Source organism: Manihot esculenta, chromosome 11 (assembly GCF_001659605.2).
Source record: "Manihot esculenta cultivar AM560-2 chromosome 11, M.esculenta_v8, whole genome shotgun sequence".
Classification (NCBI taxonomy): Eukaryota; Viridiplantae; Streptophyta; class Magnoliopsida; order Malpighiales; family Euphorbiaceae; genus Manihot; species Manihot esculenta.
Genome location: NC_035171.2, coordinates 9,187,084 through 9,257,198, shown reverse-complemented (window position 1 = coordinate 9,257,198; position 70,115 = coordinate 9,187,084). Strand labels below are relative to the sequence as shown.

Genomic DNA, 70,115 nt, shown 5'->3' with positions numbered 1-70,115 from the left:
TGCAGGTACTTGTGATGATATTATTCTTAAGGTCAATGTATGTGAATCAGCTTGCCATTAGTACTGCTACTTTTACATTTAAGTAATAAGGCTTATAGTTCCATTCTTAATTTCTGTTGAAGAATTTAATATTTCTTAGTTCATCTTGTTACATTGCAAGAACAAATGGTCAGGCACTTTCTTCCTGTTTGTTAAGGCAAATTATCTTTTTTAACAAATTCAATATGTACATTATTGTTTTCTAAAAGAAGGCAATTGGTCCAGATAAGTCTTATTTCAATATAGTAGTCTCCATTGCTAGAGGTTGTTTTATTATGGCTTTTCACATAATATCACTATATTTCTTATTTCAGGGTTTCTTGAATCTACGATTGACGCCATGGATACGGAACTTTCTAACTCGATGCTTGGCAATAGTCCCTAGTTTAATTGTTGCACTCATCGGTGGCTCTTCTGGGGCTGGAAAGTTAATTATCATTGCATCTGTATGAGTTGCTTACCCTCTAAAACTATTATACTTAAAGATAATGTGCAGTTGTTTCTCAAATTTCAATCACATTATGATATCTATACCGAAGGTCTAAAGTTTCTCATTTGTCTGTTGCAGAAAATTCACATTTAGTGTTGTTTTGCAGATGATTTTATCATTTGAGCTTCCTTTTGCTCTGATACCACTCCTCAAGTTCACTAGTTGCCAAACCAAGATGGGGATACACGCCAACTCAACCGTGGTATAATGTTATTTGATCTATGTCAAATTGATTGGACAAAATTATTGTTTCATTTACAATGAATGGGATTTATGTACAAGCTATGATAGTTTTCCTAAAAACTATATAAGGATTTGCGAAGATGACTCTTTCTATACTCCCCTGAGCAACAAACCTAGGTAGTTGCTTTATATAGACTTCTTCATGGAGATTACCATGTAAAAAAAACATTTTTAATGTCTAGCCGGTGTGAAGGCCAATTATAAGTTGTTGCCATTGAAATAAAGAGTCGGACAAATGCCATCTTTGCTACTGGAGAAGTGTCAAAGTAATCAATACCATAAGCTTGGGCATACCCTTTAGCCACAAGATGGGCTTTAAGATAGGCCACAGAACAATCCGGATTTACTTTTATTGCAAATACCCAGTTACACCCAATAGCTTTCTTTCCTTCAGGTAAATGCACTAAAGCCCAAGTACCATTATCTTTTAAGGCTGTCATTTCCTCTTCCATAGCAGTACGCCAACTAAAATGAGATAAAGTTTTATGAATCATTGTTGGAAGAGAAATAGAATCTAAAGAGACAATAAAGGAATTAGAGGAAGAAGATAAGTTATTATAGGAAACAAAAGAATATAGGGTAAGTACACTAACGCTTACTTTTTCGGAGAGCAATAGGAAGGTCAAGACTGGGATTTGAAATATTAGAGACTGAATTTGATGGCAAAGAGGAGGGTAGAAAATTGGAATTATGGAGAACAATAAAAGCAGGATTCTCCGATGCAGAAGCTGGTAGTGGATCAGAGACAGAGTCGTCAGAACGCCAAGAATAGACATGAACAATGAGAGGGCGACCTGACATATGAACTGAAGGAGGAGAAGAATGTGGAGGATTAGGCAAAGTCTAAAAGGCATAGATCAAGAGATCATCTTCCTCCCCTGAGTGTTATAGATAGACAATGAAGGAAAGAAATGAGTAGACTCAAAGAAAGTAACATCAGCAGACACCAAAAATCAATTAAGTTCTAAAGAAAAACAACGATACCCTTTCTAAAGACGAGAGTATCCAAGAAAAACACACTTCAGTGATTTGGGATCTAACTTAATGACTTGTGGACGAATATCACTAATAAAACAAGTACAACTAAAGATACGGGGTTCAACAAGGAACAAAGATTTAGAGAGAAACAAAGTATTGTAAGGAGTATCACCTTGAAGAACAGTGGAGGGCATGCAATTGATTAGAAACTAAGCGGTGGAAACTGCATCAGCCAACAAATATTTAGGAACTTTCGTTTGAAAGAAGGGGGCCCTACCGACTTCAAGAAAATGCCTATTTTTGTGTTTAGCAACTTCATTTTGGAACGGAGTATTAACACATAAAGGTTGATGAAGAATATCTTTTTGTGACAAATAAGTTTGAAATTCCCCAGTATTATCACTTCTCAATATTCAAATAGCAACATTGAATTGAGTTTGTATTTTAGCACAGAAACCACAAAAAATAGAAAATAATTCTAAATGACTATTCATTAAAAATAGCCGGGTAGTTCAAGAGAAATCATCAACAAAAGTGACGATACTTAAAGGCAGATTTAGACATAATAGGATAAGGACTCCAAACATTTGAATGTACTAACTCAAAAAGGGATGAAGCCCGTTTATTAACTCTAGACATATGCTTGGCAAACTGACACGACTCATAATGTAAAACAGATAAAGGTTGAAAATGAGGATATAACTTAACTTCTTCAAGGCAGGGAGAGAGGGATGTCCCAACCAACAATGAACGTCAAAAAGGGTTAGATTACTGGAGCTTGCAAGAGACCTTGGAACTTCTTAAGCATTATCACTTCTCAATATTCAAATAGCAACATTGAATTGAGTTTGTATTTTAGTACAGAAACCACAAAAAATAGAAAATAATTTTGAACGATTATTCATTAAAAATAACCAGGTAGTTCAAGAGAAATCATCAATAAAAGCGACGATACTTAAAGGCAGATTTAGACACAATAAGATAAGGATCCCAAACATTTGAATGTACTAAAAAGGGATGAATCTCGTTTATTAACTCTAGATATAATGGGTAAACGATGATACTTGGCAAACTGACGTGACTCATAATCTAAACAGATGAAGATTGAAAAACTGAGGATATAACTTCTTTAAGGCAAGGAGAGAGGGATGTCCCAACCTACAATGAACGTCAAACAGGGTAGATGACTGGAGCTTGCAAGAGACCTTGGAACTTGCTGATTAAGGATGTAGAGACCTTCTGACTCGCGTCCTTTACCAATAATCTGTTTCATCGAAAAATCCTAGAACAAACAACGATCGGAAAAAACGAGAATAATTTAGTGCACAAGTGAGTTTACTTATAGAAAGTAAATTCAATGAGAAGTTAGGTAGACACAAAACAAATGACACAGAAAGAGATGGTGTTAAGTTGACATACCCAGAAACCCATAACATAAAATTTGGAGTCATCAGCTAGGGTAACACAAAAGGATAGTGTATGAGACTGAAATTTAGGCAAAAGGTTAAAATTACCTTACGTATGGTCGGTAGCACCAGAATGAATAACCCATATTATAGAGGAAGACACATGGTACGAAGTGGAGTTATTTGACTCAGCAATTGCAGTAATTGGGGAAACTATGAATTTTAGAGGGGCTTAGTACTGAGAGAACTGTGCATATTCCTTATATGGTTTAAAGCAGAGTCCTCGAACTTGGTTGGGAAGATTCAGTGAGGTAGTTCAAGAGTTTGGGCTGTAGAAAAGCAAGTGTGATTATTCAGTATTCTAAACCAATATGAGGCTGGCATTATCTTATTGGTTATGTATGTTGATGATAATATCATCACAGGGAGTGACATTGGCTACATGTTCTTGTTTTCAACCATTCTTCAATAGTACCCAAGTAAATAAAATCATCATATTACAAAATTAGAGAGTTGTGTACAGTAACAGGAGGGAACCCAAGATAAAATTACCTTCACAAATCACTGGAAACATAACATGGACCACAGAAACAGAGAAAGGACTTCGAGGTGACACTGGCAAGAGCATTCGAAGCAGCTTCGACCGTTAGACGCGCCTCCACACACCGGTGAAAGAATCTGATGGTAGAACAAAGATCGGGCGCGTGAAGCACAGTCACCGGTCAGATGGCGGCCAAACTTTCAAGGCAGTGTTGCCAGATCCCGACGTCCTTCCTAGGTGGGCGGTGAGATCCAAATATCACTCTACATGGGTGACTCAAATAACAGTGATTGAAAAGGAACCCTAGGTCTCCAAAAGGAAGGAGGAAAAATTTCCTTTCAAGGTAACTCAGATACCATGTCAAATTGATCGAAAAAAAATTATTGTTTCATTTACAATGAATATAATTTATATACAAGTTATGAAAGTTTTCCTAATCAATATAGAATATGAATTCTAAAATGCACTTCTAAAACAATACTAACACTAATACTTGTAACTTATAGTAATAACAATTTAGGTTTCTTCTTAAGTTATTCGTTTATACATTTTATTTGACAATTAATTTACAATATTGATTGCTTGACTACCTGGAGAATCCTTCGATTCTCTGAGAAACCCTGTAAAGGACATTATTGAAATGGACTTTGTTAGTTCAATATTTTTCAACAGTGACATCATATATCCTCAATTTGGAATCAAAAAATTTCGCAAAAATTCAATTCTATCGATTTCTTTTTCTAACAATTCTTTTGTTTGGAATGAAAATGTTCAATTTCTTTTAACTTCCAAAAATTTTTTTTCTTTAAAGAAGTAGAAATCTAACATGATTTTGTATGAAGCATTTGAATTCCTTTCTTGCAAAATGAATGATGCGGGGTAAAGTTTTTTTTACAGAGCTTCAATGATCAAAATCGGACAGATTGCTGTCCTTTTTTTTGCTGGAGATTATTAATGCAACACTAATTCATTATCTTTCAGCTGTTATTAATGCTTCTTTACTTTTCTTTCCTCTCTGGTTTATCATATTATCTTCTTTTGCAGATTTCAGCTCTCACTTGGATTATTGGTTCCTTGATCATGGCGATAAATATATACTACCTTGCAACTGGCTTCATCAATATTCTTCTTCATGGCCATTTAAAAGTGGTAGAAGTTGTTTTTCTTGGAATATTTGGATTTTCAGCCATGGCATTGTATTTAGCTGCAATTGCATACTTGGTGTTTCGTAAAAACAAGGAAGCTACACATCTTTTGGCACTAACAACACCGGAAAGTCGACAGATGGCTAATGAGTCGGCTGATACACTGATGCATAATCTGCCAAGGGAAGACATAGTAAGCATGCAGTTACCTCAAATAAGATCTACAGAAGTAGATTGATAAGTGGTGGGATAAGACGGAACGTGACATCTTAGGTGACATACTATTTAGAAAAGAGTTCAATAAGTTCTGAACAGAGAAAACTAAAGAGGATTTTCTGGCTACTGAAACCCAGTTTCCACTAATGAAAAGAAGTGGAAAGTCCTTTAAGATATATAAATGGAAGCTTTGTTTATTTTGTCATTCGTTTCTTTCTCCATCCTCATTTTGGCTTTAGCTGAGGCTTTGATCTTGATATAGAAAGAGGCATTTAGCTCAAACTTGTTACGTATGTATATATTATTATGGCTAAGCATAGCTATCCATGGATGGTGAATCAAAATTTCTAATCTTTCTTTTAGATTTGAATTTTGATTTTTGTTTTGTTTCTTTTTTCAATAATGGTGGTAAGTCCATAAAAGGGAATCTGTGCTGCTATCTGATTGTTGCCCCCACAAGATATTTTAGTAAGCATTAATCAAAATTTTCTCCGGGGGGGAATAATTAATAGATAGATTGGATAACATTGCAAAGCACCCAAATGCTGCAGTTACTCTCTGTTTGGATATAAAATATAACGACATGGTTAACGGTTTGAGTCATGGTTTTTGGATAAATTTGCTGCATTGTTTATGCTGTATGATGATTTAAACAATGTAATCTCAAGATGATGTCAAGTGTATCATGAGATGGTTGTTGCATAACAATGAAAATAAAGAGGATTAAGCATAACAGAGCTAAATATCATTACAGCATGTAAGTCATTACTAAAGCAGCTACCCTATCATCGTACTACTGACTAGTCCGGATGGATCGCCTCCACAAGAAGCAGCAGCAATAGCAACAACCAAATGGAGAATATAAAAATCAATGTTTCCTTTGTTATGTGGAGTTGAAACAAAAAAAAAAAACAAAACAAAACAAAAAAAACAAAAAAAAAAACACTACGGTCCTGTATGGTTGAATTAATTAAACTCTCCCGCAAGAATAATAAACACAGGTACTATCATAAGAATATCTTACCACCTTCGAAGATTAATGATACCAATCACCACTGATCCCATTTGTTAATGAAGTCATTCCACATTGCTGCTGCGATTGATTCTCGCAATGAGAAAGCAATTTGCTCCTGAATGGAAGATGCCAGCTGCATTTCAGTTTGATCATCAAAATCAGGCAGTTCTTCCACTGCAACCCCATCAACACTAGCAAACAACCAATCATTTCTTTCCTCACGTCGGATGTAATTATGTAAAACACATGCAGCAATTACTATATCCCTTTGGATATGAAATCCATATTGAGGGGCAAGTTTGAGGATGGGAAATCGAGTTTTTAGCACACTGAAAGACCTCTGGATGACATTCCTAAGAGATGAATGTCGGTGATTGAATAATTCTCTTGCATTTCTAGGCAACTGATTGGCACCTCTAAATTCATGAAGGTGATAACGAACTCCTAGATATGGAGCGATAAATCCTTCCACATTTGAGTACCCTGTATCAACTAGATAATATTTTCCTGACAGAAAAATTAAGGAAATGAGATAGGTAATAAATCATTCTAACAACTTGGTGCAACAAAGGAATTAGAGAAATTCACAGTCAAATACTCAACAAGTATAGGATTATGTTTCAGTTTTAATGTAAAGTTGATTTGGACAACTATAGAGTACTGTATAGTTCTTTTAGAATTTTTACCTACGTGTCTAGTTAAATATGCTCCCCTCATCTTAAAATAACAGTCCATCTTACCTTTTTATGTCCCAAAATTATTGTTCCATTTCTGCTTTTAGAGATGCTCTTTTTAACTTCCCTTTAGTACCCCTATATAAATATCCATCTATGTAATTAGTGTTGCTTAAGTTTCCAAGATAGTAGAATCCAACACTACAATTATTAAATCTGAAAAAACAAAAAAAAAAAAAAAACTGGTTTTTCCTCCATAATTTCACAAAAATATGAGAAATCTCCATGAAGAATTTGCTCTCTTATGCTGTAATTGACTGCCAAAAGAACAAGTTCCAAAGGGAGTTATATATATATTATAATGAACATACCTACTTTATTTGACTTGATTATTCCAATCAACACATTTTCTTAGGGGTATATATAGGAAAATAGGAGAAATCGTTTCACTTAAACTAACATAACCATACTACCCTTAAACTGTGGCCTAAACCTTTAATTCTATTGTTCACAACCCGCAAATCCTCCCTCATTTGAACTTGCGTCTCAATTCCATCCTTTCACAAACCTTAATGCTCCGCCAAAATTCATGTTCATTTTAGCAGTCGCAAACCTCAAATTTCAATATTAATTCTATGACCTGCAGGCTTCCTGCATCACAACTAGACAAGATATAGAAGTCATTTTACTGCAAATTTATCAGAAAAGTTGTCCATCACCATGGTGTGGAAGGAGCCTTCCATGCCATGGAAGTAGCCTTATCATGCAGACAAACTTATCATATTCATAGACATAGAGGAATGCATCAAAACTAGATAAATAAACAAATTGATAGAGTACAACCTTCAGGTATATGTGGGAAATTCTGATCTGGATCATCAAGGACTGCCCTTAATACACGTGAATCTGCAGCAGAGCCTTCCCAACCTGGATAAATGAATATAAACTGCAAGTCAAATGTGCATGCTGCCAAAACATTTTGAGATAAAACCCCTTTCCTATTACGAAATCGAGATTGGTCTTTGGCTGGCACATGTGCAGGGATGTGCATGCCATCTATGACTCCAATGCAATCCTGTTTGAAAAGTAATAAAGTAAGCATCATATATATTTGTGTGTGTATGATGTGTGTAAGCAAGACTAGGTTTCAAGGCTTAAACCTTAAAATATGGATAAAACCGACTGCTACAGAGAATTTCTGAAGGAGTTGCAAGAGGAGGTTGTTGCAGGAATTCACGTGAAAGTGACTTGATTGCCTTCAACACATTATTGAAATGCCTGCTTATGGTTTCACCTGAATGTTGAAACCTCTCTTGGATTACTCTGTTACGCTCATTATGACCAATGATGTTTAAGAAAATTCCCAGCTGTTCCTCTATCATAACACCAGCAGTATCACGTAACATGCCTCTCTGCCGAAGATCATTACATAACTTGTGAAAAACATGTTTATCCATCCGAAACATTTCCCGACATAAATCATCATGGCCTTCCAGCACTTCAGTCATGAAGCCACTTCCACTTGGTGAGGAACTGCAACGAGGCTGCCTGTTTATACTATTATAATAGTAGTAGCCTGCGGCTGCTGCAACTAATTCCATCTCGTCCAATTCTAAGTCAAAGTTGTCCATGCTAGTTGAAGTATCTGTAGAAATGGAATTAAAATGCAGAATATATAACACAAAAAGCAAGTAGTTAAACATAGAAAAATCACTTGAATGCATTTCTATCGCAAACAAAAGTTAGCATCAGTCTCTTTGGACCAAGGTGCTAGGGAGAGCAAAACAAAAAAGGGAAGTTACAGTGAACTGTAATCATTTGAGATCACAAAATTGATGAAACAGCCACCGATCCTAAAGTAAAACTAGTTACAAAATTTATGAATACCTCAAGTGTGCTAAACCATACCATAATATGAACTACACAACTAACACATCTCTCTTGATTCTTAACCTATTCATCTAGAGGAAGCACTGCACTTTCCCTGCAGCCATGGTAATCGTTTCTCATTCTTGAGAGATATAAATATCTCTCTGCAATTGGGGTTCTCAAATAAATCCAAGGCAAAAAAATAAATCCGTTGATCAACACCTTGCATCTCATCCAAGACTTTAATGCATTTACTTATGGAAAAGCGGTCCTCATTCTTCATTATGGCAGCGGCCCTCATTTTGGAAGCAGCTGCAATTTCAAGCATAGCGTCCACAATAGCATCACCAGTAGCCTTACGACTCCTCTTGCGACGACCAGAATTAGAGGGTGTTCCCGACTGAAGCTTGTTTTGTCCATCCAACATGTTCCCATCATCTCCAGAGCCCGAAGAAGCATCCTCATCCATGTAAGTCATTGGTGCAGTAGGATCAATAGACATCGTTTCAATTCTCAATGATAACTTTTTGATTCCAACTGTTTTTTTCCAAAATAACAACAAAGCCCATAGTCATTCCAATTCTCTATACAAGCAAACGTAAATTGTGTATGATAATTATAAAAGATCCTCACGTTAAAGAAGACCGAAAACTCACCGTCCGAAACTTTTTCGGCGTCGACAAATTCTAAAATTGCTCTCTAATCGAAGCTTTCGAAGCGAGGAGTCCAAAGGTAGTTTTGAATAGTTCGAGTTAATGCCGTTTTGACCTAGATCTGAACGGAAATGTCTAGGCCTAAAAATTTTCGATGCTCAGTAAGCGCAGACCGGGAAGCGGAATATCGCAAGGTTGGTCTTGAATCGAATTTTGGACCGAGGGGAATCAGTAGAGCCCAAACTCGATGGCTGAGGTGGACGGAATCTCCAGAAAATGGCGAAAAATGCCGCTGCGCTGTTTCGCAATCCTTGCCGGAATCGCGTCTTGTTGCCCTGATCTTGCTGCTGTCCGGCGAGAGGATATTTGCTAAGGGCCTCCGAAGCTGCGAATAGGATAATGGATGGTCGGCCGGAGCTCTCTTGGCCGGAGAAAGAGGAAGAAGGAAAAGAAAGGGAGAGGGAAAGAGAGAGAGAGAGATGCGGAAGAGGGCAATGTGAACAAATATTTTCTTTTTTAAAAAATTACAAATAGATCCTTGATCCTTCAGAGGTTATATTAATAAGTCCTTACACTCTTTTAATTGGATTCAATCATTTCATTTTTTTTCATAATATTTAAATTAATTAATTTCATAAAAAATTAAAAACATATAATATATATATATATATATAAATTACTCATTTTGTATAAAAGAATTTACTAAAATGTCAATTATTTACTTTTTTTTACTTTGATAATCTTTATTCTATATATATATTTATTTTAAATTGAATATATTTCAATAATTTATTATATTTGCATAATCTTTAACCTACTATATGTGTGAGAATTAATTTGGCCGATTTGGCATTTAATTTCTAAGAATTCAACTCATAGGGGATAATAATAGAATTTGATCAAATATAGACTTTGCACTATATACAATTGTGTTTTACTTACTATAAAATATTGCATTTATATATATAGTAACATATTTTCCTTTCTTAGGAATAATAATAATGCAAGAATACAACATCCTTTGTCTTGTTAAAATATTTTTTTTTTCATTTTATTCACTGTTATTGATATGATATAATAATTATTCAAAATATTTTATGCATCGTTACTATACGATCATATCACATGTAACATTTGATCACTTAACATCTGATAAGTTGAATGATCGATATTCAAAATAATAGAAGGTTTATTCTCTCTAAATGAATCACTGAGACATCTATTTATCACTAAAAGGGTATTATATAATAGATTTCATTACATCCAAAATTACGAAATTTCTTATCAACCAGTTAGTATTAGCATTAATCGGTTTTTTTTAAATGTTATTAACTAATCTTATTTTAGTATAATATAAAAATAAAATATATACAAAATTTAATATACACTTTTATTTCTAAGTCACCTCACATATTTTTTTAATAGATTAACGATTATATTCGACTCATTTTCAATCACATTATTTATAATAATTTAATTTGATATTTTTAATTATATAACATGGTTATAAGATTTAACTATATAAATTAAGGTATAATTTCAAATTTAAAATTATACAAACAAAATAATCGCTACAAGCCTACTATCCTTGCTTGAACGTTTAATTTTTATTATTGCTGTCTCAATAAAATTTTGTAAAAATTTAATTTAATTTATTAATAATTATTTTTATTTAAAATGAATGAATTTTTTTAATTTAAATTATTTTTTATAAAATAAAGAGGAAAAAAAATGGGATAGTTGATCTTTTAAAATTATATAGTGATTTGTTGTATGCAAATGTTGTTTTTGCTATTCTATCATGTATCTTCAATCCATTTCTTTTTAATTTAAATGAATGCATTGAAAATTTTATTATTAATTTTAATCTATACGATTGAAATGAAATAATATAAAATAAAGGTAGAATGAATAGTATTCAGTTTAAACTAAAAAAATCGATCGAATTAAATTAATTTAAAAATTAAATTTTATTTTTTATTTATTTTAATTCGATTTAATTTTAAATTTTAAAAATTTTAATTATTTCAATTCGATTTAATTTTGATAAAAAAATTGAAATAAAAAAATAAAAATGAATTGATTAATGATAATAATATATTATTGATAATAATATATATTATTTTCAATAATATAGAAATTAATTTTATTTAGAATTTTATGGAGGAATTAAGGAGAAATTTAAAATTTTATTTAATTTATATTTTTTTCCTAATAATTTTATTTATATATATAATTTTTTATGATATATTTTATATAAATTTTATACGTAATATATTGTGATCGTCAACCGCTATAATTATAAGAACTGTAATACTCCTCGTATAAATAAGATCCTTCGGTATAAAATTTTTACTTTTTCAAATTTATTTAGTCAACATTAATTATTTAATTAATTTATAAAGGTAAAAATTGTATGCCAATTTCACCCTTTACCGATATAATCTCTTTAACCTTTATTTGAAATGATAAATTATAAGAGAATTTAAAAAATATATTTTTTTAAAATTTTTGATAAAATTAAAAATATAAAAATTTAGTTTTTTTGAATTATTGTGAGAATTTATTTTAAGTTAAAAGTAAATTTCAATAAAAGTGTTAAGTTTCTGAAAAAACAAATTTATTTAAAGCTATTTATATCAAATGTTACTTAATTATTTCTTTACTTTTATTCTTTATTTTTTTGTTTATTTTAATTTAAATTTGTTATATTTTCTTAATTAATAATTGCCTCTTTTAGAATTTAATTTAATATTATATATTAATATTTAATACATTTATAATTGATATTAAGAATTTTATTATATTATTTTGTTAATTTTTTTTAAAAATAGTGTCCATATTAATTTATATTTTTAATGGTAAAAAATTTATGTATAGTTTAAATTTACATATTATGAAAAATATTAATAATAGTGTTTAAAAAATATTTTCAATGTGATAAAAATAATTGTTATTTATAAAATAATTAATTTATGTTTGGTTTAGAAATAACAAGAATAATAAATAAAATAAATAAATTTGAATTTATTATTAGTTTATTTAAATAAATAAATTCAATTGAATTTTATTATTTTCAAATTTATTCCAAATAAGAAAATTCTTTTATGTATTTAATTTTATTAATAGACTTTATTTTTTTTCCATGTAAGACATGCACTTCAAATAAAGGGTTAATGTTTGCTTATATAACTTATTTTGTATTTATTATTATTGAGAGCGAAATCAAAACTTATCAACTTTTCATCATTATTCTTTGATTTAATTTTCTTTTAAATATTTTTATTTAGCTATTATGATTTTTTTCCAGTAATTTTAAAAATAATATTTTATGTTTTTTTACTAAATTAAAATAGTAATATTTAGTGACTAAAAAAACGTAAATTATCAAATAACTACCGACTGTTGTAATAACTAATATTATCGAATATGTATTACATAGTTATTATATAAATTATTTTGTAATAATATTTCATGTGACTGAAATGAAATTATGATATGATTGATTAATATGCAATACAAAAATAATGTGGTTAATGTTTAAAATAGTCATTCCGACGCTTAAGTCAATAAATTAGAGAAAATGGCAATTGTAATGAATGAGTTAGAACTTAAGATAATCGTGTAAAAATGTCTACCTTGATTTCTGTGTTTATTAATTTTTTATACTATAAGAAAATAGAGTTTTTGTCAAATTTTTTAGAAATTTCATTGTTAGCGGCTAGTAGATAAGGAATCCTGCAATTATAGATATAACAAAAATCATTATGTTATCTAATAGAAAGTTTTGGTGAAGTTTTGCCTGTTGGAGAGAGAACGAATTTTGATAAAGAACTGAAACGATAGTAGTTAAATTTCTTATTTTACGGGTGAAACTGTATATTAATTCATAAATAGTTTTGTTACATCAATATCTCTACATATATAAAAGAAAAGGGGAAAGTAATGTGATGAATAAAGGAAAATAATTTAAAATTATATATTAAATTTAACTAGCTATTAAAAAGTTAATTTATTTAAAAAATAAAAATAATTTAAAATTTTATAAATATAAAATTAATAAAATATTTAAAAACTAAAGATGGAGTTATTTTAACTCATCGTTAATTTTTAAATGTATAATTTTCTTAAAATTTTAAAGAAGTTGAACAATGAAATTGAGGTGCTTATTTGAGATTATATTATTGAAATTTATTTTGAAAAATATTATTGCATACTTAAAAGCTAAATCAATAATCTATTAAATAATTAAATTTATAAAAAATAAGTACAGATTATTCATTTATTGAGGACTTTAAACTATTTAACTTATTACTAATAATATTTTATTTTAGTGGTTGTGTTCTAAATTTTTTTAATTTATTATTTTATGAAAAATTAAAATACAATTAATAATATTTAGAAAATAAAAAATAGTAAATGAGAATATTTACATAATAAGTATTGGTGATATAACTAATTTAAATTTTACTATTATAATTTTTATTTTAAATATTTAATAAGATTTAATTTTTTATACAAATATTTAAAATGTTTTTTGAATTATAAATAAAATAATCACTTACTTTTATTTAACGGAATTTATAGGACATTAAATTTTAGTCTAAATCAAAATTAAATGAAAAGGGCAAAAAGGATTTATTGTTAAAATAATGTGGAAAAAACATTTATTTATGAAAGAAATGTTAAATTAAAATAATGTGTTACTAAAATAAAAATCATTTTAAATGGCGTTCTTAAATAAATGGACACTGAAAATGGAAATAGAAACGGTTTTCTTAAATATTCCTTTCATTCTATAATTTTTATTTACTTTATTTTTATTTATATATATTAAAAATTATAATATATTTTATTAATTTTTAATTATATTACTCTTAAATATATTAAATTTTATTAAATATTAAAAAATATTTTAAAAAATCTATTAAAAATAAAATAAAATTATAATAATCAATTTATATATTACTATAATCTAAATAAGAAAAATAGATAATAATTTTAAAAATGATTAAAGAAAAATAGACAAAGATATGGATGTAGTATTTATTAAAAATTATTAATTATTTATTTATCTCGTTGAATTTTATATCGAGTTGAAATATAGATAATTTGTCTCTTATAAAGGTTTTGAATACTTCTTTTTTGAATTAATTTTTAAATAAATTAGATATACTTTAAATTTAATATAGTATTAAAATTTTTCATTAATATTAAATTTTCTATAAATATTTTAAGTTCTATTATAATTATAATTATAGTGAGAGGGAATGTGTTGATTCCTATCTTGTTTTGGAATAGAAAGTAATCATGATTTAGGGGTGAGCAGTATTCGGTTCAAATCGAAAAAATTGACCGAACCAAATGGATTTAAAATTTTAGTTTGGTTTTTTTATATTTTTCGGTTTGGTTCGGTTTTGATCAGAAAAAATTAAAAAAATCAAACCGAATCGATTAGTGATAATAATATAGAGAAATTAAATCATATTAAGATTAAAATATTTTAATTAAATTTTAAAATACTAAAAATAAAATGCAAAAAAAATAAAAAAATTATTAAAAATCGAAACCGATCAAACCGAATCGAACCGAATCAAATCGGTTCGGTTCGCTTCGATTTCTGATCAAAATCGGTTCGGTTTGATTTTTATAAACACTAAAATTTTGATTATGCTCATCCCTAATGTGACTTGTCATAAATTTAACAAAATTATTTTAAGTTCTATTATAATTATATTGGTGAGGGAATGTGTTGGTTCTTATATTGTTTTGGAATAGGAAGTAATGTGACTTGTGAATTGTAATTTACGCGAAGACTTATGAGCATTATTCGGTTCAAATCAAAAAATTGACCGAATTGAATTAATTTAAAAATTCAGTTCAATTTTTTATTGAATTCGATTCGGTTTGGTTTTTAATTTCAAAAATTTCGGTTATTTTGGTTTGATTCGGTTTTGATCAGAAAAAATCAAAAAAATTGAATCCAACCGATTAGTGATAATAATATGTTATTTTTAATAATATGAATAAATTAAATCATATGAAAATTAAAATATTTTAATTAAATTTTAAATATTAAAAATAAAGTTTAAAAAATAAAAAATTTATTAAAAATCAAAACCGATCAAACCGAATTGAATCAAATTGAATCAGACCGGTTTGATTCGATTCGGTTTCTGACTAAAATCGATTAGGTTCAGTTTTCATAAATACTAAAATTTTAATTTTCAATTTATTCGGTTCGATTTAATTTTAAATTGAACGGATCAAATGTTCACCCGTATGGCAGTTAGATCTGTGAAATAAAAAATTAATGAAACTATATAATATCTTTCTGTACTCTCTAAATAATATGAAATTTATGTAAATAATTTGATATTTTAAAAATAGGATAGGTTGTTCCTCTAATATCATTAATAAATATTAAAATAATATTTAAATTCAAATAATATAATATTTATATTTTATTGTTAAAGTCCATCCAAATATATAATTTAGCCTTAATATTTTTAAATTTAATTTAATATTTTATTTAGGCAAAATATCTTTTTAAATTCTTTGAAAATTTTATCAAAAATCATTTAAATATTATGATAGTCATTTAAGATCTTAAATAAATAATTTTAATATTATATTTAATAATTTAATTTATAAATAATTTATATTAATTTATATTGTTATAAATGAGCAGAATAATTTTATAAAATTTATGAAATAAATAAAATATTATTTAAAAGTTTAAAAAAAATTCAATTAACAATAAATTGAAAAATCCTTTATATCAATCAAAGTTATAAACAATTTATATCTTTTATTTTATTTTTTTATTAACTAAAAATCAAACTAGAAAATTCTTTAAAAATTTTAATACGTCTTTAAAAAAATATAACTATTATAAAAATAATAAAAATAATAAATATATTCAAAGTTTTTAAATGTAATTTTTTTATATAAATATGAGATATAAATAATGTTGTAAATTAATTGAGAAAATATTTTATAATTTTTTATTAATTTTAAATGACTTTTAGCAATTCTTATATTTTTATAATTTTTAAATTAAGCTTTATTAAGAAAATATTAATTAATTTTTTATAAATTAATTTTTCAATATATTTCTATGGTTTGTATTATTTATCTTGTATATATAATATTATCCATAATTATAATAATACGTACATATTTTAATAATATTTATAAATTTTTAAATGAAATATTAATGTTTAAATTGGTGTTTAATTAAATGAAAAATAAAGGGTAATTTGAAATTTTTTAAGTGAAATTATTTTTTTATATTTTGTAATCATTTTAAATTTAAATATTTATAAATTTCTATGATATTTTATATATTTCATGATTATTATTTTTATTTGTTAACGATATAAATATAAATAAGTATATTTATAAATTAAATATTAATATTTAAAAATTAAATTTATTTATTAAAAAAATTTTAGTGGCTATTTTTTAAAGGTTTAAGGGGCCAAATAAATTATTTTATTTAATTAGGACTTAAATGACTTTAGTAAAATTTTTAAAATTCTGAAAAAATTATTTAATAGCCTTTTAATTATAATTTATTTCTATATTTTTAAATTTAATTTATATATTTACATATGAGTACTTATATATCCTACAAATTAATCTCATATTTTTATTAAAATTTAGTATATATCTTATATTTATATAAAATAATTATTCTTTTCATTCCATAATTTTTATTTATTATAAAAAAATTATAAAAAAAAACAGATTAATTATAAAAAAATTTAAGTTTATAATTTTAAAAATATAAAAATTAATTTATTAATTATACTAAAATTTAAAGATTTAAGTATAATTTATATATTTTAACCTTAAAAATAAATGGAGCAGAAGAATTTAAGCTTTAATTCATTAATTATATTAAATCAGATGGAGTAAAGTATAATTTAGTTATTCATAATTCAGCTTTCGTTTACTAGCAAACTGAAAAGGCATACGTGTTAGATTTTCCAGAGAGATATCAGATGGTAGCCACCTTAAAAGACTCGGAAAGAGAGCATTTCAGAGTACTTCACAAAAGTCTGCTCCTTTATTTCCGTTTCTTGCAACTGAGGTTCATCTCTGCCTTTTTGCTCCTTTTCACAGCCATGCAAATCGTTTCTATTTCTCTTTCTGGTCATTTTCATTTTCTGGGTTTCATCTCTTTTGCTTTTTTTAATCTGCAAATTGGGAACTCTGCTCATGAATTTGTTTTTTGTGTTTGGATTTAATGGTAATCGTTTCTCATCTCATAGCTTTCTTTGATATTTTCTTTTCCCCTTTTGAATAACAGGGAAAGAGAAAGCTATGACGGGTTCCACGTCTGTGCAGCCACAGTTCATTGTCAGCTCTGGTAATCGGAGCTTTTCCCGTGCACCCCTCATTGACAATTCAGATACTGATAGAATTGTCGTTCCGGACGTAATTTCTTAAACTTAAATTTCTATTTTTTTAATTTTCTGTTTTAAATTTTCCAAGAATAGTTATTTTTTGTTTGGATGACCTCCATTTGTTTGTATTAAGGCCTCAGTCTGTATTGTGTTCATGACTACGCATAGAGAAAGAGTCCAAATGTGTTTATTTGGGTTCTGTAATTAATCAAGTTTAACAGGCAGTTTTGGATTCTTCTGCTATCAGTAAGAATCGAAAAAAGTTTTGGCTTCTTTTGCCAATTAAATAAGGCAAGTTACCTGTCTGGTTCAAATATTTCTGTTGATTACTTCATTTCAATACAGTGACATAAAAGTCGTCTTTGGCGTCTTCCGTTTTTGTCCTGTAATTTAAGTGGAACTCCAATTATGTCCCTCTTCATATTTGATTTGATCAAGTGAGAGACGAATTAGACATAACGGTTGATAAATTCAACTATGGTAATCTAATTGCAAAATTTCGGAGATGGGTTTTCTTATTTTAAGGCCTAATTCTTACTTCTAAGAATTTTGATAAAATATGTATTTTATCCAAAAGGGTTCAATTCAAGTGGCATTCATGCTCTTCATCTTTTATATATGCATATAAAAGTATATATATATATAAATTAAAAAAAATTAAAATTTGTAATAATTTTTTTTCTTATGTCTTATTTTTTAGCAGACTGATATCAGTAAGACTGTGATAGACTGAAGAGGCAAAATATCTCTTGCTACATAATTTTGGGAAATTCAAATCAAACGAAGGATTGTATTTTATATTCATAATTGTAGTTGTGTTCTATCATGAGGACTGTTTGACAAGATTGTATCCACCTATAAGTCCTTTTAAAACTACAGGCTTGCCTCTGTAATACACCCAAAAACTTCAATGTTGTCTCTCAGATATTATAGATTACCTTGTACAAGTATTACTGAAATTAGTCTCAGAAAATGCTTGCAGACTGACTGACATCATATATTCATTAATAAGTAATGCATACATTTGAGATAAAGAAGACTTAAGCTGAGGCATGATGTCATTTTTATCCATGAGTATGTGTCCGCTTCGCAAAAACTAGAATGGGTTAGCAATAGAGGTATTTGTATGACATGACTAAAGCTTTTGAAAAACCATTGGACTGATAGATTGGAGAATTTCATTAGAAAAAAAAAAAGCTAATGAAGGTCAAAAAATAAGTAATGTTCTTCAGTATCTTTTCTCTTCCAATATCAGTATAAATAACTTGTCAACAAAGGATATCTTTTTTCTTTTCTTTTAATATACTATGCTGTTACTAATTACCTTTATGGAAAACTACAAGTGTTCAGTGAAAAGTATGATAAGTGGGTAAAGGATGTATGCAGATAAGATACAAAACAGGCATATAAGCATTTCAGGCAGGAGTAATTTTTAATTTTCTCATTTAGGCTCCATTTGTTTTACGAAAAATATTTTCCATATTTTCTGACATTTGGGGCTCTAGACACTCAAAAAATTTAGTCGATGAAAAATATTGGTGTTCCTTTAATGTCTCTAGAGGAAATCATTTTTCACATTTTGAGAATCTTATTAAGACCTCTATATATAAATCTGTTAATATATTTGACTTTTTATATTAAAATTAAATAATAGAAAATAAGTTATTTTATTGGAAAATATTTTCCACGGAAAACATTTTTCATAGAAAATATTTTCGAAATATAAGTTATTTTCCACAAGCAAATGGAGCCTTATATCACATAAAAGTTCTCACATAAATATAATGATTTTTTTTTATTTTAGTTTTTTAAGTAGGAAGTGAAAGTTACCTCCCTTCACTCACCCTACGAAAAAGAGAAAAAAGAAAAGAAAAGAAAAATGTCTCTAGAGAAGGTTAGTTTGCTGATCTGGAGTTACAAATTATGGAATATTTTATTGGTGTTCCTTTAATTTGGTTCATCTTATATGGGAGAGCTGGTTCGATTAATCATTGACCGATATTTTGAATGTCTTCACTTTATAACATCAACGTGTTGTATGATTTATTGACCCTTCGGCTAGAAAAGTCTCATCATTGTGCCCGAATATTATCATTCTTTTTTAAACACCGTTTGCACCTTTGGTTCCATTGGCTCGCAGCTTTCCAGTCTTTTATTGATTTTGTGATTGTTTTATGGCATTTTTATGCAAAACTTGCATTTATAGATGGTGAGCCTGTTCTTTGTTGCATTATCTCTGCATAGAATTTGATTTTGAAGAGGAAATAGTTGATGGAATGGCATTTTCACTTTGTTTATGCAGAAGACAAGCTGGAAGAACCTGTTTGCATATATAGGTCCGGGGTTCCTTGTTTCTATTGCATATATCGACCCTGGAAATTGTAAGCCCAGAATTTCTTTGTTTGTTTTGGCTGCCACATTTTAAGTATTTTTAACATAGCCACTAATAATTACATACACTAAATGTTCTTTGTAAACCTGCAGTTGAAACTGACCTGCAGTCAGGAGCAGAATACAAGTACGAGGTACATTCATTTTCTTTTCAATGCAGCAGTATTTTGTTCATTCCCTCTTCTCAGGTTTCTATACCGGAGTGGATCCATGAATCTGGTCATGGTCATCATAGTTTCCAAAAAAGAAATATTTTGAATTCTATATAATTCAATTTGGCCTTTTTTTATTAGTGTCCAACAATGAACATGTTACTCTTTTTTTTGCAGAATCTTCTTAGTAGCCAACTAAAAGCAACAGACTGAAGATAATATTGTTTGGCCTAGTGTTAGTATATCATAGCCTTGTAGGATGCACCTAGATAGGCAACCTGGAGTTTCTAGATCCATTTGCATTTCATAACAATAACCTAGGGGCCAAAAATGTAATATTAATTCCCTTCATGCAGAAGCTAAGTCTTCTTTTCTTATTTTAATTATCACACTGTAATTCAACATGCAGAATTACTTTTCCTGAAGGCTTCTTACATATATATATATGTATGTATGTATTTTTTTCCAGTTACTTTGGATCATATTAGTGGCCTCATGTGCTGCTCTTCTTATACAATCTCTAGCAGCCAATTTGGGGGTTGTCACTGGTATGCAGCGTCTAAATCTGCAAATCTAGTACTTACTTTCTCCTAGGATACCAGTATTAATTGCCTAATTCCCTCTTTTTTAATAATTTGAAATTGAAGGAAAGCATTTAGCAGAACACTGTAAGGCTGAATATCCTAGGGTGCCAAACTTCATCCTCTGGATTCTTGCTGAAATTGCTATTGTTGCGTGTGATATTCCTGAAGGTAAGTGTTTTTGTAATTTGCTTAATTATCTTATCAAATACATGTATAGTCAAATTATTGCTAATAGCTTACCAACTGAATTTTGATATTTCAAAATAATATTTATATATGCGTGTACTTTTGGGCATCCTTACATGTATACTCAATTTTAAGAAGATATGGCAAACTAGCGATGCATTCTATTGTATAACATGTCTCTTGTCTGCTAATTTTTGTCCTATATGTTTTTCTTCACTCTGCACTGAATTATATTCCTTTCTTTTTCAGTAATTGGTACAGCCTTTGCATTGAACATGCTCTTCAAAATTCCAGTGTGGATTGGTGTTCTTCTTACTGGGCTTAGTACGTTGGTTCTTCTAGCACTACAGCAATATGGGGTACATTGTTTTCTTCCCATTCAATTTATCTTGAACTATTAAGATTAAGAAAAATATATTTGTTTCCTTTTTCTAAAATAATTTTTACTCGGAATACATGAGGCTTTGACAAGCATCCAATTATGATGCGTCAATCAGCTTAACCACTTGTAATTTCTCCTTACAGGTCCGGAAGCTTGAATTCTTTATTGCTTTTCTTGTTTCTACAATTGCTGCATGCTTTCTTGTGGAGCTTGGCTATGCAAAACCCTCTGCTTCTGAAGTTCTCTACGGGCTTTTTGTTCCACAACTCAAGGGACAGGGTGCTACTGGCCTTGCAATTTCACTTCTTGGTGCCATGGTTATGCCGTAGGTGTCTTATTCAGTTATATCTCTGACTATGAATACTTCCCTCCATTTGAGAAAAAAAAAAGAAAATTATCTTTACTGGATTTGGTTGCCCTCATGCAGGCACAATCTCTTCCTTCATTCAGCATTGGTGCTTTCTAGGAAAATTCCACAATCCAATGGTGGTATCAAGGTAAAGACCTTGACTAAATTAATTTTAATCTTAATCATTAACAGGCATGCTTCAGTGAACAAGTTTGTTTATCAGTTTATGTGAGGATTTCTGTGTGGTGTACCTAAAAAAGTTATGCACATATTTGTAAGGAGGTATAGTAAAAGTGTCAGAAATGTGCTTTAATGTTAAAAGTGGTTAAGGATGACCATTTTCATGCACCTCTTTGGAAAATTATATTTACATGCAATATATTTTAACATTTTCTGCTGGTGGATGGATTTTTTGGAGTTTCTTATCTTTGTAGGCAAGGATGTTAACAACATAATAACATTTTGAACTGTCTCTCCATCAACCTTTTGGTTAGTAATTTTATATCTGCCTGAAAGTATTAATACATAATGCTATGCACATAGATTTTCAAGACACTTAAACACCCATGCTAGAAAAGTAGCTCATAGCTTGACATTAGGAAGGATTTTCCATTGAAAAAAAAAATAGAATCTGTATTACTTTGATAATTGTGCACCCCAAGTATCTCTACCCTTCTGGAAAGGCGTTTTTTAATTGCTGTTGCTGTCCTAGCATATCTTGAAGGCAAATCAAACAATGTTAAATTTATAACGACATCAGTCACTACATGTTAACAGTTTAACACTCAAAATGCCTTCCTGAAACATGACATTGACTATTTATTACACATAGAAATTGGCAGAGGTAACGATTTTTGTTGCAGGAGGCTTGTAGATTTTACTTGATAGAAAGTTCCTTCGCTCTCGCAATTGCCTTTTTCATTAATGTAGCCGTTATTTCTGTAAGTGGTGCTGTTTGCAATTCCTCAAATTTAAATCCAGAAGATCAGTCAAAATGCAAGGACTTGGACTTGAACCAGGCTTCTTTTCTGCTTAGAGTATGTGACCCAGCAACCTTTCCAAATATCTTATTACATTTCCTTATCTACACTTGCTCTTGTACTAGATAATGCTCTTCTTATACTGGATACTACAGTTTGGTTTTTCAGTTCCTTGTAAATTTACTATTTGACCTTGTTCAGCTTCATGATGGTGATTCTTTTTCTGATAGCATGTTTTGGGTAGTTGGAGTTCAAAACTTTTTGCAATTGCTTTGTTGGCATCAGGTCAGAGTTCTACCATAACAGGAACTTACGCAGGGCAGTATGTCATGCAGGTACTTGGTGATGACTTGTGTAATTATTATTTCTTAAGGTCAATGTATGTGAATCAGCTTGCCATTATTTCTGCTACTTTTACATTTAGTACTAAGGCTTATGGTTGCATTCTTACTTTCTGTTGAAAATTTTAACCTTTCTTAGTTCATCTTGTTATGTTGCAAGAAACAATGGTCAGAACACCTTTTCTTCTATTTAAGTCAAATGATCTTATTAACAATTCAGTATAAATAACTTTGTTTTCCAAAAGAAGGCAATTGTTCAGTTAAGTTGATTGCTAGAGGTTGCTCTGTTATATTTTTTCACATGATATTCACTATATTTCTTATTTCAGGGTTTCTTGAATCTACGATTGACACCATGGATAAGGAATTTCCTAACTCGATGCTTGGCAATTGTCCCTAGCTTAATTGTTGCACTCATTGGTGGCTCTTCTGGGGCTGGAAAGCTAATTATTATTGCATCTGTACGAATTGCTTACCTTAAAGCTATTACACTTAAAAATAATGTGCAGTTCTTTAACTTTCAATCATATTATCTACACAAGTAATATTTACAGGGAATGAACATCTCTGAGGTGTTTGCAGCAATATATTCTAACTGCTGCAGATAGCATTGTTTATTGTCTTGACTTGGCAAAAATGCACTACCTGTGATTATCAATGATTTTGTGGAATTTCTCTTGTTTTGCAAAATTATGAGATTCTATGATGATATATGCATAGATGGGTGCATCATAAAATTTGAACTCTTACCTTAGCCCTTAGGAGTTTTATATAATTTCATTTTGATTGATCATCAGGTGGAATTTTAACCTAGTGTTGCCAGTTTAAAATGATTGCATTACAGTAACTTGAAAGTATCAGATAATCTTAAAGCACATTTTTATTACGATATTTTTTTTTTATGTTGTCTCTGTTCTTATTAATGGCTACTGGTCATTCTGTTATTATCTCTACCAACTAATCAAATATAGAAAGCAATAAAACATCAGTTCTTACGATTTATCATATACATAGTTCTTTCTTATGGTTGAATGCAATTTCTGTTTAGGAGAATTAGGCTTCACGTAAAGCTAGACTTCTTGCTGCAATCTGTCATTGAAGATCTCTGTCTTTCACTTTCTGGAATGCTTAGTAACACTGAGCAACCTGTTAAAAGGAATCATAGCACTTGCTTTTTCTCCGGAGGAAGTTCTATCTTGGGAAAAATAACCAAAAGTTATATTGCCTGTTCCCTCATTGACCCTGCCGTACCCTACTTCCCCCTGGCCCCCAACCCCCCAAAAAAAAATCTGGTGGAGATCATCATGTATTCTTAATAATTTGTTGTTGCAATAATTCTATTCTTTTGCAGATGATTCTATCATTTGAGCTTCCTTTTGCTCTCATTCCACTCCTCAAGTTCACTAGTTGCCAAACCAAGATGGGGATGCACGCCAACTCAACTGTGGTATAATGTTGTTTGCTCTATACTTCTTCAGTTATTCATTTATACATTTTGTTTGACAATTAATCTATAAAATTGCTTGCCTGAATACTTTCCCCACCATTTGGAATAAAAATAGTACAAGAATTCAATTCAATTAATTTCTTTTTTATTGATTTTCTTGTTTGGAATGCAAAAAATTTAATTCCTTTTTAATTTAAAAAAAAAAAACCTCATTTTAAAAGAAATTGAAATCATGTATGCTTATGTAAGAAGACCTTTGAATTCTTTTCTTGCAAAATGAATGGATCCTGTGAAAAATCCTGTAAAGAACATTATTGAAATGTTGGACTTGTCAGTCCAGTATTTTTCAACAGGAACCAATGCATATAAAGGTTTCTTTATAGAGCTTCATTGATCAAAATTGGATAAACTGCTATTATTTTTTAAAAGTATGCCTGGAGATTGTTACTGCAACATAAATCATTAAATTTCAACTATTATTTCTGCTTTTTTACGTTTCTTTATCACTGGTTTGTCATATTATCTTCTTCTACAGATTTCAGCTATCACTTGGATCATTGGTTCCTTGATCATGGCAATAAATATATACTACCTTGCAATTGGCTTCATCAAGATTCTTCTTCATGGCCATTTAAAAGTGGTAGAAGTTGTTTTTCTTGGAATATTTGGATTTTCAGCAATGGCATTGTATTTGGCTTCAATTGCATACTTGGTCTTCCGTAAAAACAAGGAAGCTACTCATCTTTTGGCACTAACGACACCGGAAAGTCGACAGATGTCTAACGAGTTGGGCGATACGCCAATGCATAACCTCCCAAGAGAAGACATAGTACGGATGCAGTTACCTCAAAGAAGGTCTACAGAAGAAGTGGACTGATAAGTGGTAGGTGACTGAAATAGCATTTAGAATAGTAAAATAAGTAAGTTTTTCTAGCAGCAGCTGAAACCCAGTTTCTCTCTAATGAATAGAAGTTGAAAGACCTTCAAGATCTATAAATGGAAGCTTTGCTTTATTTTCTCATTCATTTTGTTTCATCTTTTATTTTTGCCATTTTTGAGCTTTAGTGAGCACTCCCCGTAGATGGTGAATTCTGCAGATGTTCCTCAAAATCCATAACAATCTTTTATTTTTCAAATTCAGCTTGGACTTTTGTGTATTTTATAAAAAGAGGAATAGTGGTTGTGGTCATTGACTGACACTCTAAAAAAATAAAAAAATGAATGCTTAAATATTTTATTAAAATAATTTTTAAATAAGAATCAATTAAAATTTACTTCCAAAATTTTTGTTTTATTAGCAATGTAATCCCTTAATTTAATCTTTATATTTTTAATTACAATTTAATGTATATATTTTTATAAATTATTCTTTAAATATTATAATTATTTATAAAGAAGTCTTTTATATTTTTTTATACAAATTAATATCCCATGTTATAAATTTCAATATTTATAAAAAAAAATAAAATGAAAATTGAATTAAGAATTTAAATGCAACATGTTGCTCTTATTTAAGCTCAAATACCCTTTTTCTGTTCAACTTTTCTCTCCTTTATTTAATTTAATAAAATTTAAAGATTAAATAATTTAATTTTCTTATTTAAGGATTAAATTATTTTATTATTTGAATAAAATTTTCTTATTTAATTTTACTGAAAAATTCAAGGATTAAATAATATTGTGCAGTGATATGTAAAGGTTTTAGTGTAAAAACCTAGTTTTTGCTAACAAAGAGAAAGCATGTGTATTTTTCTTTAAAAAAAATCACAAATCAAATAACCTTTTTTTACCAAAAAAGGCTAATCCATATAATTTCTTTTTTCTTCTAATTTCCTCACCTTATTTTTCAAGTCTACCTCTATCAAAGAATAAAATTACAACTTAGTTTTTATGATCAAACATGTAAGCCGTGAAAATTAAACTATTTAAATTCAAATTCGATTTATATTAACAATATTCAAATTCGTTTCAAATTCGATTAAAAATTATTTTAAATTATCTAAACCTATCCCAAACCCAATTATTATTATTCGAATAAAATTCAAATCCGTTTATTCTTATATATTTTAATTAATAATTTATATAAAAAATATTTTTCATTAATATTTTTTATTAATAATTTTCATTTAAAATATAAAATATATTTTTTATATTAAATTAATTATATATTAAATTAATTATTTATATAAACGGATTGAAATAGTGGATATCTATTTTTTTTAAATTTAAATCCAATTATAACAATTTAAATCCTTCTTATTAGGATTTAGTCGAATCGGGTATCCGAAACTACCCGATTTGTTTTTATTCTTATTTATGAATTTTCGAAGTAGATGCTCTTCTTTTTATAATCCTAGTTGTTTTATCTAAAAATCTTATACACATCTTTTATTTATATATTTAACTAATTAAAAAAATATTACATTATGTAAAATTATGATTAATTTTTTAGAAAAATGATATGATTCTTTTTTAAAATTTTTTGGGAGAATATATTTGGAAAGTTGAGTGATTTTTTTTTTCTAATATGATTTTGTTTCTGTTTTTCCTTTACCTGCAATGTGATTTTGATTCCTAATAGAGCATAAATTGCCTAATAAAGGAAAAATGAAATATTTAGAAGAATATATCTTTCTGATAAATCTCAGAAATATGAAAATTAAGAGACAGAATATAAATAGGAGTAGCAACAGTAGTGAAAATAATAACATTCCAATATTTTCCAAAGAACGGCCTTGGCTTTTCTCTTCACTCTCTTCCCTCTCGCTGAGCCAACTTCATCTCTCCTCCATCGACAAATTCACGCAAAATGTCCATTGATAGCTGCACGTTAAACATGGCAATTCCAAAAATTGAAAAACAAGAACCTGTTGTTTTCGATGCCTCCATTATTCAACATCAAACCAACGTACCTTCTGAGTTCATTTGGCCTGAACATGAGAAGTCCTGCCTCGAGTCCCCGGAACTTGTAATTCCTCCCATTGACTTGGGAAGCTTTCTGTCCGGAGACCCTTCTGCTGTCTCAAAAGCTTTTCAGCTCATTAATGAGGCATGCAGGAAGCATGGCTTCTTTCTAATTGTTAATCATGGTGTTGATTCGGGACTTATAGCTAAAGCTCATGAGTATATGGACAAGTTCTTTGGTTTGTCACCAGCGGAGAAGCAAAGAGCTCAGAGAAAGTTAGGAGAACACTGTGGATATACTAGTAGCTTCACTGGCAGGTTCTCTTCCAAACTTCCGTGGAAAGAAACTCTCTCTTTTCGATACTCTGATGATGATCAGTTGTCCAACATTGTCCAAGAATATTTCTTCAACGTCATGGGAGAAGAATTTGAAGATTTTGGGTAAGAACAGTGAATCATTTTATTACAAACTAAATAGTATATATTGTATGCAAATTTCTTTTTTTGGGGTTGATAACAAGGCTTTTGTCCTCACTTTTTAATAGAAAGGTGTATCAAGAATACTGTGAAGCCATGAACACTCTAGCCCTCAAGATTATGGAGCTTTTGGGATTCAGTCTAGGTGCTGGCCGGGAATACTTTAAAGAATTCTTTAAGGGAAATGATTCCATAATGAGATTAAATAACTATCCTCCCTGCCAGCAACCTCATTTAACTCTCGGAACTGGGCCTCACTGTGACCCTACCTCCTTAACAATCCTTCATCAGGATGAAGTTGGTGGCCTCCAAGTGTTAGTTGATGAGAAATGGCATTTCGTTCGGCCCGATCCTCAAGCTTTTGTTGTCAATATCGCCGACACATTCATGGTAAGATCATCACTAGACTCTCTGCGTATCAATTTTCTATGGTTGAAAATGGGTTGAGCTAAACCTATTTGGTAACCCTAGTTGCTGTTACCAACAATTGAATAAACTTGTTGTGTTTCAGGCCCTATCAAATGGCATTTTCAGGAGTTGCTTGCACAGAGCAGTGTTAAACAATAAAACAGTTAGGAAATCCATTGCTTTCTTTCTGTGTCCAAACATGGACAAGGTGGTGAAACTGCCGAATAACTTGATCGACTCCAACAATCCAAGGTTGTACCCAGACTTCACATGGTCGGAGCTGCTAGAATTTACTCAAACATATTACAGGGCCGACATGAATACCCTAGATGTCTTCGGTAGCTGGGTGCTACAGAAGAATACTTGAAGCTGAGAGTGGGATTTGCTGCTGGTCTAAAGGAAAATGGCAATATAAACACCAAAAAAAAAGGCCAGCTGGTCTGTGATTAGGTTTTATTGTCCGAAAGTTGGAGAGAATATTTGCAATATAATATAAATAAAAGAAGCAAATAGTAAGAAGAAATATTTAAAAATTAACTTCTTTTACTTTTATATTTTAATTCAGAAAGGATTCTGTGTGATTGGTCTCAATTGGATTATTACGAGAAAAGCTAATTAGCTAAGCAACATGGACATGAGAGATGCCGTAGGGAGGTAAAGGGGTGGAGTAGTTGCAAAAATTAAATTATACGGATTCGAATCCAAACTCTATTTATTTATTTTAGAAATTCGAATTCGTTTAGAATTTTATTAAAAATTAATTTTAATTATCTTATTTATTTTAAACTCTATTATTATTATTATTATTATTTGAATAAAATTTAAATTCATTTATTTTTATATATTTTAATTAATAATTTATATAAAAAATATTATTCAATAATAATTTTTATTTAAAAAATTTAATATTTTAAAAAAATATTTAAATTTTAATTTTTAAATAAAAATATATGTATAAATTTATAAATATTTTCAATCAAAATTGAAACGAACCAAAATCACCTATACTGCGAATCGTTTTTGAAATGTACCCTTATTTGCCTTCCACGCCGCCTCACGTCACACAAGCCTCTCTCTGAGCACTGAGCTCCACCACTTCCAGCGGGTCCACTGTCCACCGTCCAACCAACCTCCACTCTCCTCCCGACATCGACCGATTAACCATCGCGGCTAACTCGGGTCATCGATCTTCACTACGTTGCGGATGCGCGACTTAGTTAGCAACGCCGACTCCTCCTCACCTCACTGTCGCTCTCTAGTCTCTCTGTCACTGGTGGATTTGTAGTTTTCTCCCAAGGTTTTTTCAATTTCTCTAGCTTCTAACCCAAATCCTCTCTCCCAGTACTTGCTTCTTTGTGTTGTTGACATTTTTTTCGCTTTCTGATGTGTTGCATGCAAGAAGAGCCTCTTCGCGGCCTCCACACAATCGTCGGCGTCGGTCGTCGCTCTCCACGCAATCGTCGGTCGTCGCTCTCCAGTCCATCGGCTCTCTGCGCCGTCAGCAACTTGGTTGTCCTCAATCCTCTGTCTTCCTCAGCCCTCAGTCTTCCTCAGTTCTCAGTCCTCAGTCCTCATCAGCAACTGTAAAAGGTAAGTAAATTTTTTTTATAAAGAGTATTGAGTCACTATTGAGAAAAGTGTTTTTTTATAAAGAGTATTGAGTCACTATTGAGAAAAGTGTTGGTTGTGTAACTTTCTTGTTTGAGGTATCTTATTAAATGTCCTAACACTACAAACAATATAGACTGCATGCTAAGACAAAATTAACACAGCTAAGAAAAGAGACTTTATACTTGTTACTAAAAATCTCCTTAATTCCTTTCAAATTCTTCTGATGCGGTCATGCTTTCTGGAGAAACTGCCCATGGAAAGTAAATGAACTGTGAACTTGGCTCATTCACTGATCAATGATCAATAGCTTTCTTATTTATTTTTTACAGTACTTGGGTGGACTTATAGCATAAACTGTAACTAAGAGCTAATTTGGAACTTACTTTTTGTGCTAACTGTGTTATATTCTAAAGTGGGTTATCTTTCGTGTAAAAGGAAATACTAATGGAGGCAAGAGCAGAATTGAAGCATTATGTTTTAGCTCCTTCTCTAACCTGGTGGTGCTACACTCTTTGTTAAAGAGTTTAGGCTTCTGAATCTTAGGAAGAAATTTATAGTAGTTTATTTGGTTAGTTTGGGTATTTAAAGTATTTAGTTTATTTTTGGTATTTAACTTTGTTGGTGCTGTTTGTCATTAGATATTTTGGATTATTCAGAGTCAAATCAGATTAAGAGCATTGTTTTATTATTTGTTGTGGTTCTTCATAAATCTGGTATCAAAGCAAACACTCATATACCATGAAGGTTCTCTTATTGGCTTCCTCTTAACAAAAATCATAAACCAATAGTAAATTTTTGTGCTCAAAACAGAACCAAATGAAGGTTCTCTTATTAGTTTGACTCTAATGCTGGCCTTGCAGAAAAATTTGCATGCAAAACATGTGCACTAGACTAGTCAGAACATATATATATTGTTTTATGACTATTATTGATTTTTTATTTGTAAAAGTTAAAATTAAAATATTTCAATAGAATTTTTGAATGAATGTGAAAAAAAAAGTTTAAAAATCGGTTCAAACCGATCGAACCGAACCGAACCAAATCGGTTCGATTCGATTCAGTTATTCCTCTTATTCGGTTTGGTTTGTGTAAAATACTACAATTCGGTTTTCGGTTTGGTTCGGTTTTGAATCGAACCGACCGAATGCTCACCCCTAGCGACATCTCCCACTTTCCAGTCGGAGACAACTCTTCCCTCTCCTCTGTCAGCATCGGCAACATCTCCTTCTCTCTCCCCAGTCGGTGACATCTACTCTTTCCAATTTACGCTTCTCTCCCCCACTTCACTGACGAGACGACTGTCGGAGACAACCCTTGCCTCTCCCCAATCGGCATCGGCGACATCTCCTTTGACTGGAACTCTCTTCAGGTTTGCAATCAAATTTTTTGATAATCAAGATCTTTTATGTGCATGCTGTTAAAGAATTTTTAGTTGCTATTAAAGATTTTTAGAATTTATGGACTATTAATCTGATTATTTGGATACTGGTAAAAAATCTGATTATTTGCTATTTGGTTATTGTAACACTGTTGATTTTTAGAATTTATGGACTATTAATCTGATTTATGGACTAAAAGTTGCTATTAAAGATTATCTGATTATTTACTATTTGGTTACTGTTAATCTGATAATCAAGATCTTTTTAGTTGCTGTTAAAATATGTTAACACTATCAGATTCCATGCTGATTAAGAAAAATATGTGTTAATTTACCAGAATGATATTTGATGTAGTGAAGAGATTATAAATCCTAAGTACCCTCTATGTAATCCATCTGGTTCCTGGTTCCTGGTTCCTGTCATTGATTCTACTGCTGGTTTGTGCATATCTTACATATAGTTCTTGTGAAATTGCTAAGTTCTCGGAATTGATTTACAATCTATGTTTTCTGTATTTGTTTTTTTGAAGGTTTTCGAGAACAATTTGATATTGGAAATTGAAATGGAACAATGTAATTTAATGAACTTCTAAAACATTTCATTTGTTCAAAATTTTATGTTTGATAGATAATTTATTAATGGTTGTGTTATGATGAATTTGTAATATATTTATTTTGTTTAAGTATATTTAAATTTCCTAATTCAGGTTTGGTATTTGGGTTATAATATCAAATCTTTAAATTTTTTGCCATTGAATTGAAGTAAAAAAATGGGGTTCGGGTAGTATTGCGCGGGTATTGTTAAACGGATTTGGAATGGGTGCGGGTATTAAAATTAAAATACTAATCGGGTTTGGGACGGGTTCGGAAATTTTACATATAATCGGGTTCGGGTTTGGGTACTCTCAATTTTGCGGGTACCCTACCCGTTGCCATCCCTAGTTTGAGTTTCAGCTATTTTATGCTTTGAAGAATTCGGCGGCAAGAGTACTTGTTTAACTGAGAAGTGAAGATATTGTGCTCTCGGCGTTGTTGCAGAGTATCTAGGGTTTAGCAGATAGGCAAGAGATGCTGTACATAATAGGTCTAGGATTGGGAGATGAGAAGGACATCACATTAAGAGGCCTAGAAGCTGTGCAGAAATGTGAGAAGGTGTACATGGAAGCTTACACTTCTCTCCTCTCTTTTGGTCTCTCCACTGATGGACTTTCCACTCTGGTACTTGTTTGAACCTCTCTGTTTCTATTTTTATAATCTAATAATTGTTTCATGCCTTTGATATCTAAATTTACTTTGTGGATTTTGAATTTGATTTTTAAGGAAAATTTATATGGGAAACCAATTACCATTGCTGATAGAGAGATGGTAGAAGAGAAGGCTGACGATATATTGTCATCAGCTCGTACATCTGATGTGGCTTTCCTTGTTGTTGGAGATCCTTTTGGGTATGTAGTCTCTTGAATTTTACTATATTTTTGTTTGCTGTTCCGTTTTGATTGCATAATTTGACTGCAGTTTTTAATATTTGTACGTGCTCTGATTTTGAAGTTGTTCTTCTCTGGATAATTTGATTTGGAATGCAGAGCTACAACACATACAGATCTTGTTGTTCGAGCAAAGGAATTGGGTGTTGATATCAAAGTGGTACACAATGCTTCTGTGATGAATGCTGTAGGGATTTGTGGATTACAGTTATATTGCTATGGAGAGACTGTTTCCATCCCTTTTTTTACTGATACATGGAGACCTGATAGCTTTTATGAAAAGATTAAAAGAAATCGTGAACTAGGATTGCATACACTTTGTTTATTGGGTGAGCCTGTTATTTAACAAATTTACTTTTGCCGTTGCCTATTTTGTATGATATCTTAGTGATCAAATATCTGCTTTTCTTCATTACAGATATAAGAGTAAAGGAACCTTCTTGGGAATCCTTGTCCAGGTGTGTGTTAAAGGTTATGGATCAAAGCCTTTAAGTTTTACCTTGGAGATAAATTTTTTCTCCATTACAGATAACTATAACTATTGATGAACTCATCACTTTCAAATTGTTTTTAGAGGAAGGAAGAAGTATGAACCCCCTAGATACATGACTATAAACACTGCAATTGAGCAACTCTTGGAGATTGAGGAAAGACGTGGGGAATCTGGTGAGACTCAGCAAGTGTTTTGCTATCTTTACACATTCATGTTGCAACGTATTTTGTGCATTCTTTCTATTTTTGCACGGAACAACAATCTGTAACCTCCGCATGTGTTTTATTTTACATAAGCTAAATCTTTAGCTCTTTATTTGACAATTGTGACCTTCTTTCTTTATTCCTTTCTTTCTTTTTTCCTTTCCCCCAAGCTTGCTGATCCTATTTCTGTTCTTATTTCTATTATTTAGTGTTGCAGAAGTGTTTTTGAGTACTTGCTGTGGCAGTTGTGTCTATATATGAGGCATCAGTTTATGGAACAATTGAATTCAATTAACTATGAGTTAGAAACAACCCCATGCCTTGCAGATAAAGGGGAAAAGGGAAAAAACCATCTTACTAAAATAGATTGATGTTTACGACTTCTACTTTTATAGTGTCCACTAAAGTGTTGTATCAATTGAGTTGGTTGAAGCTGCATAATCAACCATTATAAAATGAAAGGTAATCTTAGGGAAGAGGGTTTGTGGAATTGATCCTGACCTGATATATAATGACTGCACTTGCTATCCTCCAACAAAAAGTATGTTCGATGTTTGCTATTATATTGTTCTCTATAACCTATTAGGCTATGACACTATCTTCCTAGCCTCAACTTATGCCTTTTAACCTTTGAGCAACTCTTTCTTGCGCGTTTTTGGCTATTGACTCAAATCTTTAAATAGAAATGAGCTTTCCGTATCTGTGTATCTACCAATTTTGGCATGATAAAAGCTATCCATTTTTGAATTACATTCCTTTGTTCAAATAAGTTAATAGAGGATCAAGAATAATAGAATCTCATAATTCTTTGTTTATGGATGTCATGCTCTGCTAAATTAGTTACTTTCTGGTGGGAAGTATGCAATTAGAGTGTTTTACATGGGTAGGCTCTTCATATAGATCTTAGGTCCCTGTACTCTGCCAGGCATCAAATGCACGTACTGGGCTGCCTACTTTCCTTATCCCTGATAGACTTTGTGATGATGCTAAACTTTTGAACCTTCTTTAGGTGCTCCATTTTGGCGTTTAAGCTTCTTAATTAAAAGCAATTTGTTTCCCCAAATGAAGATGTGCAATTAAAAGCAATTTGTTTCCCCAAATGAAGATGTGCAAATAAGTTTCTAACCACGGCCTGTTTGCAATTCTTCCCTTGCAGCATACAATGAAGATACTAGATGTGTTGGCTTTGCTCGGTTGGGAAGTGAGGATCAAATGATAGTTACTGGAACAATGAAGCAACTGCTGGCAGTTGATTTTGGAGCACCCTTGCATTGTCTTGTAATTGTGGGGAAGACCCATCCCCTAGAAGAAGAAATGCTGGACGTTTACAAACTCGAAGGAGGGAGTCCACACCAAAAAGATGATGGAAGTGTATAATGTTTCTCTAAGAGAAATATGTTTTGTGTCTGATATTTTGTCTTGTTGAAGAAGAAAATTTTCCCGGCATCTCATTCAGCTTAGTGTTTAATGTGCATGGTGCATTTACAACTTGTTGGTGGAGAGAGGATTAAGTACCTCATTTGCATTTTCTACTGGCCACTACTGTTGAAAAGTTGTGCAGGAAGAGGAGATCCATTTTTCGCTTGCATGAGGAGCCAAGCGAACTCCTCCACTCCAGACGTAATGCAACATTCACTCAATATCCTATGTGCATTTAGAAAGAAATATATATTTATCCTCAAAATTTATAGCTGGAGAGAGTCTGTGCGTCGGTATGCATGTCAATCAAAGCTACTGTACCATGAAAGATTTATTTGTATGGCTTCCCTCAGTTTTTTCTGGTAGTGAGTAGCCACACTTAGGTTGAGGGATCAGTTCTTGCTGGGTTTGTAATACATTCATTATCTTTACTCTTTCAAAGGTGGCTTAGACTTTAATTAAGAAATCTTTGAGACTGTTGGCCTGTTTCCGATCGAAATTCCTTCCAATATTGATTTGTTAAGACTTTGGGGTTCAAAAGCTTCCGAGAGAGATGATCATGATTCACTTGGACATTAAAAAATATAAATTAATAAGAGAGAGAAAAGGGTGCTTGATTTAATTGCTTTTAGATAGTTCATATTTGACATAAAGGGAACTCTAACTTAATTTGTTCATAAAATTACGAGGAAATGTCCAAATTTACCTCATAACATTATTAATATTATGAGGTTTTAGATCACTTCAACTATAAACTTTGATTGCCTATGCGAAATCTCAATTTGCATGCTCGTATAGACCTAGTTTGTGGTATTGCGAACCTGCTGGATCATTAAACACCCTGATTTAAAAGGCCTTGTTTGCTAAAGATAAGATCATGGTAACTAAAGATGATGTTTACACCTCTGGGGATTAAAAAAAGCAAAATGTCTCCCTTGACCTATAAGAAAATGGTGGATTTACCACACTTCCCCTGCAATCAATTCAACCGAATCTGATAACTTTTCATAGATATAAATGTCTCTCTCAAGCTAGGCTCCTCAATCAGGTCCAGCTTCTCTCTCAAGCTAGGCTCCTCAATCAGGTCCAAAGCTGCAAAGTACAGCTGTTGATCAATGTCTCCCATCTCATCCGGTGCTCTAATGCAATTAGTTATGGTAAATCTTTCATTATTTTGCTTTAGAGCAGCCTTTCTCCACCTTGAAGCAGCCACCATATCAAACAAGGCCTCTGCCATAGTTTCATTTATTTCTTGATCTTTCTTATTCTGATCAGAAGAAGGCTCTGTCTGTTTCCTCTTTTTGTTTGATATATTCTTAATCATCTTATCTGCTAGCTTGCACTGGCCTTGATGAAGATGGATTTTCAGGATGAGAGGACTCACCAGCAGGATTTGAACTTAAGCCTGTACCATCATTTCCAATCGATTTTTCCAATCCTTCAAAATGACTTGATTGTGCATATTTTCCATCAGCTGATGTATCTGTAAATATTGTGCATAATTGCTCATATATGGGACAATCCTTGACTTTAACCGTCTCATGCCTAGTTTGTGCCTGTAAGTGCAGACTATCAGAATACATAGTAATAAGGTCAATAAAGAATAAAATGTAAGTTTCAGTAGAAAAGAGAGAAAAAAAAAAAAGGGAAAAAGAAGAACAAACCCCGATGTCTTCCCACAGGTCAAATCCAATGCAGCAAGAATCATCTATAGCAAAATCATTTTGAACAAAAGCTGACTTCAAATTATGGAAGCGTGTCTGCAGTACATCTAGGTGTTTTCTCAATTGATTTTTATTGAAATTTAGATAAAGAAGGCATTAGCTTTTGTGCCCGCACCACATATGATGATAATGCCATAAATGCTGTTGAGATATATGACAGTATAAGGTAGTTTTATTATTTTAGATTGTCCAAGCACAATTAATTATTTTCCAACGGACACAGATAATAATGAAATCTGTTTTGCAGGGGTGGAGTTCATTTTATGGCGTCTAACAATGATTGCAGTGTGAGAGAATACGACATGGAGAGGTTTCAGCTTCTGAATCACTTCCAGTTCTGTTGGCCAGTTAATGTGAGCCCTTGTTGGAACTTACGATGACTAACAAGATGCTTGATAATTCACTTTTCTTTTAGATTTGCTTTCTGTTTTCCTTATGCATGAGAACCATCTGGACTTTCAGTTTTCTTGAATGGACATCTGAAAGTGCTTTTGACTGAGGAGGTTTAATCTTCAACATGCTTTCCTTCATATTGATTAACTGGGAAGAAGAAAACCATGCAATGCAGCAACTGGAAACGGGGGTTGGGAAGAAACAACAAATAATTGGAAATTCCTCAGTGGTCTATTTTGAACCAATAATCCTTTACTTGCGGAATTTCAGTTCAAATTCACATGCAATTTGTTTAGTTTTTTGGAAGAAGACAAGGTAAATGATGTAACATTGAATAGGCTTTTCACATTGCATCTAATATGGAATGTGAGAAAATAATAACAATAAAAATAAAGCTTTAGTTCTGAACAAGTTTGGGTTGGCTATATGTATCATTTTTTCGTCATTAGCTTTTTTAGACACCAAGTCCACACTAATATCTAAAACTTGTAAATCCTTTGGTAATAGTTTCATCCATGACATCTTAGCTCTCTGATCGCACTCCTGTGCTAGCTTATTTGATGCTTTATATTGGATATGACTAGACTTTTAATAGAAAGGAATTCACTGGTAGTTTCTAGCTATTTGGGGGTATCTGTTAATTTGTTTAAACTTTGCTGTATGTGGTCCAGTTTTGGTACTTGACATTGGAGATAATTGAATATGGCTACTAATAAGAATTGAGAAACGTTAGGAAAATGAGAATATGTTTTTCTCCAGTATATATAATATATTAGAAATTGTGCTTTCTAGGAAAATTCCACAATCCAATGGTGGTATCAAGGTAAAGACCTTGACTAAATTAATTTTATTCTTAATCATTAACAGGCATGCTTCAGTGAACAAGTTTGTTTATCAGTTTATGTGAGGATTTTTTGGAGTTTCTTATCTTTGTAGGCAAGGATGTTAACAACATAATAACATTTTGAACTGTCTCTCCATCAACCTTTTGGTTAGTAATTTTATATCTGCCTGAAAGTATTAATACATACATAATGCTATGCACATAGATTTTCAAGACACTTAAACACCCATGTGAGAAAAGTAGCTCATCGCTTGTCATTAGGAAGAATCTATATCACTTTGATAATTGTGCACCCCAAGTATCTCTACCCTTCTGGAAAGACGTTTTTTAATTGCTGTTGCTGTCCTAGCATATCTTGAAGGCAAATCAAACAATGTTAAATTTATAAAGACATCACTACATGTTAACAGTTCAACACTCAAAATGCCTTCCTGAAGCATGACATTGACTATTTATTACACATAGAAATTGGCAGAGGTAACGATTTTTGTTGCAGGAGGCTTGTAGATTTTACTTGATAGAAAGTTCCTTCGCTCTCGCAATTGCCTTTTTCATTAATGGAGCCGTTATTTCTGTAAGTGGTGCTGTTTGCAATTCCTCAAATTTAAATCCAGAAGATCAGTCAAAATGCAAGGACTTGGACTTGAACCAGGCTTCTTTTCTGCTTAGAGTATGTGACCCAGCCAACCTTTCCAAATATCTTATTACATTTCCTTATCTACACTTGCTCTTGTACTAGATAATGCTCTTCTTATACTGGATACTACAGTTTGGTTTTTCAGTTCCTTGTAAATTTACTATCCGACCTTGTTCAGCTTCATGATGGTGATTCTTTTTCTGTTTTCTTTTTCTGATAGCATGTTTTGGGTAGTTGGACTTCAAAACTTTTTGCAATTGCTTTGTTGGCATCAGGTCAGAGTTCTACCATAACAGGAACTTACGCAGGGCAGTATGTCATGCAGGTACTTGGTGATGACTTGTGTAATTATTATTTCTTAAGGTCAATGTATGTGAATCAGCTTGCCATTATTTCTGCTACTTTTACATTTAGTACTAAGGCTTATGGTTGCATTCTTACTTTCTGTTGAAAATTTTAACCTTTCTTAGTTCATCTTGTTATGTTGCAAGAACCAATGGTCAGAGCACCTTTTCTTCTATTTAAGTCAAATGATCTTATTAACAATTCAGTATAAATAACTTTGTTTTCCAAAAGAAGGCAATTGTTCAGTTAAGTTGATTGCTAGAGGTTGCTTTGTTATATTTTTTCACATGATATTCACTATATTTCTTATTTCAGGGTTTCTTGAATCTACGATTGACACCATGGATAAGGAATTTCCTAACTCGATGCTTGGCAATTGTCCCTAGCTTAATTGTTGCACTCATTGGTGGCTCTTCTGGGGCTGGAAAGCTAATTATTATTGCATCTGTACGAATTGCTTACCTTAAAGCTATTACACTTAAAAATAATGTGCAGTTCTTTAACTTTCAATCTTATTATCTACACAAGTAATATTTACAGGGAATGAACATCTCTGAGGTGTTTGCAGCAATATATTCTAACTGCTGCAGATAGCATTGTTTATTGTCTTGACTTGGCAAAAATGCACTACCTGTGATTATCAATGATTTTGTGGAATTTCTCTTGTTTTGCAAAATTATGAGATTCTATGATGATATATGCATAGAAGGAAATTTGAACTCTTACCTTAGCCCTTAGGAGTTTTATATAATTTCATTTTGATTGATCATCAGGTGGAATTTTAACCTAGTGTTGTCAGTTTAAAATGATTGCATTACAGTAACTTGAAAGTATCAGATAATCTGAAAGCACATTCTTATTACGATATTTTTTTTGATGTCGTCTCTGTTCTTATTAATGGCTAATGGTCATTCTGTTATTATCTCTACCAACTAATCAAATATAGAAAGCAATAAAACATAAGTTCTTATGATTTATCATATACATAGATCTTTCTTATGGTTGAATGCAATTTCTGTTTAGGAGAATTAGGCTTCACGTAAAGCTAGACTTCTTGCTGCAATCTGTTATTGAAGATCTCTGTCTTTCACTTTCTGCAACGCTTAGTAACACTGAGCAACCTGTTAAAAGTACTTGCTTTTCTCCGGAGGAAGTTCTATCTTGGGAAAAATAACCAAAAGTTATATTGCCTGTTCCCTCATTGATCCTGCCGTACCCTACTTCCCCCTGCCCCCCACCCCCACCCCCCAAAAAAAAAAAATCTGGTGGAGATCATGATGTATTCTTAATAATTTGTTGTTGCAATAATTCTATTCTTTTGCAGATGATTCTATCATTTGAGCTTCCTTTTGCTCTCATTCCACTCCTCAAGTTCACTAGTTGCCAAACCAAGATGGGGATGCACGCCAACTCAACTGTGGTATAATGTTGTTTGCTCTATACTTCTTCAGTTATTCATTTATACATTTTGTTTGACAATTAATCTATAAAATTGCTTGCCTGAATACTTTCTCCACCATTTGGAATAAAAATAGTACAAGAATTCAATTCAATTAATTTCTTTTTTATCGATTTTCTTGTTTGGAATGAAAAAAATTTAATTTAAAAAAAATCTCATTTTAAAAGAAATTGAAATCATGTATGCTTATATAAGAAGACCTTTGAATTCTTTTCTTGCAAAATGAATGGATCCTGTGAGAAATCCTGTAAAGAACATTATTGAAATGTTGGACTTGTCAGTCCAGTATTTTTCAACAGGAACCAATGCATATATATAAAGGTTTCTTTACAGAGCTTCATTGATCAAAATTGGATAAACTGCTATTATTTTTTAAAAGTTTCTTTATCACTGGTTTGTCATATTATCTTCTTCTGCAGATTTCAGCTATCACTTGGATCATTGGTTCCTTGATCATGGCAATAAATATATACTACCTTGCAACTGGCTTCATCAAGATTCTTCTTCATGGCCATTTAGAAGTGGTAGAAGTTGTTTTTCTTGGAATATTTGGATTTTCAGCAATGGCATTGTATTTGGCTGCAATTGCATACTTGGTGTTCCGTAAAAACAAGGAAGCTACTCATCTTTTGGCACTAACGACACCGGAAAGTCGACAGATGTCTAACGAGTTGGGCGATACGCCAATGCATAACCTCCCAAGAGAAGACATAGTACGGATGCAGTTACCTCAAAGAAGGTCTACAGAAGAAGTGGTAGGTGACTGAAATAGCATTTAGAATAGTAAAATAAGAAGTTTTTGTAGCAGCAGCTGAAACCCAGTTTCTCTCTAATGAATAGAAGTTGAAAGACATTCAAGATCTATAAATGGAAGCTTTGTTTTATTTTCTCATTCATTTGTTTTCATCTTTCATTTTGAGCACTCCGTAGATGGTGAACTCTGCAGATGTTCCTCAAAATCCATAAAAATCTTTTATTTTTCAAATTTGACTTGGACTTTTGTGTATTTTATAAAAAAGGAATAGTGGTTGTGGTCATTGACTAACACTGTAAAATGTATAATAAAATAATTAGTTAAAAAAAGAGAAAATAGTAATTTAGTTTTTATTTTATGAAAAAATTTATTAGTTAATTATTTTAAAAAATATATTTTTTTTATAAATTTTATTTATAAAAAAAATCTAAAATGTTTCTGTATAAAAAAATTAATTTTAACTGTTAATTTTTTTTATTAATTTTAACTATTAATTATTTTATTATTTAATTTATATAATTTAAAAATTTATTAATTAATATTTTTATATCGATAGCATTTTACATTTTTTTTAATACTTAACGGTTAATTAATATAAATTTTACAATATTAAAGAAAATTTTTCAATAACGTTATGAATGAATGCTTAAATATTTTATCAAAATAATTTTTAATCAGAATTAAATAAAATTTAATGAACTTTATAGTTACTTCCAAAATTTTTGTTTTATTAGCAATGTAATGCCTTAATTTAATCTTTATATTTTTAATTACAATTTTATGTATATATTTTTATAAATTATTTTTTAAATATTATAATTATTTATAAAGAAGTCTTTTATATTTTTTTTATACAAATTAATATCCCATGTTATAAATTTCAATATTTATAATAAAAAATAAAATGAAAATTAAATTAAGAATTTAAATGCAACATGTTGCTCTTATTTAAGCTCAAATACCCTTTTTCTGTTCAACTTTTCTCTCCTCTATTTAATTTAATAAAATTTAAAGATTAAATGATTTAATTTTCTTATTTAAGTATTAAATTATTTTATTATTTGAATAAAATTTTCTTATTTAATTTTACTAAAAAATTCAAGGATTAAATAATATTATGCAGTGATATGTAAAGGTTGTAATGTAAAAACCTAGTTTTTGCTAACAAAAGAAAGCATATGTATTTTTTTAAAAAAAAATCACAAATCACATAACTTTTTTTTTACCAAAAAAGGCTAATCCATATAATTTCTTTTCCTTCTAATTTCCTCTCCTTATTTTTCAAGTATCCCTCAAACAATTAATAAAATTACTACTCAGTTCTTATGACAAAGGATATATATAAACGGGTAGGGTATCCATGAAAATTAAACTATCAGAATTCAAATCCGATTTATATTAGCCAAATCCATCCTATTAGAATTCATATTTATATTAGCCAAATCCATCTTATTAGAATTCAGTTAGACCAGATACTCGAATGTTCTTTCTTTTATAGTTCTCACTATACTAAGTAGTTCTACCCATCTTCTCTGCCTCAGGTTCAATTCTCGTTGACTCAAGATATATTGCAAACTTTTATGATCTGTGAAGATCTCACATTTAACCCCATAAAGGTAATGCCTCCACATCTTGAGCGCAAAGATCACAACTGCCATCTCTAGATCATGTATAGGATAATTCAACTCATGCTTCTTCAGCTGCCTAGAAGCATAAGCAATTACCCTCTCATTTTGCATCAACACACAACCTAGTCCCACACGGGATGCATCACAAAACACTGTGAAGTCTTCATTACTAGTAGGCAGAGCTAACACTGGTGCTGACGTTAACCTTTTCTTCAGTTCTTCAAAACTTTTCTCACATTGATCAGACCACACAAACCTCTGATTCTTCTTGGTCAATCTGGTCATAGGAGCGGCAATTTTGGAGAAGTCCTGAACGAACCTCCTGTAGTAACCTGCCAAACCTAGAAAACTCTTAATCTCTGTAACTGTAGTGGGTCTGGGCCAGTTAGCTACAGCTTCTACCTTCTTGGGGTCCACTTCAATTCCTTTTTCTGACACAACATGTGTAACGACCCGGAAATCCGACCCGTTACCGGCGCTAGGATCCAGATCGGCTTAAGGCCGCCGGGACCCGTAGCAAGCCAAACATACCTCCTGTAACCTGTAATATCCCATACATGATCAACATACATAAAGCTGTAAACTTTTTTTTTTCTTTCTTTTTCCAAGCTTAACCTGAACATGTGCACATCAATAACATAACCACCACTGGAGTCCTCATCAAATGCTCCAATGGGGTATTTCATCATTCGATAAGCTTGGACTATCAAATACATCATAAAATCATTTCTATAGATCATGTGCCAAGGGGATAACCATAAACATAGGGTCAAGCACATACTAATCCTCAATCATCATCATCCTTACATATCATAACTATACATTACTCATTCATTACATTACATGGTCATAATTACTCATTACATCATGTTCATGTCCACTACTATCTATTACAACACACAAGGCTTGACTTCACTCTAGCCGACTTCTTGATCTATCCTGTACCTGCAACTTTGGGGATAAAGGGAGTGGGGTGAGCTACTAGAGCCCAGTGAGCAGAAACTAAAAACATTTGTTTTAATTCCTCCATTTTTAGGTATATTATTATTCATTTTATTATTGTTATTATCATTTAACTTTTTCTTTCTTATTCATGCTTTCATGTATGCGCCATAACACAAACATTTCACAACAAGGATGAACTTGTCACCATTTAGCCCCAATCTTTCTTACTCATACATGCCGGGGGCGTAGAGCCGTAGCAGGCACACCCGGACTTTCATAATCAGTCATAGTGCCAGGGGCGTGGAGCCGTAGCAGGCACACCTGGACTCACATAGGCTATCATGACATACAAGGGCTAATGGATCATTCAACATTCATCCACATCAACAACAAAGTATGCAATGCAACATATTCGTGAATTCTAATGCATACAACCTAATATTGCATAGCATAATGATGCATGGGCAATGCTTTATGATTCATTCATTTATTCCTTTACTTTAAAGCTTAAGGAGTTGTTCCACTCACCTGGTAACTGAAGCTTTAATAACGAACTCTGAACGACTATCTCACAACCGGGGGTCTCGGTTCCTCGGGTCCGAACCTACACAGGTGGACTCATATGAGGCACCAAACATACATGAACATGACTCTAAAATACTCCCCAAAGACCCCCCAAAACATCCTGAAAACATCACATGAAAACATACAAGAAATGGCTGAACAGGGCACTTTCGGCGGCAGGTTCGGCGGCCGAAAGTCCCTCTGCAGCCGAAAGTCATGCAGGTTCGGCGGCACTTTCGGCGGCCGAACCTCCCAGACAGAGACGAAACTTGAGTTTCGGGGGCAGGCTTCGGCAGCCGAAACTGCCTCCACAAGGGGGTTCGGCGGCCGAAAGTCACTTCGGCGGCCGAACCTGAGTTTCTGCCGAAGGGCAGAAACTTGGCTCCCTTGTGTCCAAAGCCTCCAAAACGCCTCAAAACATGCATAAACTTGTTTCTACACATGCATACACATCATACATCACACCTAGGGGTCTCAAACTATAATATACCCCAACTACAACACTTCAAACAACACATTTCAAACATACATTGTTCAAAAACATACATTATACCCATAAACATACACATAACCTAAACATGCATTCTAACCCATAGATCTTGCATAAAACTTATTTAAAACATAATAAGAGTTCAAGATCGACCCTTACCTCTTGAAGATCTAGAGGAAAACGACCTTGACTCAAAGATGGGAGGATTGAGCTCCTTGAACCTCAAAGCACTTAAACTTGCTTAAAACTTGTAAATCTTCAAAACAAAGTTATAAACTTGTTAAAAACGTGAAAGATTGAAGGAAAATGCTCAAGATTGGTGAGGGGCGGCGAAGGTTTACCTTGGCTGACAACGGGGAAGAAAAGCTCGCCCGTGCGGACCAAAGAGACCCTTTTATAGTGGCTGGCCAGGCCACGTTCGGGGGCCGAATGTGCCTCCGCATGCATGCCATGTTCGGCGGCCGAACATGAGGTTCGGCGGCCGAACCTGGACTTCCCTCACTCATGCTTTCGGGGGCCTAACGTGCCTCCAAAACGCATGCATGTTCGGCGGCCGAACTTGACTTTCGGCGGCCGAACCTGGGTTTTCCTCCAAAGACTTTTCATGCAAAAACTCATTTAATTTCATACTTAAAACCATTGAAATACATGAAAACACTTCATAAAATCATAGTTTTACCCTTCTAGAGGTTTCCGACAACCGAGGTCCCACCGGACGGTAGGGATCCCGATACCGGAGTCTAGCCGGGTATTACATTCTCCCCCCCTTAAGAACATTCGTCCCCGAATGTTCCTCAACTAACATACAAAGCATGGCATCAATCATAACATACAACATATCATACATGCAACACATAGGACAACTAACACTCACCTCAAAACAGATGGGGGTATTGCTGGAGCATGGACTCCCGTGTCTCCCAGGTGCATTCTTCAATATTGTGGTGGTTCCAAAGGACTTTCACCATCGGAATTTCCTTGTTCCTCAGCTTTCTGATCTGAGTGTCTAGGATCCGCACTGGCTGTTCTACATAGGTGAGATCCTCTTGGATCTCTACATCAGGCTCACTAAGAACCTTGCTCGGATCTGACACATACTTCCGTAACAGAGAAACATGGAAAACCGGATGGATTCTCTCCATCGAAGCAGGCAAGTCTAGCTTGTACGACACATTACCGACCCTCTGAAGCACCTCGAAAGGACCGATGTACCGTGGAGCTAACTTACCCTTCTTCCCGAACCGAACCACTCCTTTCATAGGAGACACCTTGAGTAAAACCAAATCCCCCTCCTGAAACTCTAGCTGTCTTCTGCGGGTATCTGCATAACTCTTCTGCCGACTAGCAGCAGTCTTGATCCTCTCTCTGATTATGGGTACTACCCTGCTGGTAAGCTCTATTAACTCCGGACCCGCAAGAGTCCTCTCTCCTACTTCCTCCCAGCAGATAGGTGATCTGCACTTCCTCCCATACAAAGCTTCATATGGAGCCATCCCTATGCTAGCATGATAGCTGTTATTGTAGGCAAACTCCACCAAAGGTAGATGCTGCCTCCAAGAACCGCCAAAATCTAGCACACACATTCTGAGCATATCCTCTATTGTCTGGATGGTCCTCTCTGACTGTCCGTCTGTCTGTGGGTGGAAGGCAGTACTGAAGTCTAATCTGGTACCCATAGCGTTCTGCAGACTCCGCCAAAACCTGGAGGTGAACTGGGGCCCTCTATCTGACACTATAGATACCGGGACCCCATGCAGTCTGACAATCTCATCTACGTACACCTGCGCCAACTTGTCCACAGAGTAACCACTCCTGACAGGGATGAAGTGAGCAGATTTGGTGAGTCTGTCCACAATCACCCATATGGAGTCCAATCTGTTGGACGTCGCCGGTAACCCCACTACGAAGTCCATAGCTATATTCTCCCATTTCCACTCTGGAATCGGTAGTGGATTCAACATTCCAGCCGGCTTCTGATGCTCTAGTTTCACCCTCTGACACACATCGCAGGCTGACACGAACAGTGCCACGTCCTTCTTCATAGCTGGCCACCAATACACTCTCTTCAGATCCTGATACATCTTGGTGGCTCCAGGGTGAACACTATACCTGGTATTATGGGCTTCCCCCATAATATCTCCCTTCAGACCAATGTCATCTGGCACACATAATCTGTTCCCGTAGCGGAGGATCCCCTTATCATCAAACTTGAACTCATTACTCTGGCCTGACTGAACCGTTCTGGCTATCCTGACCAACTCTGGGTCCTCATGCTGTTTCTGAGCTACCTGCTCCAGAAACACGGGTGTCACTCTCATCTGAGCCACTAAGGCACCTGTGCCAGACAACTCCAACTGTAATCCCTCACTCATAAGTCTGTGGAACTCCTTCACCACCGGCCTCCTCTCTGCTGAAATGTGGGATAGACTGCCGAGTGATTTCCGGCTTAGGGCGTCTGCCACAACATTCGCCTTACCCGGATGGTACTGAATCTTGCAATCATAGTCACTCAACAGTTCTACCCATCTCCTCTGCCTCATGTTCAGTTCTCTCTGACTCAGGATGTACTGCAGGCTCTTATGATCTGTGAAGATCTCACACTTTACCCCATAAAGGTAATGCCTCCACATCTTGAGTGCAAAGATCACTGCTGCCATTTCTAGGTCATGTGTGGGGTAATTCAGCTCATGCTTCTTCAGCTGTCTAGAAGCATAAGCGATCACCCTCTCATTTTGCATTAGTACACAACCCAGTCCCACACGGGACGCATCACAATATACGGAGAAGTCATCATCACTTTTTGGCAGAGCTAACACCGGTGCTGAAGTCAACCTCCTCTTAAGCTCCTCAAAGCTTTCCTCACACTGATCGGTCCATATGAACTTCTGGTTCTTCTTTGTCAATTTGGTCATAGGAGCAGCAATCTTTGAGAAGTCCTGAACGAACCTCCTGTAGTAACCTGCTAAACCCAGAAAACTCTTGATCTCGGTCACTGCGGTGGGTCTAGGCCAGTTAGCTACAGCCTCTACCTTCTTGGGGTCTACTTCAATACCCTGTTCTGACACAATGTGCCCCAAGAATGATATGCTCCTAAGCCAAAACTCACACTTGGAGAACTTGGCATACAAGCCATGCTCTCTCAAGGTCTGCAAAACTGTCCTCAGGTGATGGGCATGCTCCTCTGCATTTCGGGAATACACTAAGATATCATCTATGAAGACAATAACGAAGTGATCCAGATACTGACTGAATACTCTGTTCATGAGGTCCATGAATGCTGCAGGGGCGTTGGTCAGCCCAAACGGCATCACAAGGAACTCATAGTGCCCATACCTGGTCCTGAAAGCTGTCTTCGGTATATCTTCATTCCTTATCCTCAACTGATGGTACCCTGATCTCAGATCTATTTTGGAGAAACAACTTGCTCCTGCTAGTTGATCGAATAGATCGTCGATCCTCGGCAAAGGGTACTTGTTCTTGGTAGTGACCTTGTTCAACTGTCTGTAGTCGATACAAAGTCTGAGGGATCCATCCTTCTTCCTCACAAACAAAACCGGAGCACCCCAAGGTGAAGTACTCGGTCGGATGAAACCCTTATCTACCAGCTCTTGCAACTGTTCCTTCAGTTCTTTCAATTCAGCTGGTGCCATCCTGTAGGGAGGGATAGAGATCGGTCTGGTACCAGGCATTAACTCAATCTCGAACTCTATCTCCCTAGCAGGTGGTAACCCTGGCAGCTCGTCTGGGAAAACATCTAAGAACTCACTCACCACAGGCACTGAGGCGGGCTCTCTGACATGACTATCTAACTCCCTCACATGAGCTAGAAACCCCTGACATCCCCTCCTGAGCAACCTACGAGCCTGAAGAGCTGAGATCAGACCTCTAGGTGTACCCCTCTTGTCTCCTCTGAAGACGACCTCTGACCCATCCTGATCTCTGAATCTGACTACCTTGTCTCTACAGTCCAAGGTAGCACCATGGGTCGATAACCAATCCATCCCTAGAATGACGTCAAAATCTGTCAAATCTAGAACCACGAGGTCGGCGGAAAGGCATCTTCCCTCTATGAAAACTGGACTACATTGGCAGACTGCCTCTGCCACTGACGGGTCACACTTGGGTCCACTGACCCATAGGGGACACTCTAACCCAGAGACCATCAATCCTACCCTCTCCACGACTCTCGGAGCAACAAAAGAATGAGATGCACCCGGGTCCATTAAGGCATACACATCAGAACAACCAACGATGAGATTACCTGCCACCACGGTGTTGGATGTGTTGGCCTCCTGTTGAGTCATAGTGAAGATCCGTGCCGGAGCTGATGGACCTTCACCTCTGTATCCTGCTGATGAAGAGGCTGACCCTCTCCCTCTGCCTCTGCCACTGGCCTGTGTTGCGGCTGGAGCTACTGGCTGCACCACACTGTCGGAGGCTGTCTGCTGAGACGGTGCTGCAAAGGCTGCCCTAGGACAATCTCGAGCCAAATGACCCGCCTGTCCGCACCTAAAACATGTGTTTGTCCCTGCCAGACATACTCCCTTGTGTGGTCTCCCACATCTCATACATGCTGTAACCTCTGCGCCAGAGCTTGAGCCACTGCCTAAACCCAGACCTGACTTGATCTTGTTCCAGAACTTATTCTTCTTAGATTTTCTGTGGCCTCTGTCCCACTTCTTACTGCCTGCAACTGCTGTACTTAGAGAAGAAGAGTCTAACCTTTCCCCACCTGGGGTCTTGGAACCAGAAGACTGTGCCACTGACTGTTTTACCTTCCCCTCAACGATAGCACTAGCCTCCATTCTCCTAGCCATATCCACTATGGCATGGAAACTCTCCCTCTCTGCTGACTGTACCAAAGAGGAATACCTGGAGTGCAGCCTCATAATATATCTCCTTGACTTCTTTTGATCTGTGTCCAAATTCAGCCCAGCATATGGCAACAACTCCAGGAACCTGTCTGTGTACTCCTCCACACTCATCTGATCAGTCTGCCTCAACTGTTCGAATTCTATCATCTTCTGCTCTCTAGAGCTCTCAGGGAAAGCCCATTCTGCAAACTCATTTGCGAACTCCTCCCAGGACATACTGTCCGCTCTCGGGTTCACATAGTTCTTAAACCAACTACGTGCCTTCTTGCACTCCAGTGTGAACCCAGCCATCTGAATGGCTCTACTGTCATCAGCCCCTATCTCATCTGTAATAGTCTTGACCCTACTCAGATACTCAAAAGGGTCATCACCTGCTCTGTACTGAGGAGCACCCAACTTCATGTAATCGGTCATCTTGACCTTGCTCCCTCTAGATGAGGTAGGCTTGGGTACTTGTGTTTCCGGGACAGTAGGTACTGGTGGTGGTGGAGGTGCAACATCCCCTGGGGTAGGGTTTGCTGTACTGGTATAGGGAGGTGGAGGTGGGTACATGGGGTACTGAGAGTACGGTGGGTAGTAAGGTGGGTATGGCATATGTGGAGGATAAGGGCTAAAACTGGGGTTATCCGATGTACCTCCCATCGAATACCCTGGATGGTGTGAATAGGGTGGGTAGTGATGTGGCTGGACATAACTCGAGGCCTGAGTGCCTCCTTCTGATTCTCCCATGCCCTCTTCCGGCATGCTCACACCGAGACTGCCATCCCTCCTCTGATCTACTTCCATATCCTCAGACATTCCTCCCTGCACTGTTCCCCTTACTGATCTGCTTCTTCCCAGATCCAAAGACCTTCTAGGGTCTCTAGCTACTCTGTCTCTGTTGGACCTACTGGACATTGCCCTAGGCAAAGCTGAAGGACGGGCATCAGCGCCCTCGTCCTGAGGTGGCGCTCCAGTCAATCGTGCAGATCGACGAGTTCCCCTCATCCTTTCTTCTGAAAAACAGCACATAGCATAAACAATCATTAGCATCATATGGTTCATGTGGAAACACATGAACCCTCATCACATACATAGCATCATATCATAGCAATTATGCACATGCATATTATCATGGCATATCATATCATCATATAGACAGGACTCTACATCCTATCCTAGTGGACATGATTTTCCTAGTGTGCTTGACCTTCTAGAACATCTATGAGCCCGACATACTAGGTCCGACCATATGAACCTAGGGCTCTGATACCACTCTGTAACGACCCGGAAATCCGACCCGTTACCGGCGCTAGGATCCAGATCGGCTTAAGGCCGCCGGGACCCGTAGCAAGCCAAACATACCTCCTGTAACCTGTAATATCCCATACATGATCAACATACATAAAGCTGTAAACTTTTTTTTTTCTTTCTTTTTCCAAGCTTAACCTGAACATGTGCACATCAATAACATAACCACCACTGGAGTCCTCATCAAATGCTCCAATGGGGTATTTCATCATTCGATAAGCTTGGACTATCAAATACATCATAAAATCATTTCTATAGATCATGTGCCAAGGGGATAACCATAAACATAGGGTCAAGCACATACTAATCCTCAATCATCATCATCCTTACATATCATAACTATACATTACTCATTCATTACATTACATGGTCATAATTACTCATTACATCATGTTCATGTCCACTACTATCTATTACAACACACAAGGCTTGACTTCACTCTAGCCGACTTCTTGATCTATCCTGTACCTGCAACTTTGGGGATAAAGGGAGTGGGGTGAGCTACTAGAGCCCAGTGAGCAGAAACTAAAAACATTTGTTTTAATTCCTCCATTTTTAGGTATATTATTATTCATTTTATTATTGTTATTATCATTTAACTTTTTCTTTCTTATTCATGCTTTCATGTATGCGCCATAACACAAACATTTCACAACAAGGATGAACTTGTCACCATTTAGCCCCAATCTTTCTTACTCATACATGCCGGGGGCGTAGAGCCGTAGCAGGCACACCCGGACTTTCATAATCAGTCATAGTGCCAGGGGCGTGGAGCCGTAGCAGGCACACCTGGACTCACATAGGCTATCATGACATACAAGGGCTAATGGATCATTCAACATTCATCCACATCAACAACAAAGTATGCAATGCAACATATTCGTGAATTCTAATGCATACAACCTAATATTGCATAGCATAATGATGCATGGGCAATGCTTTATGATTCATTCATTTATTCCTTTACTTTAAAGCTTAAGGAGTTGTTCCACTCACCTGGTAACTGAAGCTTTAATAACGAACTCTGAACGACTATCTCACAACCGGGGGTCTCGGTTCCTCGGGTCCGAACCTACACAGGTGGACTCATATGAGGCACCAAACATACATGAACATGACTCTAAAATACTCCCCAAAGACCCCCCAAAACATCCTGAAAACATCACATGAAAACATACAAGAAATGGCTGAACAGGGCACTTTCGGCGGCAGGTTCGGCGGCCGAAAGTCCCTCTGCAGCCGAAAGTCATGCAGGTTCGGCGGCACTTTCGGCGGCCGAACCTCCCAGACAGAGACGAAACTTGAGTTTCGGGGGCAGGCTTCGGCAGCCGAAACTGCCTCCACAAGGGGGTTCGGCGGCCGAAAGTCACTTCGGCGGCCGAACCTGAGTTTCTGCCGAAGGGCAGAAACTTGGCTCCCTTGTGTCCAAAGCCTCCAAAACGCCTCAAAACATGCATAAACTTGTTTCTACACATGCATACACATCATACATCACACCTAGGGGTCTCAAACTATAATATACCCCAACTACAACACTTCAAACAACACATTTCAAACATACATTGTTCAAAAACATACATTATACCCATAAACATACACATAACCTAAACATGCATTCTAACCCATAGATCTTGCATAAAACTTATTTAAAACATAATAAGAGTTCAAGATCGACCCTTACCTCTTGAAGATCTAGAGGAAAACGACCTTGACTCAAAGATGGGAGGATTGAGCTCCTTGAACCTCAAAGCACTTAAACTTGCTTAAAACTTGTAAATCTTCAAAACAAAGTTATAAACTTGTTAAAAACGTGAAAGATTGAAGGAAAATGCTCAAGATTGGTGAGGGGCGGCGAAGGTTTACCTTGGCTGACAACGGGGAAGAAAAGCTCGCCCGTGCGGACCAAAGAGACCCTTTTATAGTGGCTGGCCAGGCCACGTTCGGGGGCCGAATGTGCCTCCGCATGCATGCCATGTTCGGCGGCCGAACATGAGGTTCGGCGGCCGAACCTGGACTTCCCTCACTCATGCTTTCGGGGGCCTAACGTGCCTCCAAAACGCATGCATGTTCGGCGGCCGAACTTGACTTTCGGCGGCCGAACCTGGGTTTTCCTCCAAAGACTTTTCATGCAAAAACTCATTTAATTTCATACTTAAAACCATTGAAATACATGAAAACACTTCATAAAATCATAGTTTTACCCTTCTAGAGGTTTCCGACAACCGAGGTCCCACCGGACGGTAGGGATCCCGATACCGGAGTCTAGCCGGGTATTACAACATGCCCCAAAAAAGATATGCTCCTTAACCAGAATTCACATTTGGAGAACTTGGCATACAAGCCGTGCTCCCTCAGGGTCTGCAAAACTATCCTCAGATGATGGGCATGCTCCTCTGCATCTCTAGAATACACTAAGATATCATCAATGAAGACAATAATAAAGTAATCCAAATACTGGCTAAAAACTATGTTCATGAGGTCCATGAATGCTGCGAGGGCATTGGTCAGCCCAAACGGCATTACTAGGAACTCATAATGTCCATATCTGGTCCTGAATGCCGTCTTCAGCATATCTTCCTCTCTGATTCTCAGCTGGTGGTACCCGGATCTCAGATCTATCTTGAAAAAACAACCTGCTCCTGCTAGCTGGTTAAATAGATCGTCGATCCTAGGTAACGGATACTTATTCTTGGTAGTGACTTTGTTCAACTGCCTGTAGTCGATACAAAGTCTCAATGATCCATTCTTCTTCTTTACGAACAGTACTGGAGCACCCTAAGGTGAGGTACTCGATCGGATGAAATCCTTGTCTACCAACTCTTGCAACTGCTCCTTTAGCTCCTTCAACTCTGCTGGTGCCATCCTGTAGGGAGGGATAGAGATTGGTCTGGTTCCAGGCATCACTTCTATTTCGAACTCTATCTCTCTAGCAGGTGGTAGTCCTGGAAGCTCGTCTGGAAAGACATCTGGAAACTCTCTAACTACGGGCACTGAGGCGGGCTCCCTAACCTGACTATCAAGCTCTCTCACATGAGCTAGAAACCCCTGACAACCTCTCCTAAGCAACCTAGAGCCTGTAGGGCTGATATCAAACCTCTAGGTGTACCTCTCCTGTCTCCCCTAAAGACAACCTTTGACCCATCCTGATCTTTGAACTTGACTACCTTGTCTCTGCAGTCCAAGGTAGCACCATGAGCAGATAGCCAATCCATCCTTAGAATGACATCAAAATCCGTCAAGTCTAGAACCACAACGTCGGCTGGAAGGCATCTACCCTCAATAAACACTAGACTATACCGGCAGACTGACTCTGCCACTGATGGATCACACTTGAATGGGAGCTGGGGCAGGAACTTTAGAGGGAGGGGGACGCTTACTCCCAACCCCCTCTACAAGGCCCTCAGAGGCAATTGACAACTTCTCTTGAGGAGGAACGTCCTCAACTGGCCTGGACTTAGCCCTCTCCTCAAGGATGCCCTCGATGATGGAAGTGCCCTCAGTAGCAACGACCCAAGCACCCTCACTTACAGGGACGACCTCCAGCCGGTCCTCAGGAACCCTGCCTCCAGCTGGAGAGGCTCCAGACCTTTCTTCAGAAACTACCACCGAGGACGCGGCAGTATCCATCCTCACTTGCTCGGTGTTTCCGACCGGCTTGATAGTAATCTTTAGAGCATTTTTCGCCCCCTCAGTAGGAGCCCGTCGGGCCTTGGGGGCTTGAGAAGACTGAGGGGCAGAGCCCGACCTGCTGCGGCTGGAGGGCCTGGCAGACTTGACACCTCGAGAACTCGGTCTGGGAGCCTGAGAAGTAACCGGAGCTGGAGGATGAGGTCGGCTAGCCGACCTGGAAGAAATGACTTCAGCCACCCTTTGAGCAGCTTCTCCTACCGATCGCCCAGCTAGGAGGGCGTCCAAAGCAGCGTTCATGCTCTTCCGGGACAGTGTAAGGTTCTTGGAAGGCTTGATCTGGTCCATTTTCACTCCGAGGCTGCAAAAATCCAAAGTGACTCGCGGTTGTCGAGGCCGGTCAAAAATAACCTTTTTGGTTATCAACAATTTTACAACTGTAGATAGTGGCAAAAGGATCGTATCCGCAGGGAATTGATACTTACTTAATTTTCTTGTCAAGACCAAGTAAATAAATAGACAATAAAATAAAAAGGGGGTTTTGAGATTGTTGAGTTAAACTAAAATTAAAAGCAAGCAAGCAAATAATAAAGTAAAGAGAAATCAATAATGAGAAAAGCCTAGTTGAAGAATTGGATTCACTTTAGTTGTTGGGATTGATCATTGATACAAAGATTCTTTTATTTGATTCAATAAATTAGTTATGGAGGTGGAAGATGCTTCTCGCCAACCAAATCCCTCCTTAAGCATAGATTAATTAGGGAACGTCCTCTAATTAATCACTAACCAACAAGTTGTCAAGGAACATCCTTGGGCCTTAGGCAACAAACAACTGTCAATTGGGTTAAGAGATAGAGACACCTGATTCTAGCTACCCAAACGTATGGTGATATTGCTAGATTATGCAATTTCCTTAGTTTTTACATCAAATGTTCTTATAATTGAATAATTCCAGCAATTACGGACTGAAAATTATCCAAACTAACAATAATTACCTTGCAATCAAGAATCAAGTGGCCAATTTGATCAAAACAACAAGCAATAATAACTTTAAGCATAAAATTGCATAAATATTGAAAAATAAAAGAAGAACATATAGGTTCAGATCTCCCAATCCATAAACAACTAAAGTTTCACCTTATTCTTCAACTAGAAATTAGGGTTTCAGCCACTCATGGCTGAAACAAACATAAAAGAAAAGAAAGAAAACAAGGAAAAGGAGGAAAAAAGGGCTGGCGCAAGAGGCGCAGCTGCTGTGGTGCTTCTGCCGAAGGAGAATTGATCCTCAGATGTGAAAGATGGATATTTGATTTGTTGGTTTGCATGCCTTTTTATAGCTGAAGAGGCTGCCCTAGGGTTTCCTTGTTGAGTTGTGACTTCTTTTCCTATTTGGACTTGGATTCTTGGAGAGTATTTTTGTCTTTTTGATTTTTGGCTTCCCAAATATGTAGGAGAGATTGCTGAGGTGGATTTATGTGTTGCTGAGCTGTCCCACGTGATTGGAGTGCAAAAGGACTCTTTTTGACTTGATCCTCAAGTTTGGCAGTTTTGCTGTCTTGCTGTTGCTGGTGCTGTTTGCCCGAGTTGTGTGGGCAAACAAACTGGGCAAGTTGTCTGTCATCTCTGCTGTCTGCGTCCCTAGTCCTTGTTTGCCCAGTGTTGTTCGGGTAAACGGCGCGGGTTTGACAGGCTGTCTCCCTACTGGTGGCGTGCTTGTTTCTGCCTTGCTCCGCTGTTTGCCCAAACAGACTTGGGCAAACAGCCTGGTCAGTCAGTTATCACTTTTCCTCTTTATTTCAGCCTCACTTTGGTTTGGGCAAACAAGTTGGGCAAACCATGCTTGTGCAGTTTTGCTCTCTTTTGGGCAGATTTAAGGCCATTTTTTTCAAATTACCAATTTACTCCATTTTGTGCAAAATAAGATCAAAACCACAAAATTAGACAGAAAATGTGTAAATTAACATAAATATTAATATGGAAAATGGGTCTAAATTTGGCTCTATCAAATACCCCCACACCTAGCCCTTTGCTTGTCCTCAAGCAAATAGACTTAGTCAAACAAGCTTTTCTTTACTACTTGATCCTTATTTCCACTTAAGCTCATACCCTAGACCCCTACTTTGAAGCATTATAGTGAAGAGTGTATGCACCAAGGTTACTTTCCTCTTTTCCTTGTCTCTCTTTACCTACCATGGTTAGGATTTATTTTCCTTAATAGAGAGATCATACATGCACATATTCTTGTTTATTTAGACTCTTTCTAGCTTTCAGAGTGATTTGCCTTTTACTTGAAGCACTTTTACTTTTTATTCAGCTTTTTGCACTTTTATTCTTGCTTGAAAAAGTCACCAACCTTTTGACGTGAAGGTACATATTTGTGATACCCACCCCCAGTTACTCAGTTGGTCACTTGTCCAAGTGGCTACTAGCTCTGTTCATAGTCTTTGACCATTGGAACAGTTTTTACTTTGTGCTTTTTGAGGTCTTTGCCTTTGCTGAATTTTCTTTTTCTTTTTCTCAATGATAGGGGCAAATCAATACCAATTGCTAAATTAAGTCATATTTAGTTCATTCACACAACTTTCAATTTATTCTCTTTAATGAGGGTCATCAATATATTTTTCACCATGGCAAGCTCAAAGATTCAATTCAAAAGGTAATTCCCAAAATGAATACAACTCACTGCAAGTGATTCAACTTAGGTTTAAAGAGTTATCACGTCAATGGGGTCATGGAAAGAAAGCTTATTCAATATAGCCTAAGTGTTTGAGTAAAGCATACCAAAACAGAAAAACTGTGGCTACATGTGTGTGAAGACTGTGAATTTAAAGCAAAAATGAAAAATTTCACCAAATGTGTGCTAATTAACAATTAAAGCCTAAATGAACTAAAAAGAAATAAAAAAAAATGCATGAGACATCAAAATTCAAAGATATGCACCCCCACACCTAATTCATGCATTGTCCTCAATGTATGGGAAAATTAAAGGTCAAGTGAAAAACTGATACTTCCTTGGTGTGGTTGTTTACCCAATTCTGTTTGGGCAAATAGCTGGATGCTTCAGGTATTTCTGTGTGCAGGTGGCAGGATGTGCTGGTCTAGTGTACTGCTGCGCTTGTGGTTGGCCTGCTGGCTGGTAGGCCTGCTGGTCTATCTGCTGGTAGGCCTGTTGATATAGGCTGCCTGCTGATCTGCTGCAGTTGTTTGCCCAGCTTGTGTGGGCAAACAGCTTGGTATGCTGCTAATTGGCCTGCTGGTGCTGTTGTGTGATGCCAAATCATGTTGTCATACAGCGGGACAACGAAAGATTGCAAAAGGTGTTGCCCATTTTGTGCAGCAACAAGAAGTTTTGAGAAGAAGAGTTGTCATGGGAAGGGCATAATAGAATATTGAATAGAGATGAAGAAGGTACTGCCCTGTTTAAGATTTCTCCCTTGTCGATTCTGCTGCCTTGGGTGTTTGCCCAGCTTGCATGGGCAAACAGTGTGGTCTCACAATGATCTGAAGTGTGGTCTGGCAGCTTCTTGCGCACTGGCCTGCTGTTTGCCCAGTTGTGTGGGCAAACAGACTGGTCGAACAGGTGGAATTTCTGCAGCATTCTGTGTGAAGGCTTGTTGTCTGCCCAGCTGTGTGGGCAAACAAGCTGGTCGAACAGGTAGCTTGCTGTGTGGGCAGACCGTATGCCAACTTTTTTTGAATCATCTCTGCTGTTTGCCCAGCTTGTGTGGGCAAACAGGTTGGCCCTCTAGCTTTTACCTGCAAAATAGCTAAATGTAATACCCGGCTAGATTCCGGCATCGGAATCCCTACCTTCCGGCGGAATCTCCGTTGGAATCTGGAATTTTGATGATGCCAGAGTCTTCTAGAGGAGTAAAATGTGTTTTCTAAAATGTTTTTACTGATTTCATGGTTTAAATGGAAAAGAAATGAGTTTTTAAAAGATTAGACCAAGGAGGCATTTGCCAGGTTCGGCCGCCGAAAGTGAAGTTCGGCCGCCGAACATGGGAAGGTTTTAGGAGCGCTTTTGGCCTCTGAAAGCTTTGTTTGAACGAGCCAAGGTTCGGCCGCCAAACCTCAAGTTCGGCCGCCGAACATGCATGAGTTTAGGGGGCACGTTAGGCTGCCGAAGGTCTTTGACCAGGCCACCTATAAAGAGCCCTCAGATCGGAAATGGGCGAGTTTTCTCCCCATTCTCGAGCTCAGGTGAGTTTTTGTACTCCTTTGGTCGTTTTCATGCTTTCTCTACGCCGAACCTCAAGTTCGGCCGCCGAACATGCATGAGTTTAGGGGCACGTTAGGCTGCCGAAGGTCTTTGACCAGGCCACCTATAAAGAGCCCTCAGATCGGAAATGGGCGAGTTTTCTCCCCATTCTCCAGCTCAGGTGAGTTTTTGTACTCCTTTGGTCGTTTTCATGCTTTCTCTACCCATCCCTCAAGTTTTTCATGAGTTCTACCCTTGTTTTGAAGTTTTGAAGCTTAAATAGGAGTTTTGGGAGCTTGGAGACTTTTGGAGCTTGGATCCTCCACACCTCCGAGTTAGGGATCGCACCACCCTTCAATCTTCAAGAGGTAAGTGTAGATCCTTGCTTTCCTAGTGTTTTAAAGAAGTTTTAAGTAATTTTAATGGAGTTTTGATGGTTGAGTATGGGTAGATATGCATGTTTAGGTTTATGTGGGTTTTATGCCCAATGTATGTTATGTGATGTTGTGTTGAGGAGTTTATGTTAGTTTATGCTCCTTTATGCATGTGGGAGAGTGTATGCATGATTGGGAGAGAGCAAGTGAGGTTTTAAGTAGCTTTGATGGTTTTGGCTTATGTGGGTCATAAGCTCTTTATGTATGCTCTATGATGTTCTTTGTTGGAGTTTAAGCTTGTTTAAGCTCTTTTGTGCATGGTTAAGGGTTTATGCATGTTTTTAAGAGGTTGGGTGCTTGTTTTGGGGTGTTTGGAAGGTTAGGGAGGCTTGTATGCATGAGAGGCTGAGTTCTGGACGAACTCAGGTTCGGCCGCCGAAGGTAGTTTTAGCCGCCGAACCTGCCTGTGGATGCATGGATTGGCCGCCTAACCTTGCCCCCGAAAGTTCTGTTTCGGATTTGGAGCAGACTTTCGGCCGCTGAAGGTGATGTTCGGTTGCCGAAGGTGCTTGACTTTCAGATCTGGAGTGAGGCTTCGGCCGCCGAACCTGCCGCCGAACCTGCATGGCTTTCGGCTCTGGAAGGGACCTTCGGCCGCCGAAAGTACCCTGTCCAGCCCTTTCATAGGTGTTTTCTATGCATGTTTTGAGGATGTTTTAGGGAGTTTTTGGGTAGTTGTTTATGAGTTGCTTAGAGTGTGCTTGGCACCTCATTCGAGTCCACCTGTGTAGGATTGGACCCGAGGGATCGAGGAGGCCATCAGTGTTAGCAGTTGCAGAGTCAGTCCAGCGTCTGCCAGACGTGAGTAGAACTAACTTAATCTTTTATTTTACGAAATCAAATGCCTAAAGCATGTTCATACATCATGTTTATATGTAATAGGTTGATTGCACTAGTTACACGAATATGACGCATTGCATTCTTTACTATTGATGTGGATGGACCAAGGCGACCCCAATGGCCCATAAGTCTGTCACGACAAGAGAAGTCCTGTGGAGCTCCTTTGAGGGCCGGGCACCATGTTATGTATTGAAAGTCCTGTGTGAGCTCCTTTGGGGGCCGGGCACCGACAGAGGGAGCTTTGGAGGTCATGTCCAATCCGTGATGTGAATTGTTTGTGTTGTGACGCATTTCATAAAAGCATGTAATTAATGAACTGTTTTTATTTGTTTCTACTCACTGGGCTTTTTAGCTCACCCCTCTCCCCTAACCCCAGTGTTGCAGGTTTGAGGTCGATCGGGAAGTCTCAAGAGTTAAGGTTGTGCTTATGTATTAGAATAGTGTTAGTGTGGACATGTAATGTAAACTGAGATAATGAATTGTAATGTAAGTAAAGTAGAGTTATGTTTATGTATTAGTACTGTGCTTGGCCCTAAGACTTGGTTAATCCCTGTTTAGTACATGATGTATGTAGTGGTTTTATGTTGAGTTGTGCTTGAACTAAACTTGTGGCATGTGTTGTTTACCATGCTAGAGTTGATGAGGACTCTAGTGGAGGTCTTATGTTTGTGGTCTGATGCATGCACAGGTTAGGTTCTAGTTCCTTGGATGTGATCCCAGCTTGATGTATGTTATGTTGACCCAGCTAGAGTTTTGATGAGGACTCTAGTAGGGGGTTCTTTATGTTTCCAGTTATGTTGCATACAGGTCAAGCTCGGTATTTACATCAGATGTCACAGTTTTTATGTTTAAGTTTTGATCATGTATGGGATTTGACCAGGTGATAGGATGTATGTTTGGCTTGCTACGGGTCCCGGCGACCTTAAGCCGATCTGGATGCTAGCGCCGGTAGCGGTTCGGATCGTTACAGAGGGGTATCGGTTTCCGGGTCGTTCCACTAAAACCTGGAATTGTGTTACATTATCTGGTTTCCGAATCTCTGGCCTGTTTTTTTTTTATACATGAATTTAAATACTAAGCTAGCTAAGAGGCGAATAGATGTTCGTCTGGAAAATCTTCCTTGATTGTATAAGGTTCGGAACTAGTAGGGAGTCGGCTTAGGTGATCGGCCACTAGATTCTCCTTTCCTTTCTTGTCTCGTATCTCCAGATCGAACTCTTGTAAAAGCAAAATCCATCGAATGAGTCGTGGTTTCGCCTCCTTTTTCTTGATCAAGTATCGTAAGGCAGCATGGTCTGAGTAGATTATAACTTTGGTCCCCAGGAGGTAAGGTCTGAATTTCTCTAAAGCAAAGACAACAGCTAGGAGCTCCTTTTCTGTTGTTGAGTAGTTGCTTTGAGCAGCGTCTAGAGTTCGGGATGCATAGTGAATCACATGAGGTGTGTTGCCCACTCATTGTCCCAAGACTGCCCCCACAGCGTAGTTGCTTGCATCACACATGATTTCAAAGGGCAAGTTCCAATCTAGTGCTTGAACGATTGGGGCAGTCACTAGTAGTTCCTTTATTAGATCAAATGTTGTCTTGCAACCTGTATCAAAATCAAATGGTACATCTTGTTGGAGCAATCTGCATAACGGTTGCGTGATTTTGGAGAAATCCTTTATAAATCTTCTGTAGAATCCTGCATGGCCAAGGAAGGAGCGGATGTCTATAACATTTGTGGGGTAAGGCAGATTTTTTATGGTGTCCACCTTGGCTTTGTCCACTTCAATCCCTTTGGCTGAAACAACATGGCCTAGGATCAAGGCTTGGTTAACCATGAAGTGGCATTTTTCGTAGTTAAGCACAAGATTTGATTCAAGGCATCTCTGTAGGATCTTTTTTAGATTGGTAAGGCATTCTTCGAAGGAGTTACCGTACACCGTAAAGTCATCCATGAAGACTTCAATGATTTTCTCCACATAATCAGAAAATATGCTCATCATACAGCGTTGGAAGGTAGCAAGTGCATTGCATAGTCCGAATGACATTCTTCTAAATGCAAATGTACCAAAAGGACAAGTGAAGGTAGTCTTCTCTTGGTCTTCTGGGGCCACTGGAATCTGATAAAATCCCGAATAACCATCCAAACAGCAATAGTGCGACTTACCTGCAAGCCTTTCTAGCATCTGGTCAATGAAAGGTAGAGGGAAGTTGTAATACCCGGCTAGATTCCGGCATCGGAATCCCTATCTTCCGGCGGAATCTCCATTGGAATCGGGAATTCTGAAGATGCCAGAGGCTTCTAGAAGGGTAAAATGTGTTTTCTAAAATGTTTTTACTGATTTCATGGTTTTAAATGAAAAAGAATTGAGTTTTGAAAAGAAAAGACCAAGGAGGCGTTTGCCAGGTTCGGCCGCCGAAAGTGAAGTTCGGCCGCCGAACATGGGAAGGTTTTGGGAGCGCTTTTGGCCTCCGAAAGTCTTGTTTGAACGAGCCAAGATTCGGCCGCCGAACCTCAAGTTCGGCCGCCAAACATGCATGAGTTTAGGGGGCACGTTAGGCTGCCGAAGGTCTTTGACCAGGCCACCTATAAAGAGCCCTCAGATCGGAAATGGGCGAGTTTTCTCCCCATTCTCGAGCTCAGGTGAGTTTTTGTCCTCCCTTGGCCGTTTTCATGTTTTTCTTCACTTCCTTCATGTCTTTATGAGTTTCTTGGTTGCTTTGAAGAGTTTTCAAGCTTAGATCTAAGTTTTGGGAGCTTGGAGACCCAAGGAGTAGTTTCCTCCCATCTCCAAGTTAGGGATCACACCAACCCTCGAGCTCCAAGAGGTAAGTGTAGATCTTTGCTTTCCTTTATGTTTTAATGAAGTTTTAAGAGGTTTTAATGGTTGAGTATGGGTAGATATGCATGTTTAGGTTTATGTGGGTTTTATGCCCAATGTATGCTTATGCTTGTTTATGTATGTTTATGTGAAGTTATGTTGAAGGTTTAAGCTAGTTTATGCATGTGGGAGAGTGTATGCATGATTGGGAAAGAGCAAGTGAGGTTTAAGCTAGTTTTGATGGTTTTGGCTTATGTGGGTCATAAGCTCTTTATGTATGCTTTATGATGTTCTTTGTTGGAGTTTAAGCTTGTTTAAGCTCCTTTGTGCATGGTTAAGGGTTTATGCATGTTTTTGAGAGGTTGGGTGCTTGTTTTGGGGTGTTTGGAAGGTTTGGGAGGCTTGTATGCATGAGAGGCTGAGTTCTGGATGAACTCAGGTTCGGCCGCCGAAGGTAGTTTCGGCCGCCGAACCTGCCTGTGGATGCATGGTTTGGCCGCCTAACCTTGCCCCGAAAGTTGAGTTTTGGCTTGAAAGCAGACTTTCGGCCGCCGAAGGAAGGTTCCCGCCGAAAGTGCCTGACTTTCGTCTCTGGAGAGGGACTTTCGGCCGCCGAAGGTGCCGCCGAAAGTGCCCGAGTTTCGTCTCTGGAGAGAGGGTTCGGCCGCCGAAGGTGCCGCCGAAAGTGCCCTGTCCAGCCTTTTCATGGTTGTTTTCTATGCATGCTTTGGTGATGTTTTAGGGGGTTTTTGGGTAGTTGTTTATGAGTTGTTTAGAGTGTGTTTGGCACCTCATTCGAGTCCACCTGTGTAGGATCGGACCCGAGGGACCGAGGAGGCCATCAGTGTTAGCAGTTGCAGAGTCAGTCCAGCGTCTGCCAGAGGTGAGTAGAACTAAACTTAATCTTTTATTTTATGAAATCAAATGCCTAAAGCATGTTCATGCATCATGTTTATATGTAATAGGTTGATTGCACTAGTTACACGAATATGACGCATTGCATTATTTACTGTTGATGTGGATGGACCAAGGCGACCCCAATAGCCCTAGCTATGTTATGTTAATGAAGTCCTGAGGAGCCCCTTGAGGGCCGGGCATAATGAAGTCCTGAGGAGCCCGAAGGGCCGGGCATAATGAAGTCCTGAGGAGCCCGAAGGGCCGGGCACCATGTTATGTTACAGTCAGAGGGAGTTTTGGTGGTCATGTCCAATCCGTTATGTGAAATGTTTGTGCTGTGACGCATTTCATAAAAGCATGTAATTAATGAACTGTTTTCCTTGTTTCTACTCACTGGGCTTTTTAGCTCACCCCTCTCCCCTAACCCCAGTGTTGCAGGTAGGAGGTCGATCGGGAAGTCTCAAGAGTTAAGGTTTTGCTTATGTAATATAGATTAGAGTTAGTGTGGACATGTAATGTAAATGAGATAATGTATTGTAAGATAATGAATGTAATGTAACGTAAAGTAGAGTTATGTTTATGGATTAGTACTGTGCTTGGCCCTAAGACTTGGTTAGTCCCTTTTTAGTACATGATGTATGTTATGGTTTAATGTTGAGTTGTGCTTGAACTAAACTTGTGGCATGTGTTGTTTACCACGCTAGAGTTTTGATGAGGACCCTAGTGGAGGTCTTATGTTTGTGGTTTGATGCATGCACAGGTTAGGTTCTAGTTCTTTGGATGTGACTCCGGCTTGATGTATGTTATGTTGACCCAGCTAGAGTTTTGATGAGGGCTCTAGTAGGGGGTTTCTTTATGTTTTCAGTTATGTTGCATACAGGTCAAGCTCGGTATTTACATCAGATGTTTAAGTTTTTATGTTAAGTTTTGATCATGTATGGGATTTGACCAGGTGATAGGATGTATGTTTGGCTTGCTACGGGTCCCGGCGGCCTTAAGCCGATCTGGATCCTAGCGCCGGTAGCGGTTCGGGCCGTTACAGAGGGGTATCGGTTTCCGGGTCGTTACAGAGTGGTATCAGAGCTTTGGGCCTCATCAGTACGGTGTGTTGAGCAAAGATGCTCAAGGATTAGAGATATCCCACATCGGAAAGAGGTTGGTTTAGAGGTCATAGAAGGGCAAGCACAATAGGCAAAATCATGTCCACTAGGATAGGATGTAGAGTCCTGTCTTGTATGATGATGATGTAGAATGCCATGATTTTATGCATGTGCATTAATGTTATGTATGTTATGCTATGTATGCTATGTATGTTGCAGGTTCATGTGTTTTCATATGAACCGTATGATGCTCATGATTGTTTGTTTGCTTGTGTGTTGTTCTTCAGAGGAGCCAGAATGCGAGGTGCTCGTCGATCTGTGGAATCGACTGGAGTTCCATCTGAGAGGGAAGGTATGGACACCTTTCCCCCTACTCTGCCAAGAGCGCAGTCGTGGGGAGTCAGCAGATGGGGAACATCAAGGGACCCTGGAAGGTCTTTTGATGCAAGCAGAGAAGGAATGGCTCCAAGAAGGATGTCAGCTAGTATGAGGGAAGTAGAGATGGAGGTTCAGAGAAGGGATGTCAGTTTGGGAATCAGAGTGCCAGAAGAAGGTATGGGAGATTCTCAGGAGGATGCTCAGACTCAGGATTCCAGAATTTCAAGTTCAGGAGGGATTGATCCCTCCACTCTGAGTACAGCCTCCACGAAAAGCAAGAAGTGGGGCAGAACCCTGAGGGGGAAGAAGAAGAAGTTTTGGAAAAATTTGAAGGCTAGTCTGGGATTCGGTGGTGGTTCGAGCTCTGGCTCAGGCAGTTCAAGATGCTTGAGGTGCGGAAGGCCGCACAAGGGAGTCTGTCTGATTGGGACTAATCTATGTTTTAGATGCGGTCAGGAAGGGCACATAGTACGTGAGTGTCCCATTGCGCCCTGGTTGGCACAGTCTCAGCGGGCATCTTTAGGTAGAGCGGCTCAGCCGGCAGCTCCAGCCATGGTTCAGGTTAGTGGTCGAGGCAGAGGAAGAGGGTCAGCCTTTTCTTCTGAAGGTTCCCGTGGAGAAGGTCCGTCAGCTCTAGCTCGGATCTTCACCCAAGCTCAGCAGGAGGCAGACACATCGAATATGGTGGTGTCAGGTACGCTCACTTTTGAATGTTCTGATGTGTATGTTTTTGTGAACCCTGGAGTTTCTCTTTCTTTAGTTGCTCTAGGAGCCGTCGAGAGGTTGAGTTGATAGCTTCTGGGCTAGAGTGTTCTCTTTGGGTCAGTGGACCCGAGTGTGATCCATCTATAGCAGAGTCAGTCTGCCGGTTCAGTTCTGTGACAGTTGAGGGTAGATGCCTTCCACCCGACTCTGAAGTCCTAGACTTGACTGTCTGGACGTCAGTTTAGGGTTGGACTGGGTTTTTCTGCTCGTGGTGCTATCTTGGTCTGCAGAGACAAGGTAGTCAGGTTCAGAGGACAGGATGGGTCAGAGGTGGTCTTCTGAGGGAACACAGTAGGGATGCCTAGAGGTTTGATGTCAGCCTGTCAGGTTCGTAGGGTGCATAGGAGGGGTTGTCAGAGGGTTCTAGCTCTTGTTTGAGAGTTTAGTAGTCGGGTCGGGGAACCAGCCTCAGTACCTGTTGTTAGAGAAAGTTTTAGATGTCTTCCCAGCGAGTTGTCAGGTTCACCATCTGTTAGGGAAATGGAGTTGAGCATAGGAGTGGTGTCTGGATCCAGAACCATTTCTATTCTCCCCTACAGGATGGCGCCTGCAGAGAGGTAGTAGTCAGAGTAGGGGCGAGACTTGGTAGACAAGGGTTTTATCCGACCTAGTACCTCACCCTGGATTGCTCCAGTGTGGTTGTGGAAAAAGAAGGATAGATCCTTGAGACTTTGTAACGACTGTAAGCAGTTGACCAAGGTCACTACCAAGGGCAGGTATTCCCATGCAGGATGGATGACCTCTTGGGACAGCTAGCAGGGCTGTTTGTTTTCCAAGATAGATCTGAAATCCGGGTACTACCTGTGAGAGTTAGAGTTAGTTTTGGGTTAGCATTGAGAAGAAGTCAGTTCAGTAGAGAAGAAGAGAAAAAGGGAAAGGATCAGAAAAGCGCAGTGGAAGCCAGTGGAGTTCAGGAGAAGGTTGGGTATTGCTAAGGTGTTTCTTATCGAAAAGTGTGCCTGAGAGACCCGGGAGTTCATACTCCAGCAGTACCTGTGTCTCTCTTTAGAGAGAGGTTTTAGGTTTTGCTTGCTTATTTGCTTGCATGTTCATGTATGATGGATGTTATGATTTGTGAATGCCTGTTTGTTTGTGGAACATTCGGGGACGAATGTTTTTAAAGGGGGAAAAGAATGTAATGCCCGGCTAGATTCCGGCATCGGAATCCCTATCTTCCGGCGGAATCTCCGTTGAAATCGGGAATTCTGAAGATGCCAGAGGCTTCTAGAAGGGTAAAATGTGTTTTCTAAAATGTTTTTACTGATTTCATGGTTTTAAATGAAAAAGAATTGAGTTTTGAAAAGAAAAGACTAAGGAGGCGTTTGCCAAGGTCGGCCGCCGAAAGTGAAGTTCGGCCGCCGAACATGGGAAGGTTTTGGGAGCACTTTTGGCCTCCGAAAGTCTTGTTTTAATGAGCCAAGGTTAGGCCGCCGAACCTCAAGTTCGGCCGCCGAACATGCATGAGTTTAGGGGGCACGTTAGGCTGCCGAAGGTCTTTGACCAGGCCACCTATAAAGAGCCCTCAGATCGGAAATGGGCGAGTTTTCTCCCCATTCTCGAGCTCAGGTGAGTTTTTGTCCTCCCTTGGCCATTTTCATGTTTTTCTTCACTTCCTTCATGCCTTTATGAGTTTCTTGGTTGCTTTGAAGAGTTTTCAAGCTTAGATCTAAGTTTTGGGAGCTTGGAGACCCAAGGAGTAGTTTCCTCCCATCTCCAAGTTAGGGATCACACCAACCCTCGAGCTCCAAGAGGTAAGTGTAGATCTTTGCTTTCCTTTATGTTTTAATGAAGTTTTAAGAGGTTTTAATGGTTGAGTATGGGTAGATATGCATGTTTAGGTTTATGTGGGTTTTATGCCCAATGTATGCTTATGCTTATTTATGTATGTTTATGTGAAGTTATGTTGAAGGTTTAAGCTAGTTTATGCATGTGGGAGAGTGTATGCATGATTGGGAAAGAGCAAGTGAAGTTTAAGCTAGTTTTGATGGTTTTGGCTTATGTGGGTCATAAGATCTTTATGTATGCTTTATGATGTTCTTTGTTGGAGTTTAAGCTTGTTTAAGCTCCTTTGTGCATGGTTAAGGGTTTATGCATGTTTTTGAGAGGTTGGGTACTTGTTTTGGGGTGTTTGGAAGGTTTGGGAGGCTTGTATGCATGAGGCTGAGTTCTAGATAAACTCAATTTCGGCCGCCGAAGGTAGTTTCGGCCGCCGAACCTGCCTATGGATGCATGGTTTGGCCGCCTAACCTTGCCCCCGAAAGGTGAGTTTTGGCTTGAAAGCAGACTTTCGGCCGCCGAAGGAAGGGTTCGGCCGCCGAAAGTGCCTGACTTTCGTCTCTGGAGAGGGACTTTCGGCCGCCGAAGGTGCCGCCGAAAGTGCCCTGTCCAGCCTTTTCAAGGTTGTTTTCTATACATGTTTTGGTGATGTTTTAAGGGGTTTTTGGGGAGTTGTTTATGAGTTGTTTGGAGTGTGTTTGGCACCTCATTCGAGTCCACCTGTGTAGGATTGGACCCGAGGGACCGAGGAGGCCATCAGTGTTAGCAGTTGCAGAGTCAGTCCAGCGTCTGCCAGAGGTGAGTAGAACTAAACTTAATCTTTTATTTTATGAAATCAAATGCCTAAAGCATGTTCATGCATCATGTTTATATGTAATAGGTTGATTGCACTAGTTACACGAATATGACGCATTGCATTATTTACTGTTGATGTGGATGGACCAAGGCGACCCCAATAGCCCTAGTTATGTTATGTTAATGAAGTCCTGAGGAGCCCCTTGAGGGCCAGGCATAATGAAGTCCTGAGGAGCCCGAAGGGCCGGGCATAATGAAGTCCTGAGGAGCCCGAAGGGCCGGGCACCATGTTATGTTACAGTCAGAGGGAGTTTTGGTGGTCATGTCCAATCCGTTTTGTGAAATGTTTATGCTGTGACGCATTTCATAAAAGCATGTAATTAATGAACTGTTTTTTCTGTTTCTACTCACTGGGCTTTTTAGCTCACCCCTCTCCCCTAACCCCAGTTTTGCAGGTCAGAGGTAGGCCGGAAGTCTCAAGAGTTAAGGTTGTGCTTATGTAATAGAATAGAGTTGTGTAGACATGTAATGTAAATTGAGATAATGGATTGTAAGATAATGAATGTAATGTAACGTAAAGTAGAGTTATGTTTATGGATTAGTTCTGTGCTTGGCCCCAAGACTTGGTTAGTCCCTTTTTAGTACATGATGTATGTTATGGTAATGTTGGGTTGTGCTTGAACTAAACTTGTGGCATGTATTGTTTACCACGCTAGAGTTTGATGAGGACCCTAGTGGAGGTCTTATGTTTGTGGTTTGATGCATGCGCAGGTTAGGTTCTAGTTCTTTGGATGTGACTCCGGCTTGATGTATATTATGTTGACCCAGCTAGAGTTTTGATGAGGGCTCTAGTAGGGGGTTCTTTATGTTTTCAGTTATGTTGCATACTGGTCAAGCTCGATATTTACATCATATGTTTCAGTTTTTATGTTGCAGTTTTGATCATGTATGGGATTTGACCAGGTGATAGGATGTATGTTTGGCTTGCTACGGGTCCCGGCGGCCTTAAGCCGATCTGGATCCTAGTGCCGGTAGCGGTTCGGGCCGTTACGGAGGGGTACCGGTTTCCGGGTCGTTACAGAAGTGATCTTTCCTTGTTGCTGCATTTAGCTTCCTATAGTCCATGCATACTCTCCACCCATTCTGAACACGAGTTGGGACGAGTTCTCCCTCGGAGTTTGGAACAATGGTGATCCTAGTTTTCTTCGGGACTATATGTACAGGACTCACCTATTTGCTATCAGAGATTGGGTAGATGATTCCTGGATCAAGAAGCTTGATTATCTCCTTTTTCACCACCTCCATCATGGGGGGGTTCAGTCTCCGTTGAGCATCTCGGACAGGCTTGCAATCTTCTTCCATGTGTATCCTATGCATACATGTGGCGGGCGAAATGCCTTTTATGTCATCTATGGTCCATCCAATGGCTCCTTTATGCTTTCTAAGTACTTGTAGAAGGCTCTCTTCTTTATGTGGACTCAATTGATTTGACACTATTACTGGATGTGTCTTTTCAGCTCCAAGGTACATGTATTTCAAGTGTCCAGGAAGGGGTTTCAAATCTGGTTCTGCACTTTTCTGGTCTGCTGGTAGCTGTTCGGGCAAACAAGTTTCTGCCTTCTTCTCCTCTGCTGGTGGTTTGGTCAAACAGCAACTTACTTGTGCCAATATTCTGGTT

General features: G+C 36.6%; 6 protein-coding genes across 19 annotated transcripts in view; 5 read left to right on the top strand and 1 right to left on the bottom strand.

The window, feature by feature from the left end:
- Positions 1 to 5,263, top strand: part of LOC110626287 (metal transporter Nramp6) — a 14,731-nt gene extending 9,468 nt beyond the window's left edge. For 4 of the 5 annotated variants that reach the window (XM_043961623.1, XM_043961622.1, XM_043961624.1 and 1 more), the window contains exons 11-14: positions 1 to 5; positions 354 to 485; positions 636 to 731; positions 4,742 to 5,263. The exon at positions 1 to 5 is cut by the window's left edge and continues 100 nt beyond it. In XM_043961623.1, coding sequence (XP_043817558.1) covers positions 1 to 5; positions 354 to 485; positions 636 to 731; positions 4,742 to 5,080 — 572 coding nt within the window. In that variant the 3' untranslated portion in view covers positions 5,081 to 5,263. Of the gene's footprint in view, positions 6 to 353; positions 486 to 635; positions 4,041 to 4,741 lie in introns of all 5 variants that reach the window. The other variant, XR_006352488.1, reaches the window with a different exon arrangement.
- Positions 5,264 to 5,755: 492 nt separating this feature from the next.
- Positions 5,756 to 9,771, bottom strand: LOC110626288. The gene is made up of 5 exons (XM_021772111.2): positions 9,273 to 9,771; positions 8,839 to 9,153; positions 7,908 to 8,392; positions 7,591 to 7,822; positions 5,756 to 6,580 (listed from the first exon to the last, which is right to left on the bottom strand). Exons 2-5 carry the CDS (start codon positions 9,116 to 9,118, stop codon positions 6,108 to 6,110), a joined length of 1,470 nt encoding a protein of 489 aa, XP_021627803.1. The 5' UTR covers positions 9,119 to 9,153; positions 9,273 to 9,771; the 3' UTR covers positions 5,756 to 6,107.
- A 7,454-nt stretch (positions 9,772 to 17,225) lies between these two features.
- LOC110626286 (metal transporter Nramp6) lies at positions 17,226 to 25,516 on the top strand. Of its 2 annotated transcripts, none has more exons than XM_021772109.2 (14): positions 17,226 to 17,367; positions 17,587 to 17,714; positions 19,986 to 20,064; positions 20,168 to 20,208; positions 20,696 to 20,774; positions 20,874 to 20,978; positions 21,246 to 21,355; positions 21,522 to 21,703; positions 21,806 to 21,875; positions 22,591 to 22,764; positions 22,938 to 23,042; positions 23,378 to 23,509; positions 24,400 to 24,495; positions 25,031 to 25,516. In XM_021772109.2, exons 2-14 carry the CDS (start codon positions 17,601 to 17,603, stop codon positions 25,370 to 25,372), a joined length of 1,629 nt encoding a protein of 542 aa, XP_021627801.1. In that variant the 5' UTR covers positions 17,226 to 17,367; positions 17,587 to 17,600; the 3' UTR covers positions 25,373 to 25,516. The 2 variants fall into 2 exon arrangements, with proteins under 2 accessions (XP_021627801.1, XP_021627800.1); XM_021772108.2 differs by having other exon boundaries at positions 17,265 to 17,429.
- A 1,788-nt stretch (positions 25,517 to 27,304) lies between these two features.
- On the top strand, positions 27,305 to 31,835 carry LOC110625575 (gibberellin 20 oxidase 2). The gene is made up of 6 exons (XM_021771211.2): positions 27,305 to 27,840; positions 27,945 to 28,266; positions 28,388 to 28,536; positions 29,684 to 29,874; positions 30,534 to 30,608; positions 31,804 to 31,835. The coding sequence occupies exons 1-6, from the start codon at positions 27,305 to 27,307 to the stop codon at positions 31,833 to 31,835; spliced, it is 1,305 nt and encodes a 434-aa protein (XP_021626903.2).
- LOC110625574 (probable diphthine methyl ester synthase) lies at positions 29,282 to 35,371 on the top strand. 7 transcript variants are annotated; one of them, XM_043961634.1, is made up of 9 exons: positions 29,282 to 29,581; positions 29,687 to 29,874; positions 31,074 to 31,264; positions 32,312 to 32,491; positions 32,594 to 32,718; positions 32,857 to 33,086; positions 33,176 to 33,215; positions 33,332 to 33,437; positions 34,610 to 34,908. In XM_043961634.1, exons 4-9 carry the CDS (start codon positions 32,342 to 32,344, stop codon positions 34,667 to 34,669), a joined length of 711 nt encoding a protein of 236 aa, XP_043817569.1. In that variant the 5' UTR covers positions 29,282 to 29,581; positions 29,687 to 29,874; positions 31,074 to 31,264; positions 32,312 to 32,341; the 3' UTR covers positions 34,670 to 34,908. The 7 variants fall into 7 exon arrangements, with proteins under 7 accessions (XP_043817569.1, XP_043817564.1, XP_043817568.1 ...); XM_043961633.1 differs by having other exon boundaries at positions 29,286 to 29,557; positions 33,332 to 33,423; positions 34,610 to 35,371; XM_043961628.1 differs by having other exon boundaries at positions 29,286 to 29,581; positions 33,332 to 33,423; positions 34,610 to 35,371.
- A 130-nt stretch (positions 35,372 to 35,501) lies between these two features.
- LOC110626292 (metal transporter Nramp1-like) lies at positions 35,502 to 41,170 on the top strand. 3 transcript variants are annotated; one of them, XM_043961625.1, is made up of 8 exons: positions 35,502 to 36,029; positions 36,209 to 36,279; positions 36,844 to 36,949; positions 38,330 to 38,503; positions 38,691 to 38,795; positions 39,131 to 39,262; positions 40,140 to 40,235; positions 40,694 to 41,170. In XM_043961625.1, the coding sequence occupies exons 1-8, from the start codon at positions 35,988 to 35,990 to the stop codon at positions 41,039 to 41,041; spliced, it is 1,074 nt and encodes a 357-aa protein (XP_043817560.1). In that variant the 5' UTR covers positions 35,502 to 35,987; the 3' UTR covers positions 41,042 to 41,170. The 3 variants fall into 3 exon arrangements, with proteins under 3 accessions (XP_043817560.1, XP_043817562.1, XP_043817561.1); XM_043961627.1 differs by lacking the exon at positions 36,209 to 36,279; XM_043961626.1 differs by lacking the exons at positions 35,502 to 36,029; positions 36,209 to 36,279 and adding an exon at positions 36,291 to 36,762.
- The last annotated feature ends 28,945 nt before the right edge of the window (positions 41,171 to 70,115 follow it).

Excerpts from the sequence above, each read along its gene's own strand:
- LOC110626292 (XM_043961625.1), top strand. The coding sequence starts at position 35,988 with ATGTCTCCCATCTCATCCGGTGCTCTAATGCAATTAGTTATG. Across the intron at positions 36,950-38,329 it reads AGTTCTGTTGGCCAGTTAAT|GAGGCTTGTAGATTTTACTT; the intron begins GTGAGCCCTTGT and ends TTTTTGTTGCAG. Across the intron at positions 38,504-38,690 it reads AGGCTTCTTTTCTGCTTAGA|CATGTTTTGGGTAGTTGGAC; the intron begins GTATGTGACCCA and ends TTTTTCTGATAG.
- LOC110626288 (XM_021772111.2), bottom strand. The coding sequence starts at position 9,118 with ATGTCTATTGATCCTACTGCACCAATGACTTACATGGATGAGGATGCT. Across the intron at positions 7,823-7,907 it reads GGTTTTATCCATATTTTAAG|GATTGCATTGGAGTCATAGA; the intron begins GTTTAAGCCTTG and ends CTTTTCAAACAG. Across the intron at positions 6,581-7,590 it reads TTTCCCACATATACCTGAAG|GAAAATATTATCTAGTTGAT; the intron begins GTTGTACTCTAT and ends TTTTTCTGTCAG.
- LOC110625574 (XM_043961629.1), top strand. The coding sequence starts at position 32,342 with ATGCTGTACATAATAGGTCTAGGATTGGGAGATGAGAAGGACATCACA. Across the intron at positions 32,492-32,593 it reads CTGATGGACTTTCCACTCTG|GAAAATTTATATGGGAAACC; the intron begins GTACTTGTTTGA and ends TTGATTTTTAAG. Across the intron at positions 33,424-34,609 it reads GGAAAGACGTGGGGAATCTG|CATACAATGAAGATACTAGA; the intron begins GTGAGACTCAGC and ends CTTCCCTTGCAG.
- LOC110625575 (XM_021771211.2), top strand. The coding sequence starts at position 27,305 with ATGTCCATTGATAGCTGCACGTTAAACATGGCAATTCCAAAAATTGAA. Across the intron at positions 28,267-28,387 it reads ATATCGCCGACACATTCATG|GCCCTATCAAATGGCATTTT; the intron begins GTAAGATCATCA and ends GTTGTGTTTCAG. Across the intron at positions 30,609-31,803 it reads TGTGGTTCTTCATAAATCTG|GTTTTCGAGAACAATTTGAT; the intron begins GTATCAAAGCAA and ends GTTTTTTTGAAG.
- LOC110626286 (XM_021772108.2), top strand. The coding sequence starts at position 17,279 with ATGGTAGCCACCTTAAAAGACTCGGAAAGAGAGCATTTCAGAGTACTT. Across the intron at positions 17,430-17,586 it reads CGTTTCTATTTCTCTTTCTG|GGAAAGAGAAAGCTATGACG; the intron begins GTCATTTTCATT and ends TTTGAATAACAG. Across the intron at positions 20,065-20,167 it reads ATATATCGACCCTGGAAATT|TTGAAACTGACCTGCAGTCA; the intron begins GTAAGCCCAGAA and ends GTAAACCTGCAG.